Genomic DNA, 66,373 nt, shown 5'->3' on the forward strand with positions numbered 1-66,373 from the left:
GGATTGAAAATAGAGATCTGAAAGTATGCATAAGGATTGCTATAGAAATCATGACAATGAATGGAAAAAATGAATATTTATTAAAGACCTACTATTTAGGAACTATGTATATACATCAGTAAACAAAAGATGTCTTCAAAGAGTTTATGGTATAGAGAAAATGAAGAGGCAATGAGTAAACAAGTAAATATATAATCTGCCAAATTTTGATAAATGATATGGAGAAAATACATGGAGAAGAGGTACAGGGGGGTTGTTATTGTATATGTGGTAAGCCTCACTGATAAGACCATGTAATATATTTCTTCTCTGCTATCACACAATATTATTGATAAATTAGAAAGGAAAATCATTGGTGTGAAAAAAGTTGAATTTATGAAATATTTAAAAGCATATATAAAGTATAAACACCACGAAGATATGTTGTAAAGTAGAGATTGCAAATCTAGTGTTCAAAATAACTGAGTGAACATTTTATAATTGAGAAGATCCAATAAATAAGCAATTTTTCACCTTCTCTGGAAGACTAGAAAACCACGCAATATTAACTCTGCATTCTAGCATCCATTAGATAAAGCCTGAATTTCCAGGCTGTTACTCAATCCCTAGTAGTTGTCTACTCTCAGTTTACATTACCTAACTGGCCCCTGTAGTCACCAAATGCATGATTCTGCCAAAATAATTAATAATTAATTTTTCAAAAATTTCATAATTCTTTTTGATTATGAAAATCTTCACATTTCTGAAAATCAAATCCATAATCAAACACAAAATTTAAAAGATAATATCTTAGAAACCTAATACTTTACAAGGAGTTTCCAAAATACATTTTGAGGAACAGTATCATGAGTATAAAATAGGTACATAAATTCACAAGGTAGCCACTTTCATAGGAGAAAAGCCATCAACAAGCAAAATTTCCAATGCTAAAATTCTCATTATACCTTGTGAATTGCTGTGTATTGACATCATGTTGGTTGCTAGAAGTCAGCTATGGTCAGAGTATTTCTGTCACATGGAAGAGTATATCAGTAAATGATACAAATGTATTCTTTTTCAACACACTATTGAATGTTGATAATACCTTGTACTGATAATTGAGATATATAATATAATACTATGTTATATTATATACTAATATTAAACTATATAATATTGTTCAATGTATGTCTATTTCAACACAAATTATTAACTTTAGAGTACAGTTTTTTCTTATAATCACCCTCACCCTATCAGCATTACAAAAACATAATGAAATATAAGTGATATTTTAGACTTTGAAAAGAAAATGTATCTTGAAAATATGTATGTCACTATGGAGGGGATTTGATTTGTTACAAATGAATGTAACCATCTATACATAGATTATCAAATTAATGTCCATACAGTTCAGGTAGAGTTGTTTCCTTTTTCAGTTTACAATTCCAAAATAAATATAAAGAGCAAAACCAACACCTGCATTAGTTTATAAAACATATTTTATGGATTCAATTTATGCAACATCACCTTCCATCTGCCAAGACACATCTTACAAAATTCTATTTGCAATGCTGCCTAGAAACCACTATTAGTCATCATAAATACTTCTATAACCAAATAATTCCTGTAAACTAAATGTTACAAATAAAAACAAGTGATTCTGGAACGATTTCTAGACCCAGTCTCCTTATTTTTAAATGTTTGGTTTATTTGCTTGTATAGGGGAAGGAATAAGAGAATAACATAACTAAAAAAAGACCTTACAACTATAACATTTTCAATTTCATAGTATTGTTTAAATGGAAATGTTTAAATAAGGAATGTTTGACTTAGGAAACTTTCACAATTATCTGAGTCTCTTCCCCTTCATTTTGCTACTTCCTTATGTTTATTTTTCAGCTATAAAACAGATATAAGTACACAAAATTCATATGTGCAACATATCACATTAATGTTATGTTTAATGTAACACAATATAACATTAACCTATATTACATTATGTTTGAAGTAATTTAAAGTAAACTAAGCATTATCCATAATACTACCAATATAGACAAACATATGCATATGTATTAATACTACATTGAACTCATCTGGAGACTTTTTTTTTTTTTACTAAAAAAGCATTATTGCATTTTCTAATGTTGTTCTATCTAGATTATATGAGGCTTTTGAATGTTACACTTCTCAGGATAGGATCTGTCCCTTGTACGACATCCTTAACATAGTCATTGATGTACTAGAAATCATTGTTGATATCAGAGACGTGTTGTAATCATAACAGCAGGTTTGTTGTTCAAATATATGACAAAATGGAATGTGTTCAAAGATAGAGTCTCTCTGAGGTGTTCCCATTATTCCATATCTTAAATATCAAGTGATGCATAAATATACCAGCATGAATGCATCCATCTTCCTCTAGTATGATAACAGCTACATTTTTACTGAGTGGCTACCCAAGCATTTTGCTAAGCATTGGAAATAAAACCACAAACGAGACACAAATCCAGAATCGGTGTCTGCCCTCAAGAATTGTGCCAGACACAACAACAGAAGTAGCCACCCACTTACTCAACACACATACAACACAGTAAGTTAAGGTAAGGTAGAACCTGCATGAAACTCAAAGGACAACATAAAAAAAAAGAGAGAGAAGTTGTGCCTTTAAGATTTCACATTGTGAGGAGGAAATTATCAAAATAAGCACAATATAGCTGACAAACATTTGACAGTGTAAGAACTTGATTCATACAAGTGATATTAGATATAACATTCCAAAGAAAATCAAACTTGAAGGGTGAGGAGAGGGGCACATGAGGCTGAAAGGACAGTATGTACGGAGGAAGAACAGCCTGTATGTCTGAATGACTTGATAGTTCCTGTTGCTGGCATGAGACCTAAGTGGTCGGATCCAGGACGGTGACAAAATGTCACGAAGAACCTTATTTTCCATGTAGTCTATGGACACTGCTCTTCGGAAACAGGAAGCCACTGAAAACCTTCAAGTAGGGAGCAAGAGAGCTGACTTTTTCAAAAACATCTTTTAAAAAGGTCTGCGGTCAAGGAGAAATAGAAAGAGGACCCAAAATAAATGCATCAGGAATGGTAAAAGGGGATAATTACTAGCAAGCAAGTGATATCAAATAAGATTTAGTGATTACATTTTTTTATTCCTAGATTTCTGGCCTGCTCAATAAAATGTATGATTAAAGCATATAATCTAGAAGGAGATAGAGTAGGAAGAATGAGGTAGAAAATATGTTTGATTTTATATGTGTTGAGTTTGAGATATCTTTGAGAAACTCAGACAAAGATGTAGCATAGTCAGTTAGGTAGCAGGGTTGGATTTTAAGGTCATGGATATATAATATGTGAACATTGAGTATTAAATGGTGGTTCAAACATCAGAGTGCTTAGGTGCCTCTCAGGAAGTGAGTGCAACAGGAGAGCAGCAAGCCAAGAGCAGAACCATATGGAATATAACTGTTACAATAGACAGGAAAAGGAAGAAAAGCAAAGAATAAGATGGAAAGATTTTAAGTCTGTAAAACAAAAATTAAGAGAATGAAAGAAAAAGAAAAATACCGGATGGTCTCACTCATAGCAGGAATCTAGAAAACCTAAATAAGGGACCAGGAAAAAGAATAACCATAAGAAAGAAAAAATCAAAATCAACAAACAACTATAAACCAGAGACACACTATGGGGGTGGAGTGGGGAAAAGAGGGATTGGGGTCAAAATAAGGGGGGTGCAATTGTATGGGGAATATAAAAATTAAAAATATTTTTAAAAATAAGAGAATGATGTCAGTGTAAATATAAGAGAGAAAAAAGTCCAAGGGTTAAAGTGGTTAAATGTCCAATGCTTCTGAAATAGCAAGTAAACTAAGCGGTGAATGTTTCCAAAGTGTTTTTTCAAGACTGTATCCAAACCAAGTAGCTAGTACAGAATATTGGTTGAAAAAAGTATGAGTCTTGTATATATAATGCAGCTGTTACCAAAAAAAAAGGTCTCTATGTTCTGTTATGGAGAAAATATTTATCTATTGGGGGTAGAGAAAAAAGGGTAGAAGTTGAAAGAGATATAATTTACCATGCAGAACTTCTGTGGTGTGCTTTTCTACATAGCTAAATTTTAAAAAAATTATCATAGGATACAACTGAACCTACCATATATCAAGTTAGTAAACTGACCACAAACAAAAAAGATTTATGACTAGAAAATATTTGTGGTTTGAAAAGATTTATTGTTAAGTGCTTGGAGAATATAACATTTTGATGTTATACATGTTCTGGTGGGATGCACTTAAGGAACAGAAAGAACTATTAAGACGGTTTAAACTTCCCTTACAAGTTATATTTTTTAATATTCATATTACAAATACTTGTGCATTCATAAATATATTTTGTTAAAATAAGTAATTAAGTTAATGATATTAGGAGTCTGTATTTTAAGAGAAAACAAGTCACATTCTAAATTAATTGATTTAACTACTTTTTTTAACTGAGGTAATTTTGGAGTACCCCCCCCCATCAGCTATTACCACCATAGTACACCCACTCTCACCTCACCCATATTTCACCACCATAGACCCTTGTGCTTCCTTCCATCTTTCTTCTTATCCAACCCCCTGCTTGGCACTTCAATTCTGTACTCAGCTCTTACAGTTTAGTTTTAGCTTGTCTTTATCTGACTATTAATTTAGTTACTTTATATTCCGTATTATTAATTTGAAGAGTTGAACTAATAAAAACTAGTTGGATGGCCTCCCCTGGTGGCACAGGCGGTTGAGCGCAGCGCTGTGAAGCTGTCCACAGCCTGTGCAGTGCCTGTTCGATCCCAGTCAGCTGGGGAGGGTCCCACATGGCCTGGCAGACCTCTCCTGTCTCACCCACTGCTTTGTCAGTCAGCATGCTCTGTTCCCCGCTCTGTCTCTGGTGAATCCTCTCGCCCTCCCGTACATCTGGCCTGTACCCCGGTTCTTGTATAAATAAATAAATAAATAGATAGGTAAATAGATAAATAAATAAATAAATAAATCTTGAAAAAAAAAAAAAAACTAGTAGGAACAATCCATTCTAAGAGTTGTTCCAGTAATGACCACTGTGATTGTCTAGGAGTAATGAGCCCGTCAAGCACTAAGATCGTGGGTTCCAGTATACTCACCTAGTAACACCTACTAAGAGAAACCAGAATTCTAATGTCATGGATGTTTGGGGTCAATATTAGAAATTTTAGTACCTGGGTATTGGACAAAAATTCACTGAAACATAAAGGTAGAGATAGATAGCTAAAAAATAAAGCAATTTTCAGAACAGTATGAATTGTAAAATCTCATTTTTTGTTAAAAATACATATCTATGTACACATTTCTATGTGTAGAGAGAAATACAAGCAGCATAGTATTAACAACATGATCATGAAAAGCACGATAGTTTGGGGGAATTTTAATTTTTCAAATATAGCTTGTGTCTGTTACATCTTGGTGCTCCCCTCAGTGGTGTATTTTAGTAAATCTGCCTATTCTGCTCCCCACTCTGTCTCTGGTGAATCCTCTCCCCTCCCTTCTCCCCCACACCTCTGGTCTACACCCCATTTCTTCTATACATAAATAAAAAAACTTAAAGAAATAAAAATAAATAAATCACCTCCTTCAAGTCTTTGTTCAAATGTCACCTTCTAAATGAAGTCTATCTAAAATGACAACACACTTTCCCACCCCAGTCTCCCTACTACATTCAAAAATACCCTAACATGATCCTACTCTTTTTTCATAGAACTTAATAAATTTCTAATATTTAAAAAATTTCTATTCTTTTAGTATTTATTGTCTATCTCATCCACTAGAATGCAAATTCAAATTAATGCAAATTATTATTATTTTTTTTAATACTTTTTTTTATAGAGGCATGCTTTATTTATTTGTTTGCTGGTTTGTTTGTTTGTTTTGTTTATACATGCACTGGGTACAGTCAGAAGCGCGGGAGGGTGAGAGAATTCACCAGAGCCAGAGCGGGGAGCAGAGCAGGCAGAAGGACTGAAGTACACTGCTGAGGGGAGCAGCTGGCGGCAGGAGAGGTCTGCACGCCATGTGGGACCCTCCTCCGGTGGCCTTATTTTTGTCTGTTTTGAACAGTGATATAGCCTAAGCATCTAGAATGAGGTATGGCACATAATTTAAATGATTACAATATATCAAATTAAAGGAACATTATATAGGATTAGAAGAAATTTGAGCACAATCATGTGGTGACTTTGACTATTCCCCAGAAGAAAGATAAACCTGATTAATGAAGTTCAGGATGATGGAAGTAATAGTTATGAGATTCCCTTTGTATCTTCCTACAGCTTGTACAGTATGCTCTATATAAAGCTAAATAGATGGATAGATAGATAGATAAAAATTTTTCAAGACATGTTATAGACCCAATAAAGAATGAAACTAATTACTAATTCCCATGCCTTTACTATTTGGCCTAATTGGGTAAACAACTACACAACAATTTTTAGTCTATTTTCAGTCAAAGAAACTCATTGCTTTGGCATCAATACTTTTCAGAAACATGCACTGTTTGAGTTGGTACTTGCTATAATGGAATGAAAAGTCCCAGTAAATTCCATATACTGATACAGTGTGTTAAATTAGCTGCATCTAAGTAATGAGAAAAGTACAGCTCCTAATCCTCCCAACTCTGCAAAAAAAAAAAAAAAGAAAAAGAAAAGAAAGAAAAAATATCTGACAAAGATATCTATGTGCAAACAGATTGATTTGTTTCCATTTACAGTTTAATATTTAATAAAGATTTCTCAAGAGGAAGAAAAGAATTGTATTATGTTGAATTCAAGTCAACAAAACAAATATTTATTAAGGGCGTCCAAAAACCCAGAGAAAATTAAACTCATAAAGATAGTAACCTCAGTTAAGTTCTTACACAAGGGACTGTGGTGATGGTGCATGGGTGAACTGGTGATGGGAATTTTGCAGGGACTGCACCTGAGAGGAGAAAGCAAGCATTGTACCAAAAGAAAGAATGATGTAAAATATATATAAAATAAATTTTTTTAAAAGATTGAGAAAAACAATAGCAATACTATGAATTTGATCTGCTCCATATTTTCTAGCACTGTTTAAAAACTAACCTCCTGAGATTTCTCTCAGCCTTTAATCTTTCTTGGTTTTGATATAGTGATCTGTGGTTCTTGAAAGTCTTCAGTTTTACTGTTTTGTTTTGATTGGCTTTGGATTTTACTTTAAAGTCACAGATTTAAATCTGGCTATTATTGGAGAATGCCTGCAAAACCTCTAGAATCTGAAGATTATTCTTAAATAAAACAAACTTTGATTTTTGGATAGCCAAGTCAACCACTTAGACTGAGTAAATAAAACAAAAAACATATAATGATGAGTTTAAAGGATATTAAAATGTTTCAATACTCAGGGATACATTTTAATTAGGAAAGCAACTATAATTTCACAAAATTTACTTTATAATTTAAAAAAACCTATAATAGGAATTAATTCATCTCTGCCTGAACAGGGATTTGAAACCTGGACTCTAAGATTAAAAGTCTGATACTTTTAATCTTTTAATACTGATACTTTTAATTTTCTACCAAATGAGCTAGCCATTAGTTTAGAATTGGAATCAGAGTCACCTTTGCATCAGCAACACCACACTGATCAAGAAAAAGGAGTCGTGGAACAGTCTACACAATGCAGGATGCTGCTAAATAACAAGATCCTGGCCTTTTCATTGATAGAATAATCAAACAGCATCAGTTGTAAAGAGAACGAGGACAGAAAGAAAAGGGAGGGGTGAAACTAGAAAATGTGCTGTCATCTATAGTATCAGGGCTTGTGAGTCTGCCCTCCAGGAACTTCTCATCAGTTTGATGACTCAGTATCATAATTAAGATCAACACTAGATCTCCAGCCTAGGTTTCAGTCTTATCAACAAGGTGTTCTACTGGTCCCTTGTCATAAATCAGTCCTCACCTGCTTCCCCCCCTTGGGTGTTCCCAGTCATACCTCATGATGTTTAAGTCAGCAGTAAGCTTATGCATCATTGGTCCTCAACCTCCTAAGTGTTCCCAGTCATACCTCACAATGCATTGCCATTCCAGGGTGATCAAGCTTTCTGCTCTTAATTGATTTGAAAGGCACCTTGTAAGGTTTAGCTATGACTGATTGACTGGCAGTTCTGACCTTGTATAGGAATGCAGAACTGCAGGTAACAAAATGGTGACCAAACAGGCTGTTTAGCAGTAGCAGACCCACAAGACACCTGACATTTCTAATTTGAATAAAAGTTTAGAGGTCTCAGAGAGTGAAAACAAAAAAGAATATATTTTCAAAGAGAGGAAAATAGGTCCTCCCTTGTGGTGCAAGGGTTTAAGACATGGTTTATGAAGCTATCCGCAGCCACTGAAGCAAGAGTTCAATCCCTGGCCAGGGAGGAGACCCACATGGTGCAGCAGACCTCTCCTGACTCGCCTGCTGCTCCCCTCAGCAGTGTGTTTCAGTCAATCTGCCTGTTTTGTTCCTCACTCTGTCTCTGTTGAATTCTCTCACCCCTCACACCTCTAGCATGGACCCCAGTTCTTTTATGCATAAATAAATCTTTTTTTAAAAAAAGAGGAAAATAACAAGATATTGAAAATACTGCATTTCACTGGTAAAAACAATATCCAATCTAGGACAGATCAGGAAATAATGGTTGATCAAAAAAATCTAACCAGGAAGACGATTAGAAATGTTATTAGTATGGGGCAATTGCTAGTATAGTAAAATAAACAAGAAAACAAAAGCGTGTACCTGCCATTTCATAAGGCATGTTATTGAAAAAACATGACACTGCACTTCATTATGTGAAATTATCTATCTCATAGATTAAATTCAACAGTGCTTGAAAATTTGAATTATTGTTGTTTTATCACTGAAGTTTATATGTCACTGATAGCTCATGTGTTAAATTTTTAGGTGAGCATGTTAATGGTAGCTGTAGGCTTTGGAGATGCCAATTAATGACACATTATTTGCACAGAGCATTGACTGATACCTTAGGAATTTAGGGAGGGTCAAGATCTTTTAAGATTGCTATTCATTGACTTGAGTAAATAATATGCTTAATCATTCCATGTCATAGATGAGTTAATGGATGTTCTGAGAGTCAGATCACAGTTAATGCTAGAACAAACGTGGTCTGCCTGAAGAAAAGACAGATTGAACAAATTTTTCTAATTTAACATTAAAAGACTTAAATAGGACACAAGTCCTCCATGTTAAAGAAATATAAATCTATAGCTGTATAGATTTATATATCTATATAGATATAGATATAGCTAAATAGCTAATATTTAAATATTTAAATATCTAATATTTAAATATCTACATATTTAGATATCTGTATATCTAAATATAAATATATATATAAATATATAAAGAAATAGAAATAGGATATTTGAACAAGCTTATCAGAACCTTAGACATAGCAATGTCAGTCAGTAGTTCCTGGTATTATAACATTTTCAGATGTTAACACAAGTTCACCAAGAATACCAATAATTTGAAAAAAAAGTATGTCAAGACCTGTGCAAATCTGATACCTTACTGTTGAAGAAGTTACATGGGTCAAATTTATAAAGTAAAAGGAATTCTTTTGGCCTTAGGGAATTGCAGGTTGAACAAGACACTATCACTGTTGTCCAAGAGTTATAAGAACAACTCAACATCCTTATATAGCGATTGGATAATATTCAGGAAAATTGGCTAGGTTTAAATCAGTAAAGGAAAATGCTTTTCCTTTTTAAGTGATTTCCATGAATAAAACTGTCACAGGTGGAACTTCTCTAAAGACAGTAGATAAAAGCACAGAGTGCAAAATTTTGTGTATAAAAGAAACTTCTGATTGCCAACAACACATCCAACCAAAAGACTGGATAACACAAACAACATAAACTACAGCTGCTCCCTCTGTCAGGCAATTTGGGAAATGTTTTTCTCTTAGATGAGCCAATGCTAATCCAGAAGTAGACACGTGACTCTGTTAAGGAACATCCCAACAAGGAACATAAGAAGAGATACCAGATTTGTAGTTGATTCAGACTGCTTAGAATTAGATTATACATATTATTATTATAGACTATAAGGATGAGATGAAAGAGAAGAGAGACACAACCAGAACATAAGAAAAATAATTAAGTTACCTTGGTTTCTTTTTTTAAAGTAGCCATTTTTTTTTTTAAGATTTATTTATTTATTTATACAAGCACTGGGTATAGTCAGAAGCACGGGAGGGTGAGAGAATTCACCAGAGCCAGAGCGGGGAGCAGAGCAGGCAGAAGGACCGAAGTACACTGCTGAGGGGAGCAGTGGCGGCAGGAGAGGTCTGCGCACCATGTGGGACCCTCCTCTGGTGGCCGGGGAGCAGCCGGGGATCGAACCGGCGCTGCAGAGACTGCGAGCAGCTTCGCAACCCAGCGCTCAACCGCTGCGCCACCGGGGAGGCCCTACCTTGGTTTCTTGATTCCATTCATTCCTCTTTCCTCAAAGGAACCAAATTTTATTGACTAATAAACAAATATGCTCTTATACCTCTCATATTTGAAAAGAGAAATTTCCATTGTGCTTTACATGTCCTTCAAACCATTATCCATCATTTTATTTTTGCCAAACACCTTTAAAAAGTGATTCCCTCTCACTACGTTTGCTCCTTCTCTTACACCCCACAAACTGGAATATTGCTTCTATCTATATTACTCTTCCCAAACTGTTGTCATGAGGACCATGAACAATCTTACCCTGCCAAAATCAGTGGATACACTTTCCTTTTTTAAGATTTAATTTTATTTATGTTTTCAGAGGTGCCGGAGTTGAGAGGATTCACCAGAGACAGAGTGGGGAGCAGAACAGACAGATCCCCTGAAATACACTGCTGAGGGGAGCAGTGGGCGAGACAGGAGAGGTCTGCTGTGCCATGTGAGTTAGCTCCCTGGCCGGGGATCAAACTCATGCCATAGAGGCTGGTAATAGCTTGATAGTGCTGAGACTTTAACCCCTGTGCCACCAGGGAGCCCTGGACATGCTTTTCAGTCCTCATCTTGTATAGTCTCTTTCTGACATCTGAAAATACTGACTGCAAATCTATTTTGAAAATCTATCCTTCTTTGATTTTGTGCCACCTGCTCTCCACGTTTCTGCCCACTATTTGTTGATTTATTGGGGACCACCCATTTCTCCACTTACTACTTAACTTTCATGTTTCAAGTTTCCTTTTGGCATTAGCTCTTTCTCTCTCCTCTCTTCTAAGCTTCGGGTTGGGTAATTTTATACATTTCCAAGCTCTAGTAATTATCAATATACTGACAGTCACCTCTCCAGCGTATTTTAACTGCAGCTGTTTTGATTCAGCCTTCAGGACAAAGCTTTTTATTTTCACTCTTGTAATGGTCAAACTAGTAGTCTTATCCTATCCCTGGTCTTCATCCCATGAAACTAAGTATGTTTTATAGTTGAATGCTAATTAGTCATCCAGAAAAAAATTGTATATATAATGCTCAAGTGGGTACAATTTCAGAAAACAACAGAATCCCCAAATCCTTCTATGAAGCTAAGAAAATCTAACAAAAATAGCCCAAGCTCAATGGAGCATAATACTAATTGTGAAAACAGACATAACATATTTGGCTAAATATTAGCAACTTGAATTTAACATTACTGCAAATTTGTGATTTATTTAGGAATGCAACATAAAAAAAAGACTATGTAAATAATTGCTAAGCAGTTATTTGATAAAACTTAATATTCATCCTCGAATACTAGTTTAAATGTAGAACAAATCTGACTTAGAATTATAGGTCACACACTTACAACTGTTTTTCCACTGATCAGATAAATTTATACTGTCTCAAACCAGTGGTTTAAATACATCTCATCATTTTTTTAAATGATATTCTTTATCCTTTAAATTACACATTTAGCATCAATGTTAAGTCCCTACCAGACTGAAACCACCTTGAAGACATGCATTGCCACCCACAATGTGCAGCTAGATATGTGTAAATGAGTGGCCACTGGGTGAATTTGCAGCACTGAGTGCAAAGTGAAAACTAGAGTCCTTGGGTCTGCCCTGGCGGTGCAGGCAGTTGAGCGCCTTGCTGTGAAGCTGTCTGCAGCCTCAGCAGTGCCAGTTCGATCCCGGTTGGCCAGTGAGGGGCCCACATGCTGTGGCAGATCTCTCCTGTCTCACCCGCAGCTCCCCTCAGCAGTGTATTTCGTTAGTTTGCCTATGCTGTTCCCCACTCTGTCTCTGGTGAATCCTCTTACCCTCCTGTGAATCTGGCCTATAGCCCGGTTTTTGTATAAATAAACAAATAAGAAGAAAACTAGAGCCCTTGTACCCAAAAATAATTAAAAATTTCAAGATAGTGACAGCAGAACATTAAATCAAGAATGGAGTTTTCTAAGCACAGGTCCTGTGTTTAGTCACAGGAATGTCAAAAGTATTGATAGAAAGATAGTCAACATTCAGATCTCAACCTATAGCCACATTAAGTTGGGAAAAATAGTTCAGATAATTAATCAAGAAAATATTTTCAGGGCCTTCCTGGTGGCACAAGGGGTTAAGATGCAACCTATGAGGCTGTTCGCAGTCACTGCAGCGTGGTGTCAATCCCCCACCAGGAAAATACCCACGTGGCACGGCAGACCTCTCCTGGCTCACCCGCTGCTCCCTTCAATAGTGTATTTCAGTTGATCTGCCTATTCTGTTCCCCGTCTGTCTCTGGTGAATTCTCTCACCTCCCACACCTCTGGCCTGTACCCCAGTTCTTGTATGCATAAATAAATAAATCTTTAAAAAAAAGAAAGAAAGAAAATATTTTCAGCTAACTAATAACTGATTAGTTTAATTGAAGATTGTAGAACATTAAAATATATTGGTTAGTGTAAGCCCAGGAAAGCTCCCTGCATGGTTCCTGGGGCCCAGCCACACCCAACAGAAGCCCCATCACTGCTGCTGATGCCACCATCCTCACGCATGACGCGGGGGCCCAACCATGCCCAGTGAAAGACCACTGATATAAATGCATTTCCCAAAAGCAAATAATGGGTGAATACAACAAATGGCAACCTGAGTCCTCAGGGGAATACTGCAACACACACACACACACACACACACACACAGAGAGAGAGAGAGAGAGAGAACAAATCTCTAGAACTCAGTCACAAATACATGGAAGATCTATTCTTCTTACCAGATACAGAGCTCAAAATTGACATCATAAATTCAAAGCAATGGAAGAAAATAGAAAAAACACAGGTATGCTGATCAAAAAATTAAAAAAAAAAAAAAACAATTCGGAAAAACAAATGTATGTCCTAAGAAATAAAATTAACAATTAGAAGTTTGAAATTGAATTTTTAAATAAGAAAATAAGATCAACACAGCTGTAAAACACTAATAGAGGAGATAAAAAAAAAAACAAGAGCAAAAAAAAAAAGTCTCTTCAATAAATGGTGCTAGGAAAATTGGACAGTCACATGCAAGACAATGAAAACAGACCACTCTCTGACACCATACTCAAAAATATCAACTCATAATGGATAAAAGACTTGTGTGTAAGACCTGAAACTATAAAAGAAGAAAACATAGGCAAAACACTCCATGACATAGGGTTCAGAAACATCTTTGTGGATTTATCTCCAACAGCAAGGAAAAGAGAATATAAACTATTGGGATTACATCAGACTTGAAGTTTCTGCACTATTAAAGCAAAATGACATCTTATTGCACGGGAGAAAATATTTGCATACCATTCACCTGACAAGCGGCTGATATTAAAGATCAACAAAGATCTCTCATACAACTCAACAAAAGAAAACAAAGAACTCAATCAAAAAATTGGCAGATGATTTAAACAGGCACTTCTCCAAAACAGACATACAAAAGGCCAACAGGCCATGAAAAAAAGTTTCATCAGCACTTATCTTCAGAGAAATGCAAATTCACATCACAATAAGATACCACCTCACACCTGTGAGAAAGGCCTCTACCACACAAATCAGAAACAATGAGTGCTGGTGAAGGTGTGAAAAAAAAGGAACTGTAATACACTGTGGGAATGTAGACTGGTCCAGCCCCTATGGAAACTAGTATGGAGGCTTTTCAAAAGATTAAAAAAGAATCTTTCATATAACCAGCAATTCCAGTCCTGGCTATCTACCCAGGAATGCATTTATATCAGTGGTCTTTCTCTGGACACAGTTGGGCCCCCGCGAGATGTGTGGGGATGGTGGCATAGACAGCAGTGATGGGGCTTCTGTTGGGTGTGGCTGGGCCACTGGACCCATGCAGGGAGCATCCCTGGGCTTGCACTAACCAATCAGTGGTGTCTTCTCAGTACTGACTACTATTCATAAACTTTATATACTGTTATATACTATTCATAAACTTTATATACTATTTTCTTTGCATCTTGATTTTTTTGGTACATCATTGAGTCTATCAGTGAAGATAATAAAAAGCACTCTATTTCTCTAGGCATAAAACATTAGTATATAAAAATTTAACAGCCATTTTCTCCTGTGCATCTGTCTCAATAACAATAGTGTTTGGCTTACCAAAACAACTACCATTTCTTCAGAAATTTTATTCTGGAATTTTTTTCCACATGGTATTCATTCTTTCGTGTACAAAATAATGATAACTTGATAGTTAGAATAGGTTCATTTTCATATAACAATACACATCCAAGTAGCTTCATGGATATTTTCTTCAAGAAGATTTTTCTCGTATGGGTTCTCATTTGGGTTCGGAGTCCAGGAAGGAATTTGCTTCTCCTCTCCTAAAGTTCTGAATAATCTCCTCTCATGCTTCTGAAAGTTTTCTTATGCACAAGTCCTTATTCTGTCAGGTTTTATGGTGATTGCATTAAAAAAGAGAGCTGGATTTCCTCTTGAACAGTTATTTATTGATGTTCTTTTATCTGTTCCTGAAAGGCTTTGTTTGTTTGTTTGTTTTTTAAGGGCAGGATATGTGAAAAGACACTCCCCAATGCTGCTATCAGGCTTTAAATAGTCACCTATCTAGCTGTGTTTGGGTATAGAATTCATCTTTAAAAATCACTCTAGTCTACTCCCCATTCCCTCTTTATGTTCCAGTCACATGGAAATAATAGGTTTTCCCCACTTTATGCTGTCCCTTGCTCTTATTTACTTCCCTCATTTTCTTCCCCTTTTCTTCTATTTCTGTTTAGCCTTCACATACTTTCTTTCTCACATATTCTCATTCATATATTCTTCTTCCATCATTCTCTCTCCAACTGTCATTCAGCAATGCTTTGAATGCCTATGTGCTAGATACTGTTCTAAGTGGAAGTAAGTTGGGCTGAACACATCTAAGAAAAAGGCCAGTGTGTGTGAGTGCAGTGAGTATATTGCCAGGGAGTCTGAGAGGGCAAGATGGTGCAGCTCACACAGCACCTTGGAAGACCTGGCACACTGAGGTGAGGTGCCAGAGTGTGGTCACAGAGGGTTCAAATGTAAATTTGCTCTAGAAGAATAGAGTTGTGGGCAAGAATGAAAGCCTGAAGATCCCTTAGACAGCAGGTTTTTAAATGATTGGCCCGCTGGCAATACATAGAGTGGACACATTCCATGCAGGATTTTATTTTTGAGATAGAGTTGACAGAACTTGCCTATGGATGGGTTGTGGGAAGTGAGCCTAAAAGAGGAATCAGAGATCCTAGTTTCAGCCTCTAGCAACAGTCTCACTCGATTTCATTGTTATGCTTTTCCTTTTTCTCTACCCCACCCTCTTTTTCCTCTTTATTTTTGTTCACACTGTAACAGAATCTGGAAATCTCTTCACCATGCATAGGGTTAGTTCCTGCTAACCCATCTCAATTTAGAAGTCACAAACTCCAGAAACATTTCCTGAGGTCCCTACATTGGGCCAAAGGTACAACCATGTGACACCATAGCTGTTTTACTCCTGGCATCAATTTCTACAGTATTGCATTATTCACAAGGACTTCCCACACAGGGTTTCCAAGCGTCGACTCTAGAGCCAGAATCCAGCAGGTTTATGTCCAAGCTCTGATACTAAATGGCTAAGTGAACTCCAGGTCTCAGTTCTCACACATAAAGGGCAGATAAGAAAACTGCCTACCTCAGAAGTTTTTGCATGAAATTACATATGTAAAATGCTTAGCACAATACTAACACAGATCAAAGGCTAGGTAAATGATAGCCATTATTATTCATTGTTATTGCTTTACATTATTCATCTTCATCTAATCAGGGTTTCTGAAAAGTTTTAGGAACGAAACTAAATCAGGAAATACCTAAATAATTCAGGCAGGCCTAGAAAAAAATTAATACCTCAGTAACAGCCAAAACGGGTGAGATTTATTAACTAATACGGATAAATATGCTCACGGAAGCCATAATTATTAACTATTACTAGTTTTCATTTCTTCCACTTACTTTGGGCTTTGGTTTTGGGGTCCCAAAACACCAGTTACCACATGAGATGGACCCACAAGTTTATTTTTCTTTGAGGTCTCACCTGAGCAGGTACATGTTTAAAAGACAGAGCAGAAAGAGACTGCTCGCAGAGGTTGGAGGGACTGAGGGCGTGACCCTCTTAATCATTTTTTACTTCCTTTTTTTTGCAAGACGACTTGGCATCCTCCACCACATCCGCGGCAAGAGCTGCGACGCCTCCTCCATGGCGTGCGTTTGCGATAGCCCAGCTTTCTTCCCACATATCTGTGGCTTCCGTGGACACATTAGCAACCGATGCTTTTAGAGCTCAGTGGCCTGGCTTTGCCAAGGCGGCTAGAGGTCATCTGGAAAGTCTTTTGCCTCCAATTGCTCCGATTCAGGAGACCAGCTCCTTTCTCCCGCGGTGCTTTGGGAATTCGCGTCCTCCTCTGGTCCAGGTCCAGCTGCGCAGGAAGCCCTAAGGGCGGGAGGAGGCAGGTGCTTGGAAGGCGGGGTGGAGGGGGGGCGGTGAAGGCGCCCCCTTGATGAACCCAGAGATCGAACCTGCTACCAAGCGCAAAGTAGAAACTGAAAGTACACTGCCGGCAGATCCTACGGAAGTTATGGGAAAGGCAAAGCGCCGAGCCGGGCTGTGGTGTGTGCCGCCCCCCTTGGGATGGATGAAACATCAGGCGCGGCGTGGGTGAGAAGAGCCAGCTGCAGAGACTGCCCTACCCAGCACAGACACCGGGCAACTCCGCGGGAAGACCAGGGTCCTGGGAGTGACTATGGGCGGTGAGAGCTCGCTCCTGCTGCAGTTGCGGTCATCATGACCACGCCCGCCTCCCGCAGACCATGTTCCATGGTAAGCGCTCCTGTCCCGGGCGCAAAAGTTCGCGCGCCGGGCACGCCGGGGGACTGCGGAAAGCGCCGCGGGGCCCCGCGTCCGGGAACTGCCCGGCCTTGCACTTTGGACCTGCGGAGAGCCCTGGCTCTCCCACGGGCAGCAGTCCGCCGCCCCGCAGTAGCCTGGCGGGCAGCCACTTGCACCTGGGGCTGCTGCGCCTGGCAGGCGGCTGCGAGCAATCCCAGCGCCGGCTTTGCGCCCCGAGACCGAGTGCTGCAGCCTCTGCGCCGCTCGGCGTTGGCAGCCCGAAATCAGGGTCTCACTCTTCCCCAGCCAGAGTTGCCCTCTGTCATCCCGGCGCCCAACCCACCTCCCGGTTCTCCTGGCCGCCCCAACTTACTCACCGGCGCGGGGTGATAATGCAGCTCCCAACTCCCCAGAGAAGCGAAAGCGAAGCTCCCACGGGAACGCGGTTTTAAACCCTAAGGGACAGGTCTTTGGAAAACCCCTTTAATCCCCCTCAGTGAGACAGAGTTTCCGACAGGGGCTGCACCTTCTCTTTTAGCTGGGAACCCAGGCCCTCCGACTGGCACCGAGAAAAGCCAGTTCAGGGTTGTTGGGGTTTTGTTGTTGTTGTTTTCCTGTATGGGTGCTCCTTGATGAAGGCGGGAACAAATAGACAAAGCTCTACCTTCTAGACCCCATCGAAGAGCTAATGTATTTTTATTTGTGCGGAATACGGACTTAAAATGGACATGGGCAGAATTGAGGCCAGTTAGACTCTGTTGGCGGCGATATTGCCAATGTAAAGACCCGAAATTTTTAGTGGAAGAAAGAAGAGGGAAAAGAGATGCGAGCGGAGAAAATCTACTGCGAGAAATGGGAATAATTTCTCGTCAATACTGCCTCAAGCCAGTGAAGGTGAGGGAGGGTGCAGGAAGAGCGCGGACTGGTTTTGCCTTTGATAGCTGCTCTGAGAGCTTTTCTAGAGACACCTTTAGATGAGTGGAGCTCTTTCCCTTCTCATAGGTATTGAAGAATCAAGAATTGACATAGCTAATGAGTAAGCAAATCAATGACAAAATAAAAGGGGGTTTTAGAGCGTGGGAGCAATTATGGAAGATTTACAATGGGCTTCTGCAGGAGTTTAATATAGAATTATGTATTGCGTAAACTCCTGCTCTCCTAACAATGCCCATCTCTGCATTGCTGCCTGGATAGTTCCCGATTCTAATCCTTGCATCACCTCTGATCTAAAGTGGAGTGGTAAAATAAGAAAAGGAAGCTAAGATGAATATTATTAACAAGGGAACTTACTGCTTGAAGTACATCCATGGTAATTGTGTGCCATAAATTGTTATCAGCTATCTATCTATCTATCTATCTATCTATCTCTATATATGAAAGAATTCTAATCTATATATATGAGAAAGAATATATGTGCGTGTGTGGAATATATATATGTGATATATATATATGAAAGAATTCTAAACTTCTAGTAATGATGATTATAATGAATGGGTTTCTGCATTTGGTTCCAAAATATTTCACTAGTTGCTCTCTACTTTAATTCTTTTCCACTTCTTTGGAGAGTTGAACTAGTTGAGGATCTACTATATGACCGTCGTTTGTGCTTTCTGGTTTAGGGAATTTAATCATATTTCAGGACTGAAAAAACAGGATAATAATAAAAAGAGAAGAACTGAGAAAGATTACAAAGTCTGAATAGGTCTAAAGGAGATTTACACATAGTATGACATCAATGTTTAAACGTTGTTTAAACAGCTTAAACTGGAAAATGTATTTCATTGTATGTCATATATATGTCACTTATATGTCATGTTCACATGAGATTATTTTTTCCTGGTCTTACTTCTGACACAGAACCTAGTGTAATAAGAGCAAATGTTTAGTGTCTTTTTTTTTTAATGAAATAATGGCATGATTCAGTGTTTCAGAGCTTGGCCAGGAAATATCGGAGTGAAGTTCCGATACTTTAGAGGGAGTTGGGTCTTTGTTCATTCCCCTTGACTACACATATGTATTTATTTTTTAGAAAGCAATGTAGTTCAGCGACTGAAACCTGAGTTTCTAGACTCTTCAACCCAACAAATATGGAATTGATTCTTGGCTTTAATAGACACATATTATGTGTGAAAAAAATTTCTTTGAGTCCCAGACTCACTCTCCATCTGCAAAATTGTGACTAATTGGTAGTAGTTACCTCATGAAGAGGCTGTGAGATTAAATGAAAGAATGTATAAAATATTATAAAATGACTGCCAAAATACTTTTGTTTATCATAGTATTTGTGGATAGAATTTACAGTTCAACTTTAATAATGGTTGTGAACAATGTTAGATTTCTTTATGTGAGCATACTCAGACTTCTGTTTGTAATCTTTAAAAGCAGGTTTCTATACAGCAATGGTTATTTTTCTACTACTTAATAATTTGGCTTTTTCTTCATTCATCCATTTGCTGTGCCAATTGTTCATGTTAAAGACAAGTTTTATACATTCAGATAATGTCTTCCAATCTATCCTAACATTATTTTGATGATATTTATATTTTTAAATTCCCAGCAAAAATAGGCATATGTAATGTTTATAATGAGCATTGAATAAACACTTATTGATCTTAACAACTGGTGAACAATTGGATTTGATGGACTATGAAAACTAATTTATTTATGTTCACTTTGACCCCATAACTTATACAGCTGAGAACTGAATGTATTATTTGGCTTAAAGTAAAAAACCAACAAGAATTTTTTGAACAGTCATCATTCTGGTTTAACCAAAATCCCTACTGAAAACAAATTCTCCAATTTCAATCCCTTCAGGAGATATAAAGACAAGTCCATCTTCATGGTTTGTCTTCTCTGTAACTTAATGAAAAGTTCAGGGTGGGGGAAGGGTAGATGTCTATGTATAATCTGAAACCAAACAAAAAGCAGAGTTCTTTTCCCATTGTGATAACGGTATCAAAAGCACACTCAAACTCGGCGATACTAACATGCTACTCTTAATGTGCTATGGAGAAAAGACTGCAATTGCTGACCAAACTACAAGTTGTTAATGAGCAATCTAGAAATCTATAAGATGTGAATCTAGGAATCTGTAAGATGTGAATCCCTCGGTCTTGGGGCTTCTCCTTGAGGTTATTTCAAATCCAAAGAGTTACTGTATACTGTATTTGGGTATATACTCTATTTGTATAAGTATTACATATATAATATAATGTATCTGGATTGGTAGAATCTTAGAATTGAGGAACTTAAGAGCTAGAAGGGAAAATAAGTTCTCATTTCATAAATCTGCTGTGTGAAGCTTAAAAACCTCTGTCAGTCACTCAATCACATATTTCATACCAATGCAGAAAACCTGAGTATCTTACTCCAAACCGTTGGTGCTTTTGCATTGTCTTTGTCTAGCATAGGTTTGCTCATTTAGTAGCATTGATGGCAACAAAAGACATACCTTAAGGGCAAGACAGACTGTGTTTTAGGATTGAAAAACTAGTTGTGATACACACAGAGAAGACTGAATTTTCCACTATCATTTGAAAATATTGATAAAATGCCATCCAATGAATTGGTTGATGTGAATTTTGAGACTAATTATTGAAAATTGAGGGGAAGAGGATACAACAGATAGAGCTCATAGGAAATAAACTAACTTCCTTTATTAAAAGATAAATGATGACTCTTTGGAATAACATCTATGTATAGTGGTAAGAATGTCTCCCTTTCATTCCAGTATTTTATTACATCATCCATAAAGCTCACTTCAAATTATATCTTGTGTAACTTTTCCTTTATAATCTACTCCTCCCAAAGTATATGCTTGAACATCTATAAAATGACAAAGAATATATATGTTTGCTTTTATACAATATGCACAAACCCGATTACAAAGTTACAACCCAGTAAATATAGCAGTTGATCACTGAGGATCTTCAGGATGAAGGAATAGTCGCAGAAGACAGAGGCAGAGCTGTCTATTACATGGAAGAGGTTTTTCCTAAGAAGAATGTGAGTACATATTATTAAAGGTTTATGGCTATTTCTGATCAAATCCTGGTGAGGCAGCAAACTCAGGTTAGAATACAGACATGGCACTTATTATCTGTTTTGCAAAGTTATTAATTTGCAGTGCTTTCCTGGTGGCGCAGGGGTTGAAGTCTCAGTGTTATCAAGCTATCACCAGCCACTGACACTGAGGCATGAATTCGATTCCTGGCCAGAGAACTATCCCACATGTGCTGCAGACCTCTCCTATCTTGCCTGCTGCTCCCCATCAGCAGTGTGATTCAGTAGATCTGCCTGTTCTGCTCCCCACTCTGTCTCTGCTGAATCCTTTCACCTCCTACCCCTCTGGCCTACACCCCAGTTCTTGTATGCATAACTAAATATTTTTTTAAAAGTTGTTTACTTGCAGGACTCTTGATTTTAGAAATGATAGGTATTAGGCACATAACAGTGTCTGGCACGTGGTAGATAATTAAATTAAAGGCAACTAGTATCATAATGATTATTCATCTCCTAAGTGAAGTCTTATTCACCATGAATGTAGACACTTAGTGGCAGACCTATGCATAGATTCCATGTCATAGGCCTGGATTTTCATTTCTCTTACCTTATAAAGTGTCAGTGACATATGAAAATAAGATGTAGGATTTATGTTTATTCCCATATATGTTACCCAGCTTATTTCTATATTTATAAAAATATAGGTTACTAATAGCATATTCTTTTTGGGGGGAATGCTACTGGTTTTTATATGGCAGATAATAAAATAATAGATGAGTGTTATTGGTGATTTTTGATATACTTAACTTAACAGTCTTTGGGTCATTGTCACAATATTAGTTCCTTGGGTTTCAAGGAGTGATATTTAGACTTTTAATCAGAGAAGGCACACCTGTGACATACTTGCACTCAACAAGTGCAGTTGAGGTTCATTTGGGAAATTCACAGGAAATATATATATATCATACTCAGAAGTGTGTAGAAAAATGCAAAGATGACACTATGGCAGGCTCATGAAAAAATAGTTCCCAAAGTAAACCAAACTTTAGCTTCTCTGAGCATCACTGACTTTCCACCTAATGTATTATTGCTGCCACAAATGATACCATTTAGAACTTTATTCCTTTTCACTAGACAGTTGCTTCTAAATAAGAAAGCTTATCAATAACAAATATAAATCATTTTAACAGGTTTTGAATTCACTCACTGGTTTGTTTTTTTTATTTTTTTACATGTCAAGGAGCTGGACAAAACAGTATTTGAAAAGAATATGAGTCTCTGGGCATCTGGAAACAGAAAATATTGAAAAGATAGGAAAAGGAATCTCAAATTATAGATGCCAACTTTGACATAATTGTCAAAATTCTGAAAGGAGTCAATGCTTAAAGCTCTATTATTAAAAAGAAATAGCAGAATGCTGTACTATGGAGATAAACTTAAAATGCTACCTCTAGAAGGGACTGGACACTTGGATAATGATCAACCTTTACATAAATATATAATCACATGCCACAGGACATAACATTTTAGAACTCTGTAACTTTTTAACCTGTAGCTTACTTGCTTACCTATTTACCTGTAGATATAGAAATTGAATAAACTGTATTTATACCAGAGATTATTTTTTCAGAAGGAAGGATAATCTACTCTCATTGTATTTGGTCTGCACTTTCCCAAAGAATATTCTTCGGGTAAAAAAAGGAAAGAAACTTTATAATGTTGTCTCACTTTGCTCATTGCATATTATCTATATTTAGGGTCCTTCCCACACTATCCAAAAACTGGGATACACTATTTAATTATTAGAAACAAGTGATCAGGTCAATTGATCACCACAATCAAATATAACATTATTTATGACATTTAGCTTACTCTTACTACTGTTGAATTTAGTTTCTTTTAGGTATATTTTTGGAATTCCACCCCTGATCCTTGTTCTGTTGCCAGTAGCATCATCTGATTGTGAAATTGACGGTAAAGAAGGCAAAGAATATGAGAATGTTTTAATGATCAGCATCAATTACTTGGTATGTTCTTGTTTTGTTGTTCTTACATTTTAACTTTTTGGGAAAAATTGATATGTACTGTTGGTATGCAGTTTTATATTCAATTAGCCATCTATATTCCTTGAAAATAAGGTATAACAACTAAAGAATACAATTTAATAAACTAATAGCTATACATTTTTATAGTTACTATTATTATATAGTTACTATTATTATATTCTTTAAAAATAAGTCTTTCCTAGAGCTTAAAACTCCTGCAAGTATTCATTTCAGTACCAATGTCCTTCACTAATAAATTTTCATAATTTATAATTTAACATAACTGTATTTCCTTACCTCCTGCTGACAATTCCTATAAAAGCATTAGAGTAGAATAAATTAACTTTTTAAAATTATCATGAAAAGAGCTGTGTAATTATTTTATTTTATCAAATTGTATGTATATACATATATGTGTCTGTATATTTATGTATGCGTATTTATATGTAATTTGCTATAAGCTAATTTTTTTATATTTGCTATGAATATTCTTTTAATTCATAGATTTCCTTTTTAAGAGCACTTTAGTTTTACAGAAAACTTGAGAGAAAGTAAAGAATTCCCATATCTGAGCTCCATCTCCCATTTTCCCTATTGTTAGAATCTTGCATTTTTGGTATATTTGTTACAATTGATGAACCAATATTAATATATAATTATTAATTAAAGGCCATAAATGACATTAGGGTTCACTCTTTGCACAGTCCTGTAAGGTTTGACAAAAGCATCATGTCATGTATCCACTATTTCTCTTTATATATCTCTTTCTTCCTCCCCCTGAATCCATAGCAACCATTGATCTATTTATGATGTCTTTATTTTTTATTTTTCTGGAATGTCATATAGTTGGAATTCTGTATTATATAATTTTTTAGACTGGATTCTTTCACTTGACAAATTGTATGTAAGATTCCTCCCTGAATTTTTATGACTTGATGGCTCATTTCTTTTTATTGCCAAATAATAGTCCACGGAATAGAGGTAACAAATTCACCGATTGAAGGTGGATTCTGATTTTTGGCAATTATAAAGAAAGCGCCTATGAATATTCATGTGAAGGGTTTTGTTTAGACATACTTTTTCAATTCATTTGGGTAAATATGTAGAAATGTAATTCAGGATCCCATAGTAAGACTATGTTTAAATTTGTATTAAACTTCCCATTGTTTTCCAAAGTGATTATACCATTTTGCATTTTCATCAGTAGTGACTGAGAGTTCCTGATGCCTCACAATCTCGCCAGCATTTGATATTGTTAGTGTTTTGAGTTTTGGTCATTCTAATAAGTGTGCCATTTATCTTATTGTTAAAATTTGCAACTCCTAAATGACATGCGATGTTAAGCATCTATTCAGTTATCTGTTGCATTCCACATATCTTCTTGGGTGAGGTACCTGAACTAACATCTTAATTGACATGTTGAAAATACTGAATCTTATTATCCATGATTATGGAATATCTTTCCATTTATTTAGATCTTTCCCTGATTTCCTTTCATCAAAGTTTTGTACTTTTCCTGGCTTAGATCCATTTCATATTTTCTAGATCTATGCTTAAGTATTTCTTTTTGATACCAATGTAAATGTTGCTGTGTTTTGCATTTCAAATTTCATTTGTTCACTGCCAGTATACCTGAAAACAAATTACTTTCGTATATTCACTTTGTATCCTCTAACCTTGTTATAATTGATTACTCATTTGAGTAAGTGATGATAATGATTCTTTGGGATTTTCTACAAAGACAATTACATCATCTACAAAAGTTAATTTTTTTTTAGTTTAAGAATTTTCTTATTTTAATGGGATTTTTTATTAATAGGCATTAAGTCCTTAAAATCCCAAATGGTAAAGGAAAACTTAAATGTTCATAAGATGGGGGTAATTGTCTAATATTGTCCTTCCATTCCACTGACTTTCTGTATACTAACACTTAAGTCACAACTCCATGTTACACCCCTTGGTGGTATATTGGCAATTCAAGGTGATATTAATTACAATACCATGGAAATCTCTTGATTTTGACCACTGACTAGAAAAATAAGTGAACAGCAAAGGGCAGATACCTCCATTTTACATTTCATACATATTTCAGATTTTTTTGCATTAAAAATGCTATCAAATTAATCTTTTGAAGTTAAAATCAAGATTTTTTAAAATTTAATTTTGTTATCTGGGTAGTGAATGAAAAATTGTTAGTTCTACAATAAGTGTAAGTAACCATATGTGTGCAAAATTCTGCGAAAAATGTAATTGGCAATAGAAAAGTAAGAGAGTTTTTTTTTTTAAAGATTTATTTATTTATCTATCTATTTATTTATTTATTTATTTATTTATGCAAGCACTGGGTACAGTTAGAAGCACGGGAGGGTGAGAGAATTCACCAGAGCCAGAGCAGGGAGCAGAGCAGGCAGAGGGACCGAAGTACACTGGTGAGGGGAGCAGCGGGCAGCAGGAGAGGTCTGCGCCCATGTGGGACCCTCCTCTGGTGGCCGGGGAGCAGCCGGGAATTAAACCGGCGCTGCAGAGGTTGCGGGCAGCTTCGCAACCCAGTGCTCAACCGCTGCACCACCGGGGAGGCCCAAGAAAAGTAAGAAAGTTTTATTTACCAGATTCATAACACAATTTTTCTGTAAATATAGAGGAGTTTATTTCATGAAAATGCACAGGAGCAGTAAGAACAGAAGCAGCAAGTGATACTACTCAAACAAAGCAAAACTACTCTTCTTACTGAGATTAATTCACAAAACAGCAAAGAATACAGGATCTCATCAATCCAAGAGAATAATGCTATGATAGCCTCAAGAAAGTTGTGTGTCAGTATGAAGTGATACATTTGAGGAAAGGAGAAAGAAAGTCACAAAGAATTGTTCCTATCAAGATGACTGACTGGCAGAGATTTAGTTCCTTATTCACTTAGTGAGTTAGTAGATGCTCTGCAGACATGACTGTGTTTAAATCTTAGGGACACCATAATGCTAACATTATGAGATTCTTGTTATGCACTAAGTGATTTTCAGGAAACTTGTTCAACCTTCACCTATAGGAGAGAGCACTTTTTATAACTTCATTGCACAAAGGCAGGCTTGGGGTTGCTCAACTTGTAAGTGATGGAGCCAGGATTTAAGCCTCTGTTGCTAGCTAGTCAGGACCTCCCACTAGCAATCTCTGTGTTAACTTATCACTCAACAAACATTTATTTGAAGCTGGCTATATGCCAGTTATTGTGGCAAACCCTTTTGGGAGGTGTGGTTGTATGTATATGAGGGTATACACGATCTTTTAAGTAGCTTACACTTGGTGATGCTTAAGCCTTGGTTTGAAAATGCAAGTGGCAACTTGACAAGGAGGAAGAGAGGCTGCGAAACTGTCATTAAAAAAGAACAGCCTGTCCTTCGGAATTAATGTTTCTGTGTCATTTGGGTAAATGCCTAGGAGTGGAATTGCTGGATCATATGGAAGCTCTATCTTTACTAGGTTGAGGAATCTCCACACAGTTCTCCATAGTGGTTGGACCAGTTTGCACTCTCACCAGCAGTACAGGAGTGTTCCTTTTTCTCCACAACCTCACCAATATTTGTTGTTGCTAGTTTTTTTAATACGTGCCATTCTCACTGGTGTAAGATGTTATCTCATTGTAGTTTTGATTTGCATTTCCCTGATTACAAGTGATCTTGAACATTTTTTCATATGCCTGTTGGCCATTTGCATTTCCAAAGGGCACCTGCACCCCTATGTTTATAGCAGCACTATTTACAATAGCTAAGCTATGGAAACAACCCAAATGCCCAGAAATAGATGACTGGATCAAGATGTGGTACATATACACAATGGAATATTACTCAGCAATCCAAAAAGATAAACACATGCAGTTTGCAGCAACATGGATGGAGCTAGAAGGGATCATGCTCAGCAAAATAAGTCAGAAAAAAAAGAAAAATACCGGATGGCCTCACTCATAACAGGAATTTAGAAAACCTAAATAAGGGACCAGGAAAAAGACTAATTAATACAAAGTGAAAATCAAAATCAACAAATAACTATAAACCAGAGACACACTACAGGGGAGAGGGAAGAGGAAGGATTAAGGTCAAAATAAGGGGGGGGTGTGCGACTGTATGGGGAATATAACCAAATGAAAATGCATACACTGTGCAAAAATGAAAAATGATGTAAGAATTATATAAAATAAAATATTAAAAAAAAACATAAGTTGAAAGGAAAAAAAAAAAAGAACAGCCTGATTGTAAGCCAGGCTTGGAAATAAAGAAATTGAAATGGTGTTCAAGGAGTTGAGTAGATTAGATTGGCATTAGCTCATAGACCATGTTGCAGATACAGAACTGATCTCCAGAATTTTTAGACAGTACGCCCCTTTAGAAAACAATTTTTGAGCCTACACTTCCAGTATACATTTAGCATTTATTTACATATCTAGATTTTTCATAGTAATTTTTGTATGAATAATGATACATACAAAAACTGAAAATTTACACAGGATAAGATAAAAATTAAATGTAGATAGAATTTGTAAATTTTCCTCCTATACTGCAGTGGATTTTCCATTGTGGACTCTACTTGGACACCACTAGAAGGAAAAGTTTCCAGTAGATCTATATGTTATAGCGAGACCATGAATTATATTGATTTCATGGTATTTAGATTTTATTCAAAAGATCACCAAAAGTCAACAGTGATTTAATCATAAAGTAACATTTAATTAAAATACAAATGTATAAGCATTTTTTTTAATTTTTTTTTTTAGAGATTTATTTTTATTTATTTATACAAGCTTTGGGTATAGTCAGAAGCGTGGGAGGGCGAGAGAACTCACCAGAGCCAGAGCGGGGAGCAGAGCAGGCAGACTGAAGTATACTGCTGAGGGGAGCAGCGGGCGGCAGGAGAGGTCTGCGCACCATGCGGGACCCTCCTCCAGTGGCCGGGGAACAGCCGGGGATCGAACAGGTGCTGCAGAGGCTGTGGGCAGCTTCGCAACCCAGCGCTCAACCGCTGCGCCACCGGGGAGGCCCAGCATTTTCTATTTGCAATTTGCAACATATAAAAATAAATAATAGTCTTGCTCTTCTATAATCTATAAGGATGAGGGATACACATACCAGTCTAATACAAAATTAGAGGACAGCAGTACAATACAATACAGTTTCATATATCTGTGAAATTATTATAGTATCTCTATGAGGATATAATAAAAACAAAAACAACAATAATAACACAAATTAATGGGTCACTATAAACCAATACTGTCCTAGGCACTAATTTATATAATTCTTACAATAGCTATGTAATTAAAAAACTGAGACTCAGGTCACTGGCAAGTGTCAATGCTAGAATTTAAACCCAAGCAATATGGTTGCAGAAAATGCCCTCATTATTGCAAGGCAAAGCAGGTAATAGCCTGTTTCTTTGAGGGAGAACATTAACTAGAGAGTTGCAATGATACCATAAGCACAGAGAGGTACCAGGAACATGTAGATGGTGACTGGGCTGGTTGAATTTCAGGAAAAGAAGACTGTGAACTGAACAGATGTTTTGCAAACTATCCAAATCATTCATATCAGATCAATAAACTGGATCCAAGCTGTAGACGTATGAAAATAGAAATGATAAGAAGTATTTACATGGATTTAACTTGGCCCACGGTAGGTGTAAGACTCAGGTTTTCTACCAAAATCAGATTTATGAGGTTTATAGCAAATAATTTCTCTTTCTATATGGTCTGCAAAATATGGACTACAGGTTCCCATAATTGAGATAACTAAGTTAAATGGAATCAGCATTTTAACTTCCCTTACATGTATCTCTAAATTATGGTCTGGAAGAGAGGGATCCATTATGGTTCTTACAGCAAAAGATTAGGTCATCATTCTTGTCAGCGTTGCATATTTTTATTTACAAAAGTGCCAATATAGAAGATAAACTCTTGCTTTAATTTATATTTACATTTACATTTTAATTTACATTTCTTTAATTTCTAGTGATAGTGCATTTTGTGTTTTTATCATCATTTTTGTTTTTCTTTGTTAATTATCTTTGCATTGAGATAAAATTCAGTCTACCTTTTCAAGTATTGCAACTTAGTGACTTTTAGTAAATTCACAAGTTTTGGTTATCATTACTATTATTTACTCCCAGAACACTTCCATCACCTAAAAAAGAGTGATGAAAACCGTTAGCAGTAAGTTTTCATTCCAAATCACCAGAAACCCTGGTAGTCACTAATCTACTTTCTGTCTTTATGGATCTGCTTTTTCTGAGCTTTTCGTATAAATAGAATCACACAATATGTAATCTTTGTGTTGTGTTTCTTTTACTTTTTGCATGTTTTAAGATTCATCCATATTATGCATGAATCTACTTCATTTCTTCTTATAGCTCAATAATTTTCTGTTATATGGTAATTATTGCATTTTGTTTATCAATTTATCAGTTGAGAGACACTTAAGCTGTTCCTACTATTTGGCTATTAAGAGTAACGCTCTTAGAAGAGTAACGCTGCTTAGAAGGTTAGTATGTAAGTTTTTGTGCAATCCTCTTAGATATTTACCTACAAGTAGAATTGCTGGATCATATGGTAACTATATATTTTACTGTTAAAGAAATGTCAAAATGGTATCCAAAGTGACTACACTCATATTCCCGCCTGCAGAGTATGAAAGTTTGATTTTCTCCATATCCTCACCAAAATTTGTTTCCTGAATTTTTTACTCCAGTTATCCTAGGGGTAGGAAATGGTATCTGAGATTCTTTGGATTTGCATTTTCCTGAGGGCTGATATCAGTGCATCTGATGCCAAGCATATTTAATTGTTGGTCACTACTACTGGCCATTTGTGTAATGTCTTCAAGTAAATGTTTCTTCAAATCCTTTGCTTACTTTTAAATTGTGTTGTTTGTCTTTTTGTTGTAGGTTTTTAATAAATGTTGGACCAAACCCTTATAAAAAATATAATTTGCAAACATTTCCTCTGATCCTGTGGGTTGTCTTTTCACTTTCTTTATAATGTCTTATGAAGCACAAACTTATTTTCATGAAATTCAATTTATTTTCTATCCTTTTCTTCCTTGGTATCATGTTTTTGTGTCGTATGTAAGAATAAATTACCTGATTCAAAGAACAAAGTTTTATAAGTATATTTTGTTCAAAAAAATTTATACCTTTGGCTCTTATATTTAGGGTTTTGAAATATTTTGAGTTAGTTTTGCATATGCTACGAGGTAGGGATCCAACCTTATTATTTTCTAGTTGTTCTTCCTTAAGCTTTTGTTGAAAATACTGCTTTCCCCACATTGAATTTTCTTTTTTTTAAAGATTTATTTATTTATGCATACAAGAAATGGGGGACAGGCCAGAGGTGTGGGGGGGTGAGAGGATTCACCAGGCAGATTGGGGAACAAATCTGACTGACTGAAATACACTGCTGACTGACTGAAATATACTGCTGAACGGAGCAGCAAGTGAGTCAGGAGAGGTCTGCTGCACCACGTGGGTAGGAAATGGTAACCCTGGCCAGGGATCGAACTCATGCTGCAGTGGCTGCGGATTTTCTTGATACACAAACATGTGGGTTTATTTCTAAACTATCAATTATTTTTGATTGTCTATAATACCCTTATGCCCTTATTTAGATCTTCTTTAATTTCAGCTGTTTGGTACTTTCAGACTGCAAACTTTGAACTTATTTTTGTTAAATTTATTCCTAAGTATACCATGTGCCTTTTTTGTTATTATAAATGAGGCTGTTTTCTTAATTTTATTTTAAAATTGTCTGAGTTTTAACTTTGTTCTCCTTATATACCTACCTTCTGTTGGTCTATAACAATCATACAGTTTATGTTTAATTCATCTTTGTATCCCTCAGATACTCAGCATGGTACCTTCATGTATGACAAATAATATATGAATTTTAAATCTAATGAGAACCCAGAACTTGTTTATAATAGACTAAGAAGTCTATTATCCTTGAACATTTACTTCCTTGGAAATTTGTTAAGAATCAAATATCAGTCCTTTTCTGACATTCAGTGTGAACTAGCTTTGGAGGTTATACAATATTATTTTATCCATAAAAATCATTTTGCTTAAATATGACTCATGACTGAAGTATGTAACCCTTAGTCACCAGAACAGAGACTAGTGAAAGATATAAAGCTGCTAGAGATGGCCAAATACTTTCTAGGAATGACTCAGTCTAATTACAGGCACATGAAGCAATGTTCCTTATTATATAATGATGTTATAAGATCTAATGACTAATGGGTTTTGGCTTTTACAGTTTCCAATATCTTTAACTCTGTCTATCTATTTTCTAGGGCCCTCAAAGATTCAACTTCCTTCTTTCCATAGATAGGTCTCAGATACCTTCCTGTTTACACCTCTTCCATGAACGTTGGACCCATTTAATTCAAACATAAACTAGAAATCTCTACTCAGATGTACTGTGGCACATCATGAACACATACAGAACTAATCACATTTAGATACAACACCCAGTAGTACAATGTATGAAAGAAATGGAGATGTACTTCATGAAAATTAAGATGTGCTCTGAGAAAGACATTGCTAAGAAGATTGGAAGAAAATACTTGCACACATATCTAATAAAAGATTTGTGTAGTCAAAATATGCAAAGAAGAGTAAAAATTGAACAATTGCTAGAGAAACAATCCAATTAAAAAAAAATGGACAATGGCCTAAACAGACACCTCACCAAATATATATGTGTGTGTGTCTCTGTGTGTGCATGTACATATGTATATATGTATATGTATGTATATGTATGTATATATGTATATGTACATGTGTATATGTGTGTGTGTATGTATACATAGTATATAATCCCATGAAACGGTGCTCAAGATTATGTCATTAGGGAATTGGAAATTAAAGTTAAATAATGCTGCACCCCTAGTGAATGACTAATATCTAAAACACAACAAAATGCTGGCAAAGATATGAAGCAAACAGGTACTCTCATTTGTAGTCAGTGGGACTGCAAAATAGAACAACCAGTTTGGCAGTTCCTTACAAAGCTAACATAGTCATATCATGCAATCATGCTTATAGATATCTAACCAAATGAATTAAAAACTGATCTCCTCACTAATGCTCATTGAAGTTTTATTTATTTGTAATTGTCAGAGATGGAAGCAAACAGGAGTTCCTTCAACCAGTGAACAGATAAACTGTGTTACAGTTTATCTTTCAGTGAAATATGATCAATGCTAAAAAATCAGCAGTGCTCTCAAGCCACAAAAGGACATGGAGTATGTTAAATGCAGATTGTGTGGGGGAAAAAAAACAGTCTTAAAGGGCTACCTAATGCATGATTTCAACCATTTGACATTCTAGAAGTGACAAAAGTTGGTGAGAGTGAAAAGATCAGTGGTGATCAGGGGTTACGGAGTGGGACAATCAGGATGAATAGGCAGTGCCCACGGTTACTTAAAAGCAATGGAACTATTTTATGTGAAAGAGTAATGGTGGATATATTACATTATACATTGCATTTGCAAAACTCACAGAAACTTATAGTACTTTTTTTAAAAGATTTATTTATTTTTTATACAAGAACTGGGGTATGCATGAAATACTATTCAGCAATCAAAAAAGATAAACTCATGCCATTTGCAGCAACATGGATGGCGCTGGAAGGGATTATGTTCAGTGAAATAAGGCAAAAGGGAAAATAAAAATATTGGATGGTTTCACTTATAGGAGGAACATTTGGAAACCATACATGGGATTAGAAAAAAAAAGAAGACAAAAAAGACAAAAACTAGCAGGCAAACTGTAAATAAGAGACATTCAGGGCGAGGGAGCAGGGGGCTGGAAGAAGGAGAGTAGGGAGAGGGAGCAAAACAGGAGAGGGAAGAACATAAGAGACTATGGTGATGGTTTACAGGTGTCTTGGTGGTGGTCATTTTTTTTAAGACTGTGACTTTTTTTTTTTTAAAGATTTATTTATTTTTATACAAGAGCTGGGGTACAGACCAGAGGCGTGGGAGGGTCAGAGGATTCACCAGAGACAGAGCAGGGAGCAGAACAGGCAGACTGATGAAATACACTGCTGAGGGGAGCAGCGGGCGAGACAGGAGAGGTCTCCTGTGCCATGTGGGGATCTCCCTGGCCAGCTGGGAATCGAACCCGTGCTGCGGACAGCTTCACAGCGCTGTGCTCAACCTGCTGCACCAGGGGGGAGGCCCTGTGGTGGTAATTTTATGGGGATTACACCTGAGAGGAGAAATCAAACTTGTACAAAAGTGAACAACAATGTAAAAAATATATACATACAAATTTAAGAAATAATATATTCAAAAATGTAAAAATATTAATAATGAAATTAAACGTAAAATAATTTAAAAATGAAAGGGTACAAATAATATTTACTTCATGGTTACATAGTTCTCCAAATTCAACTTCCCTCGGTGTGCACTAGTACTAAGAGGAAATAGATTTCTGTATACAGCTACCTGGAACATTAGATTAAGAACATTACACCTTATTTTTGAGATTAGATTCCATGATATCAGAATCTCTAGATAAAGTTATCTCGGAATAGGTGGGTCCTAACTTCAATGACAAATATTCTGAGAAATGCAGAGCAGAGAAGACACACAGAAGGAGAGACCATGTGAAGACAGAGGCAGAGATAGCAATTATGCAGTTATAAACCAAGGAAGACAAAGGATTCCTGCACTTCTAAGAGCTAGGAGAGCATGGAGACCTGCCAACGCCTTGGGTTCAGTCTTCTGATTCACAGAACTGTGAGACAAGTTTCTGTTTGTTAAGGCATTCAGATTGTGGAAATTTGTTGTGGCAACCATAGAAAACTCATATACAGGGTGACAAAAGCTGACAAAATTCTAAAATTCACAAGCACTCCACCTTGGAGTGAAATAGTGTTGCAAGAGAAATGTTGCAGAGGAAAGGGTAGTGAAATGGGTTAATGAGTATTTGAATATCATAGTCTCATCATAATTGAAAAGAAATTTTGAAGACCACATCACTACACTCTCTTCATGGCAGGAATCTCATTAAACTTCAAAGTGAACTTAAAAAAATAAATTGCTAAAAATTGTGCAGTCTTTACCAGCAGAGCTGACGACAAATCCACTCTCCCCCAGTGCCACCTCCACACACTTTTTTCTATCAACCTGTGTTTCTAGGTTTAATAAGCTCAGACAGAATAAACATTACCAAGACCCCACTTAGAAGTGCTGAGAAGAGGCCATAAAATGGTTGGTGAGAAGTACATCATGAGATATGGAGTCAAATAAATATCATAGAATAGCTCATTGCAGGAAGCTTTCCTGCCCACCTGCAACTGAGCAGGTTCCTCTCTTTTTCTCCTTTTCCTAATAAACCTGTGCTTTTCAAATGTGAAAAAAATAAGTCTCATTTTCAAATTAACACAAACTATTTAACAACCATACAAAAATACCCTAGACCACAATACATAGACCTTAATAAACCAATTCATGGGTAATTGTTCCTACAAAAGAGAATATATCAAGTGGGAGAGTAAAAAAAAATCTATGGTAAAGGAAAATTTTTCCTGAAAAATTTAGGAATAACAATAAAAGGGCAGATGATATATAACAAACTTGATACAAAATGGTTATAAACTGCTTCTTGGTAAAATATCTGAACTGCAAGATAAAAGAATAATTCAGCATTCAAACAGAAATGGCAAGTCATTTTTTTTAGGGGGTGGAGGGAATCAGAGAGGCTTCAGACTTTCCACACCTACATGCAAAAGGATAATGAAATAATAGTGATAAAATTCTGTGGGAAATAAAATGTGACTGAAGAATTTTATCAGTAGCCAAGTTCTTATTTGAACATCCAGTGCACAAACAGAAAAATTATACATCAATGTCAAAATGTAGGGGACACAATTCTCACAAGCCTTTTCTTGAACAAGGAAATAAAGAAAAAGTACTAACCACAAAAATCCAATCGCTTGGAGAAAAATGTAGATTTTGCAATGAAAAGTCAATTGATGAGTATCAAATTCACTTCCTTCAAGAAAAAAAGTGGCCTCTTCTGTGTGCAATATATATTTTATTTTCTTAAAGGCTCTTCTGTCTGAGTTTTCCTATGTGTGAGGGGAGAGACTATCTTGTTAATCACTGTATCCCCAGCATCTAGAACATTACCTGGCACTGAATAGATCCTCAAGCATTTTATTGACTGACTGAATTAACATGCTTTACTACATTTATATTAGAAAGTTAAAATATTTTTAAATTACAAAGATGTTAATGTACACACACAAGTAATATTGGGAAAATTTATATGACATAGTTTTTACCATATTGGCTATATCCATGACTTTTCACCACTAATTTGGTCTATGTGCTACCTATGTGAGTACGTGTTACCTACTTAATGTCTTGCTTATTGTTGGTCCAGGCAGTGTTTATAGTTATGTTTTCGGGGAAAGCACTCCCTCTGATTCTGCTTGATAGTTTGGTCTACCATTCTTGATTATACTGCTTTGATTGACATTTTCTTTGTGAATTTTTATCTTTGTTCTGTGCCTACCCAACATAAACTCAACAGAATCTTTGAATATGTTCTTTCTGATACTTGGCAATTCTCTCATTAATAAAAGCCTATGGATCCTGTAGTTGAAAGTAGCATACAAAGTTCAGGCAAGTAGTAAGGAGGTTAGAAAGTAGAGTATTAAAACACCGGTGATTATAAATTCATATTTCACAGTTATTTATTGCTCACTAGATTGCCATACTTGTAAGGTAGTATATAACCATTACAGCATTGAACCTTAAGACTGCTAAGTGATTAAAACCTCCTCAAATTGTCAATGTGCATAAATTGTTAGGTTCGCAGTCATTTCTTCCAGATCGCCATAAAAATATCAATTTCTATTTCTTAATGGTTCAGTTAAATATGTATTATGCATGTGCTAATTGTGATTTGACAATTCAGAGATGAACGATATGATTTCTCTCTAAGAACTCTAGTGACTGAAGGATGAATTACAGTTTTAATGGGTAAGTCTTGAGGAAACAAAAATGAAAGGGAATGCCATTTCATCAGATAGGACTGGTTGTGCTTGAAATCCAGGATTTTCAGTGCAATTTTACACACAATTTGTAAAATGCCGGCTCATGGTTACAAAACAACTGTTTATACTTGTTGCCTCCAGGTGTAAAAAAGATCAGTTTACTACGCTGGGTCCTAGTCCTGTGAATTTCAGTTTGAAGGAAAACTGATTCTTGAATACAGTGGAATAATGTTGATAATTACAATAAAAAATGTTTAGAGATAGCAACTAATTCAATGTGGGAATTTAGGAGTTTCACTTTAAAGTCAATAGTCCCATGGCTTGAGATTAGGTGGAAATTTGAGTGTAGAAAGTTTAAAAGCTAGGCTATGATCAGATTTTGGAATGCCTTAATTGTCACACTGAGGAATATAAACTTGATTTTCTAAGACAAAATATTGGAGGGCCATTGAAGTCTTTCTAAACTTCAGAATTGTAGGATTATATCTGAGTTTTACAACAATAACACCTATAAAATAAGTTGGAGATGGAAAGCGTAAGTTATCTCAGAATAAGTTATCTCAGCATTCACACTTTAGTAGAGTCATTAATGGAAAGGGCATGCTACTTTTTTAAAAAACTGTAGTAAACCTTACAGATGGCAGTTAATATCCTATGCAAATTTGGGTGCTTAACTGGTGATATTGTCATCCAATGAGTATTTTTTATATCACATGAGAATGCAATGGAAAATCTGCTAAGTAAAAAGCAATAAATACTAAATTAATGGTAAATGAGCAACTCCTCCCAGCTGGGGAGTATAAAAGGTTTTTCCTAATTAGGGGCAATGAGATGAATGCTAGAGCGGTACTATACTTACATGGTAATGGAGTAGTTCCTGCTTCAGAATTATCTTTTGATAGATGCCTATTATTTTATAGGAGTGACTTACTCATTCCTAGCCATGATTAAGTCAGTGTATTTATCTTTGAGAACAATAGTGATTCTAATACTCACAATTTTTTGTTTGGTTTTTGGGTTTTTTGCGTAGAACTGTGGTGTAAACTAGAGGCATGGGGGCGGGGGAGGTGAGAGGGTTCACCAGAGACAGAGTGGAGAGCAGAACAGGCAGATTTACTGAAATACACTAGTAAGGGGAGCTACGGGCAAGACAGGAGAGGCCTGCTGTGCTTTAGGGGATTAGCTCCTTGGCTGGAGATCAAACTCAGGCCTTGGCGGTAGTAGCACTAGACTTAACCCCCAGGCCACCAGGGAGGACCTAATACTCACATGCTTTAATAACTGTTTTATGAGAATTACTATATTGGTAACTTTTTTGATCCCAGATTTATGTCATAATGAAGTTTAGCAATATTTTAAGTTCTGTCTAAACTGGTTTCTGTACATATGCATTTAAAAGTGAATCTCAGTCAGATAATCAGTCAAGATGCTGTAGCTCTATTAATGGTGATTATTTATGCAGTTCATAATTCAGTGATCTACACAGGTGTTGCAGGCTTTGATGTTAGAAATTAAATTATAGAATAAAGGACTTCTGTGCACCAAAAAGACTACAGATATATTTAACCTGAGCGTGAGCAGTATATAATGAAGCTATTTATGTCATGATCCTGTGGATCCTGTGTGAATATCCAACTTTTAATCAGCTACTTGCTAGCTCTGTGATGTTTGATAAATTAATCTTTTCCTACTTTATTTTTCATAATTCTAAAATGCAATTAAAATAAATACCCACACCTCATAGAGTTATGATAAGGATTAAATGGATTAATATATGTAAATCTCCTGAAAAGTGCTTAGAACTAAGTTACCATTCAACAAGTGATGGCTCTTATGCTATTATTCATGTTAGAATTACTGTGTCTGCAACAATGCCTTTTAAATTTCCTATTTCGCATCCTTAAGAACAGAAGCAAATAAAAAGCTACAATATTTTTACATAACTACAAATTGCTTGATTTATGAGATTGGAATTCTATTAAAATATGAATATTAGGGCCTCCCCGGTGGCGCAGCGGTTGAGCGCTGGGTTGCGAAGCTGCCCGCGGCCTCTGCAGCGCCGGTTTGATTCCCGGCTGCTCCCCGGCCACCAGAGGAGGGTCCCACATGGTGCGCAGACCTCTCCTGCCGCCCGCTGCTCCCCTCAGCAGTGTACTTCGGTCCTTCTGCCTGCTCTACTCCCTGCTCTGGCTCTGGTGAATTCTCTCACCCTCCCGCGCTTCTGACTGTACCCAGTGCTTCTATAAATAATAAATAAATAAATCTTAAAAAAAAAATAAAGTGGGCTTTCTAAAAAAAATATATATATATATGAATATAAGATGATTTTGCATTTATATAAATTAGAAATATGTTGACAACCATAGCTTGCAAATGCTTATTTATCCATGAGTATTTACTTTTCTCAAATAAACTCTATGCAGAACTCCAATAAGGCTGTAAGGCCTAACTATTCTGAGTCACCTTGTGGCTACCTTGTGGACTTTCAAGATTACACAGGACACGGTGTGTCAAAACTACTGTTCAAGTTTAACATCAGATTCTACAGTCGAGGAACCTCAAGGAGACGCTACTACATCATGTCACAGTACTATAGCAAGATTACTGGTCTGGAAATGAAAATGAACCAGCTTTGGGCCTCCCCGGTGGCGCAGCGGTTGAGCGCTGGGTTGCGAAGCTGCCCTCAGCCTCTGCAGCGCCTGTTCGATCCCCGGCTGCTCCCCGGCCACCGGAGGAGGGTCCCGCATGGCGTGCAGACCTCTCCTGCCACCCGCTGCTCCCCTTAGCAGTGCACTTCGGTCCTTCTGCCTGCTCTGCTCCCCGCTCTGGCTCTGGTGAATTCTCTCACCCTCCCGCGCTTCTGACTGTGCCCAGTGCTTGTATAAATAAATAAATAAATCTTAAAAAAAAAAAAAAGAAGAAAAGAACCAGCTTTGCCACTTTGGCTTTGAGACTTTAGATAAGTTAATTATTGTAGAGTCTCACTTTTCTAATTCATAGTTAGAATTTTGGCTTGTATAATCTCTGAGGTCCATGACTTTTGAAAAATTACTGAATACCAACAGTGGAAATATCAGGACACAGTTATCCACATATCTGCTTGTGGCTTTTGTCAGTGTTCTTTCCACTGCACTGATGTAGGATTATAATCTATTTAGAAGAAACACAGAGTGGAAACCCTTGATACAATTTTTATATTTATCTCATAATAACATTTCTACATACCCAGAGTAGGAAATGCATAATTTTGTGATCTATGACACTGTACCAAGAATAGGAGATACAGGTTTCAATAATTGTGCAGTGTTTGACATAAACAATGATATTTAGGAAAACCTGCCAATTTTGAATCATACAAGTCCTGGTACACCATTTCTCATTCCCAAACTTACACAACCACACATTAACACAATGAACAAAACAGCACGTTATTTATCTAACACCACGTATACATCGGTAGTGTTAAAAAGACAACCCATGAATAGAAAAAAACAAACATATAGGCCTGCAGAAATATACAGACAACTAATGCATATACAAATTTACTAAAGTTAAAGAATGGGTTTAGCAACTAAGATATATTTGTTACAGTTTTGTGATAGTCCTCTTTGTTTTATAGTCATAATACCATGTTTCTAATAAAGTTTATGTTTGATTTTTCTTAAATTGAGCCTCATTAAAAAATAGAGGTATTTTCATATGTTGAAACTCATAATCACATTTTTTTTCTCACTCTTAATAAACAAAAACCTTTTGGGTGTTATTTTAAAACACAAGTTTGAGAATATAGTCATTTTCAATGTTATATTGACTGATAGTCTTTGTTTTTATTCCTAGCATGTTCTCAACAGTGGATTACCATTAATTTCTAAAAGACTTTGTATTTCTGGTATTTTATGAGCGGTGGAAACAAGCAATAGAAAATATGCTCTTTTATGAGTGTAAGTTAAATAAGAAAGTGACAATAAATTTCATTGGGATTGCTTTAGTTGAGCTACTTTTAGTCATAGGAAGGACTGGGGAATTAACGTATGCACACTTTGGCAGCCAGAGAACTTTGATTAATTTAACAATAGTTCTTTACTTCACCTTAGAATTTCAGCATAAAATTTAGAAGGAAACACCTTTTAGCTACTAACAGTATATTAACTCTTGCCTGTGTCTGTAATGCCTGAGCATAATTAATACATATATTCATTGTCATAACAAAGTATGCTGAAACCAAAAAAATTCAGCTATTCTTTTTCCCCCTTTGTTAACCTAACCAAGCTGGGCAGCAGAGGAAGGCATGGCAGGGAATATAATTTTATGTTCTTAGCCTTTGCAAAGAATTAGTATCTGTTATTTTCTCAAAATCTGTACATTGAGCATGAATATTTTGAAGAGATCTTCAAAATATTAGGCAGGAAAACAGTGCTACAAATATCTCACTTTGGGATAGAAAATGTAGAATATGATTATCTGTTTGGAATTGATTAATTTATGTCTTGTTTCAATGACTATTCCAAGCTAAAGAATGTCTGTTTACCTAATCTGATATTTCCAATTTGGAGTCAGTTCCTTGATTCAGCTGAATTTATTCCAGTGAGACAGAATTCTTATAATCCCAGATACTTCTGCTTTTATTTCTCCTCACCCTGTATTTCTCCTATAATTTATTCCATAGGCCATCTAATTTGCTTCCCCAGGCAAAGTAGATAAGTGTTACATGAGTAGTACACTATGAATACTTCCCAACATGTGTTTATTTTCATAAAGCAGAGTTGAAATCATACCATACCCCTGCTCAATGGCTTTCCATAGCTTACTCATTGTCTATGAAACCAGGACTAATACCTTATTTGGGCATTTGGGTAGCATAATCTTCTCCCAGTTTGCATTTCTTATCTAGTTACTACTCTTTATTACCCATTATACTACCAAAATTTTACATATCAAAATTTTTACATACTAAAATGACTGAACAAATGAAAATAGGCACAAGGAAGTGATAATATGAATGTAGACCTGACAAATAGCATCAATTATTTTAAACTTTGAAATTAAGACTAGTTATATGATATGGATTATATGAGAGATTCATCTGAAATGCATTTTATAAGAGATACATCTGATACATTACAGCATTTTTTTTTCAAAAATCCTAATATAAAATGTATAAACTGATCAATAAAAAGAAAACAGCCTAAGAGAGTGGTTAAGAAAAGGGGGGCCTCCCTACTACAGCCTGAGTTCAATCCCCGGCCAGGGAGCTAACCCACATAGCACAGCAGACCTCTCCTGTCTCACCTGGTGCTCCCCTCAGCAGAGTATTTCAGTGAATCTGCCTGTTCTACTCCCCACTCTGTTTTGGGAGATTCCTCTCACCCCTTGCACCTCTGGCCTACACTCCAGTTCTTCTACGCAAAAATAAATAAAATCTTTTAAAAAAGAGTGGATAAGAAAAGGCTATTTATAGAAAAGAAAATGCAAATTGTTAACACAAAATTATACTAATCTTCTAGTAGTGATGGAAATGCAAATTTAACCTATAATGAGACACAAGTTTTCATATATTAAGATTGGAAAAATGTTAAAGGTTGACATCTGGTGCTAGCAAGAATGTGACAAAATGGGTTCCTTTATTTGCTGGTGGAAATGTGAATCATGTAAAGAATGAAAATGTCATTTTCTGCAGCAAATCTCAATTTTGGGAACCATTTACAGAAATGCAGACATTAATTTAAAAGGACATCACACACATGCACACATTTATTGAACACTTTTAACCCTGATAACTTCCCTTGCTCTGAAGTTTGCATATTCTAATTTCAACATAGCTACTCTTTGCTTTCTTTTATTAGTGTTAGCATGGTATTACTTTACTTTAATCTACATGTCTTTATATTTAAAGTAGGTACCTTTGAGACAGTATATAGTTGGGTCTGGTTTTTAATCCATTCTGATAATCTTTGTTTTTTTATTAGTGTATTTAGACCACTGACATTTTAAATGATTTTTATATAATTGATTAATATACCGTATTGTTTTCTATATTTTGTGATTATTCTTTGTATTTCTGTCTTCCATGATTATTTCTTTTTTCACCTTTTGTAGCTTTGATATTTTATATGACTCCATTTTCTTACCTAAGCATAGAATTATACTTCTTAGTTTTAGAAATTGTTGCATTAGAGTTTGCTGGAATTACTTATAGTAATTCAAATAAATTTCAAGTAATTTCAAATAAAACTACACAATTTCACTAATAGTACAAGTACCTTAAAATAATATCTTTAGGCCACCTTTCTGTCCTTTATATCACTGCTTTCTTTCATTTCATATATATGTTATATATATTTAAATACTTTGTTGCTATTATTTTGAACAAACTGTTAGATCAATTAAGAATAAGAAAATAATTTTTTATTTTATCTATATTTATTCATTCTCTGATACACTTCCTTTATGCAGATCTGTTTCTGGCCTATATCATTTTCTTCTCTCTGAATAACTTTTTGAAAACATTCCTTTTGAGGCACATCTGCAGGCAACAAATTATTCAGTTTTTGTCTGAGGACATTTTTATTTCTTCTTCCTTTTTGAAGGAAAATTTATCAGGATACAGAATTTGAAGTTGGTGGATTTTTTTCTCTCAAAATTTTATATATTTCACTCTCTTCCTCTTTGCATCATTTCAGAGAAGTTGGGTGTGATTTTCTTATCTTTGTTCCATTATAAATAAGATTGTTCCTCTCCCCACTTGGCTTTTTTCAAAATTTTTTCTTTATTTTTGACAATGGAAAATTTGAATATGAATTTGGGTATGGTATTGAGGCATTTATCCTTGGAGATCTGTGAGCTTCCTCGACCTGTGATTTGGTGTCTGGCGTTAATTTAAGAGACATTCTCAGTCATTATTGTTCATGTGTTTCTTCTTTCTTTTCTCTTTTCTCCTTCTGATATTTCCATTATACATATTTTACATATCTGTTAGTTGTTAACAGTTCTTGGATATTCCATTCTGCCTTCTTGTATTTTAATTTTTTTAAAGATTTATTTATTTATGCATACAAGAACTGGGGTACAGGCCAGAGGTGCAGGGGTAAGAGGATTCACCAGAGACAGAGTGGGGAACAGAACGGACAGACTGACTGAAATACACTGAGGGGATCAGCAGGCAACACAGGAGAGGTCTGCTGTGACATGTAAACAGCTCTCTGGCTAGGCGGGGATTGAACTCAAGCTGCAGAGTCTGTGAACAGCTTCCTAGTGCTGTGCTTAACCCCTTGTGCCAGGAGGGAGGCCCAATTTTAATTTTTTTCTATATGGTTTAGAAGTTTCTTTTGTCATATTCTCAAGTTCAGAGACTATTTCCTTACTATGTCTAGTCTAATTTGGTTTTATCTATCGCATTTTATGTTCTTTATTAGAATTTCCATCTTTCTGCTTATATTATCCATTGTTCTGACATGCCATCAACTTTGTCCATTAAAATCCTTAGCAAATCTGTCTCTGCCATATCTGACTCTTTCTGATGTTTTCTTTGTCTCCTCAAATTGTGTTTCTTATCTTTTAATATGCCTTGAAGTTTTAGGTTTTTGTTAAAAGGTAGACATGATATACTGGATAAAAGGAACTGTGGTAAATGGACTTGTAGTAGTGTAGTAGTGAGATTGGAGGGAAGAGAATATTTTATAATCCTATGATTAGGTCTCAGTAGTTTGATGAGTCTGTGTTCCTAGAATGTACATTTTACCAGTGCTTTTCATTGTGCATCTACCCTAAATGACACAAGATGGCTACAAGGGCCTGGAAGAGGGCATTTCTGTTACCCCAGAGAAGTTATTATCTAGTAAAACCCCAGCAGGTTAAGTTCTGGTTGACTAGTTTCTATTGAGGACAAACCTTGTTCAGAAGGAAATAATGCTCTGGCTATTTAAAATGATACCTATTACTCTCTCTCTCTGCCAGAATCATGAGGTAATTTTCTTACATATTCACTGTGAGAATCTCAGACCTCCTGGAGAAAAGTTTCAGAAACTGGAACTCCCTGATGACAGGGTCCTCTGGGAGTTCGTTGTTATTTTTAAGATTTATTTTATTTATTTATGCATAGAAGAAATGCGGTGTAGGCCAGAGGTGGGGGAGGTGAAAGTATTCACAATAGACAGAGTAGGAAGCAGAACAGGCAGATTTACTGAAATACACTGCTGAGGGGAGCAGCAGGCCAGACAGGAGAGGTCTGCTGCGCCATATGTGGGTTAGCTCCCTGGCCAGAGATCAAACTCAAGCTGCAGTGGTGTTAGTGCTGAGACTTAACCCTTATGCCCCCAGAGAGGCTCCCTCACCCCTTGGAGTTTTAATTCCCATCCAATACTTGTAAATTACCATTCAGGTTTTCGTAACCCAGCACTGATTCCCATGAAGGGAAAACATAATGTCCAGTACCCACAGCAAACCAAACACTGTCAACTAGTAGCCTAATACACTTATATATTTGCTCTCACTATCTGAATTGCATATCTGCTCCTATAAAAAGAAGTGATTATTTGTATCTGTTTGTCTTTCCAATTTCTGGGATAGTAGTTTGCCCTATGACCTCACTTCTCTGATGGATATAAGAGTTGCTGGTTTTGTCAGTTCGTTCAGCTTTTTCCTTGTTGTTAAGATGGAATTGGTGACTATTAAGCTCCTTAAATTCCAGACTGGAAACTGAAAGTCCTCCAAGCAATTCTGCTTTCATAGTAATATTTTTTTGGCTTACATAGTATTTAAGTGATATAAGAATATCTATGTATAACTTAGTGTTAAGGAATTAACTTAGTAAATATGCAATTCAGATAATGAGAGCAAATATGTAAGTGTATTAGGCTACTGGTTGACAGTGTTTGTTTTGCTTTGGGTACTGGTAATTATGTTTTTACAAAAGGAATAGAAAGTGTTAATCAACTATCAAAATATTTAAATAGAAGATTCAGAGTCAGAGGCACCCAGTTAAGCTCTTCCCGAATTCTTAACTGAAAGAACCTGCAGAATGATAAATGTCTGTCATTTTAAACTACTAAACTTTGTGGTGAAGTTACTATGCATAAATGATAATGAACACAGGCTATTTTCAGAGGCTTACTCTCCTCATATTGAAAGACCAGAGGTCAAGGGACCAGACATAATTATGCAGGTATACTCAAGCCTTCCTCTTGTTTAGTCTGCTAATATCCACTCCCCAAAGCAGTCTTTTTTTTTTATTTTTATTTATTTTTTTAATTTTTTTTTAATTTTTTAAATAATAAATTTTATTTTTATATTCCCCCATACAATTGCAAACGCCCCATTCTGACCCCAATCCCTCCCCTCCAGCCCCCCAACCCCCAAAAGTGTCTCTGGTTCATAGTTTTTTGTTGATTTTGATTTTCACTTTCTTATATTCATTTTCCCGGTCCCTTATTTAAGTTTTCTAGAGTCCTGCTATGAGTGAGACCATCCGGTATTTTTCTTTTTCTTTTTGGCTTATTTCGCTGAGCATGATCCCTTCCAACGCCATCCATGTTGCTGCAAATTGCATGTGTTTATCTTTTTTGAATGGTGTATATGTACCACATCTTCTTGATCCAGTCATCTATTTTTGGGCATTTGGGCTGTTTCCAAAGCTTAGCTATTGTAAATAGTGCTGCTATAAACATAGGGGTGCAGGTGCTCTTTGGAATTGATGTTTCTGTGTCCTTTGGGTAAATACCTAGGAGTGGAATTGCTGGATCATATGGAAGCTCTATGTTTAGTAGGTCCAGAAATCTCCACACAGCTCTCCATAGTGGTTGGACCAGTTTGCACTCCCACCAACAGTGCAGAAGATTTCCTTTTTCTCCACACCCTCACCAACATTAGTTGTTGCTAGTTTTTTTAATATGTGCCATTCTCACTGGTGTGAGATGGTATCTCATGGTAGTTTTGATTTGCATTTCCCTGATTACAAGTGATGTTGAACATTTTTTCATATGTCTGTTGGCCATTTGCATTTCCTCTTCAGAGAAGTTTCTTTTTAGCTCTTCTGCCCATTTTTTGACTGGATTATTTTCTTTGTTGTTGCTGAGTCTCATCAGCTCTTTGCAGATTTTTGTGATAAGTCCTTTATAATTAGTGTTGGGTACAAAAATGTTCTCCCAGTTGGTGGGGTTTCTCTTTGTTTTTGTTATTGTCTCTTTTGCTGTGCAGAAGCTCTTTAATTTGATGTAGTCCCAGCTGTTTATCTTTGCCTTCACTATCACTGCTTTGGGTGATGTGTCTGTAAAGATGTCTTTGATGTGCAAATCACGTAGTGTTTCGCCTATATTTCCTTCTATGTATTTTATGGTTTCAAGTCTTATGTCTAGTTCTTTAATCCATTTTGAGTTGATTTTTGTGTATGGTGTGAGGTAGTGGTCAAGCTTCATTCTTTTGCATGTAGCGACCCAGTTTTCCCAGCACCATTTATTGAACAAACTTTCTTTGCTCCAATGCATAGTCTTTGCTCCTTTGTCAAAGATTAGTTGACCATAAATCTGTGGGTTTATTTCTGGATTTTCTATTCGATTCCATTGGTCTATATGTCTGTTCTTGTTCCAATACCATGCAGTTTTGATGATTATGGCTTTGTAGTATAGTTTGAAGTCTGGGAGTGTGATGCCTCCATTTCCTTCTTTTTTTTTCAGTAGAGCTTTGGCAATTCGGGGTTTTTTGTGATTCCATATGAATTTCATCAATAATTGTTCTATTTCTTTGAAGAATGACATTGAAATTTTGATTGGAATGGAATTGAATCTGTATATTGCTTTTGGTAGGATGGCCATTTTAATAATGTTTATTCTTCCAATCCATGAGCAGGGGATGTCTTTCCATTTCTTTGTGTCTTCTTCTATTTCTTTTAACAGTGTTTATAGTTTTCTTGGTATAGGTCCTTTACTTCTTTTGTTAGATTTATTCCCAAATATTTGATTTTTTTTGTTTCGATAATAAAAGGGATGGTTTTTTTGATTTCTTCTTCTTCAGATTTATTGTTTGTGTATAGGAAGGCTACTGACTTTTGTGTGTTGATTTTGTATCCTGCCACTTTACTGAATTGATTGATGAGTTGAATTAGTTTTTCTGTGGAGATTTTGGGGTTCTCTATGTATATTATCATATCATCTGCAAATAGTGATAGTTTGACTTCTTCTTTTCCTATTTGGATTCCTTGGATGTCTTTCTCTTCTCTTATTGCTCTGGCTAGGACTTCCAGTATTATATTGAAAAGCAGTGGTGAGAGTGGACATCCTTGTCTTGTTCCAGATCTTAATGGAATTGCTTTCAGCTTTTCACCATTGAAAATGATACTGGCTGTTGGCTTGTCATAGATGACCTTTATGATGTTGAGGTATGTTCCTTGTATCCCAAGAATTTCAAGGGCTTTTATTAGCAGAAAGCTCCCCCAGAAGCCAGAGATGCCTCCTGGAGGAGCCAGAGGGGAGCGGAGAATTTCACCCAAGATGCCAGCCAGTCCGAGCAACACAGTGTCCCAATGCATACGACAAATTAGAAAACAGACAGTAGGGAGTAGAAGAACCACACGCAACCTAACAACTCTTCAGGAAAGAAGCACACCACAAAAAGAAAACCACTCCCCAGATTGCAACGACAGCAACTTGGAAGAACTTCTGAGCCTTCCAGAAAGAGAATTTAAAATTGCCATGATTAAAAAAGTGATAGAAGTCATAAAGGAAAACAATGATCAGAAGAAGGAAATTGAGTCCCTAAAGAGGGAAAACAATGGTCAGAAGAATGAAATTGAGTCCTTAAAGAGGGAAGTAAAAGAAATGCAGGAAATCAAAGAATTAATGGAGGAACTAAAGAATTCTGGGAAAAGCAATGAAAGCAGAATAGATGAAATGGAAGAATGAATAAGTACTCTTGAAGACACAGAAATAAAAAGAACCAAAACAGAAAAGGAAAGAGAAGTACGAAGGAAAAAGAATGAAGAAAGACTTCGGGAACTATCTGGCTCCATGAGGAAAGGAAATATAAGAGTTATAGGAATTCCAGAAGGAGAGGAGAGAGATGTAGGAACAGAGAAAATATTCCAGGATATAATAATTGAAGAGAACTTCCCAAATGCGAAGAAGGAGCTGCAAATTGATATACAAGAAGCAAGAAGAACACCAAACTTCCACGACGAAAGGAAAAACACAGCAAGACACATAATAGTAAAGCTCCCAAGAATCCAGGACAAGGAAAAAATAATGAAGCTGACAAGAGGGAAGAAACAGATAACATTCAAAGGAAAACCAATCAGGCTGACATCAGACTTCTCTGAAGAAACACTACGGGCAAGGCGAGAGTGGAGGGACATAGTCAACAGACTCCAAGAAAACAGATGCCAACCAAGAATACTCTATCCCGCAAAGCTCTCTTTCCTCCATGAAGAAAGAATATGGACCTTCCCAGACAAAGAGAAACTCCGGAATTTCGTTACGACTAAACCCCCACTCCAAAAAATACTACAAGGAATCCTAAAGCCAGAACCTCAGAGGGACGAATAACAACGAAAGAAGACCAAAAAAAAAAAAAAAGTTATTAAAAGAATAAATAAATAAAATCAAAGGAAAGACAAACACAATGGCAAATACAGATGCTAACATATCAATATTAACTCTAAATGTAAACAGTCTTTTTTTTTTAAGGTTTATTTATTTATGCATACAAGACCTGGGATACAGACCAGAGGTGTGTGTGTGGGGGAGAGGATTCACCAGAGGCAGAGTGGGGAACAGATCAGGCAGACTGACTGAAATACACTGCTGAGGGGAGCAGTGGGCAAGTCAGGAGAGGTCTGCTGAGCCATGTGGGTCACCTCCCCAGCCGGGGATCGAACTTGAGTTGCAGTGGCTGCAGATAGCTTCACAGTGCCACATCTTAACCCCTTGCACCACCAGGGAGGCCCCAAAGCAGAGTTTTGATGAATCTCAACATCAATGGACAGAAAAATACTGCTCTGAGTAAGCTAAATAATTGCCACCCAAAGACATCAGGTTCTAATCTCTGGGAATTTATAATGAAAAGTGGGTCTTTGGCACATGTGATTAAATTAAGGATTTTGATGTGGGAAGATTATTCTGTATTATCAATATGGACTCCACATGCCATAACAAGTGTCCTTAAAAGAGAAAAGCAGAAAATGACTTGACACACACATAGAGAAGGTGATGAAGATGAGAACAGACTGGACTGGTGTGGCCACAAGCCAAGAAACACCAAAGAATACAGGCAGCCACCAAAAGATGGAAGAGACAAAAAGTAATTCTCTAGAGTCTCCTGCTGACATCCTTTGTATGGATTTCTTGCCTCTAGAACTTTGAGAATATAAACCTATGTTGTTTTGAACAATTAAGTTTTTGGTAATCTGTCACAGCAATCCTAGGAAATGAATGCATTCTGTCTTGAGATAGGAGAAGAAATTGAAACTGACTGAGCAACAATCTAATCTACCTTATCATTCCTTCCAAAAAATAACCAGAAAATCAAAGGAAAACATGCATTGATTCTACCATAAAACAAATATATGATTAAAAACATTCACTAGCAAATTGGTACATGTAACAAAAGTGAAAAATACAGATTAATGCAGTAGAAAATATCAAAAATTTTCTTTTTAAAACTAAGAACCCAAAGTAGAAAGCTAAATATAATGTCAGAGAAGTGATAACAGAAAAAAAAAAAAAAGATGATCCCTTTAAATATAGGGTAATAAAAGAATAAAATAAAAGCCAAAAATGAGTACATTAGAACAGACATGTTGAAGAAATAATGGCGAAAACCACACAAAATGAATATTTTTAAATCAAAGAAAATATGTAAAACAAAAAGTGATATAAAAATCCACTGTATTACCAAATGGCCAACAGGCATATGAAAAAATGTTCAACATCACTTGTCATCAGGGAAATGCAAATCAAAACTACCATGAGATACCATCTTACACCAGTGAGAATGGCACATATTAAAAAAGCTAGCAACAACAAATGTTGGCGAGGGTGTGGAGAAAAAGGAACTCTTCTGCACTGTTGGTGGGAGTGCAGTCTGGTCCAACCACTGTGGAAAGCTGTATGGAGATTTCTGGACCTACTAAACATAGAGCTTCCATATGATCCAGCAATTCCACTCCTAGGTATTTACCCAAAGGACACAGAAACATCAATTCCAAAGAACACCTGCACCCCTATGTTTATAGCAGCACTGTTTACAATAGCTAAGCTTTGGAAACAACCCAAATGCCCAAAAATAGATGACTGGATCAAGAAGATGTGGTACATATATACCATGGAATATTACTCAGCATTCAAAAAAGATAAACACATGCAATTTGCAGCAACATGGATGGCGCTGGAAGGGATCATGCTCAGCGAAATAAGCCAAAAAGAAAAAGAAAAATACCGGATGGTCTCACTCATAGCAGGAATCTAGAAAACTTAAATAAGGGACCAGGAAAATGAATAACTATAAGAAAGTGAAAATCAAAATCAACAAAAATCTATGAACCAGAGACACTTTTAGGGGGGCGGGGGTGGGAGGGGAGGGATTGGGGTCAGAATGGGGGGGCTGCAATTGTATGGGGAATATAACAATAAAATTTATAAAAAAAAAATCCACTGTATTACAATTAGTATTTCTGAAGAGGAGTGTTAAAAATGCAATAGAAAAAAATCTATTGGTAATCTATTGGTAATCTATTGGTAAATTAATTCTACTGGTAAATTATGAGAAAAAAATACATGCTGAAATGAAAGAAGATGTAACTCTATAAAGTGAAAGGACTTTGTATATTTTCAAAACAAATTATTTAACATCATGTTTTGTACTGGAAAAAGCTGCATGATTCTCAATATTTATAATAAAATGGAGACATCTTCAAACATGTCAATATACCTGTAAGAAACTGTTTGATAAAAATAATTCTATTTGTCAAATTGAGAGATGAATCCCTAATATTCTTTCCAACTATGTGATTCTGTAAATCATAATCTGATCCATCCCTAGGGCTGGAATGAAAACAGTTTCAAAAAATGTGATTGGCATTCATGTACTTCTATGTTAAATATATCTATAAAATGCACTGAAGTCAAGTCAGTATTAATGGTGACTTCTACAGGAGTTAAACTTTTAAGTGTATAGTAATATCTTTGTGTACTGTGTCAAGCATTTGAACAAACAAATCAACTGACATAACATCTTCTTTGTACCAAAGAATACACCATTCAAATATTCACATGTCACACAATGGTTAGAATGCTCCAAGAAATGGGTACTAATTCTGTGACATACTTTCATGAAATATTTTTGGTAAATTGGAAATTATCATGAGATAAACTGCATATTTGTCCATCTTTTTTTTGGGGGGGCAGGACAAAAATGAAATGCTTTTTGTTTTATCAAAGAAAAAAATATATATACTTCATTGTCCTTCTTGGGATTAAATGGAAGTTAGCAAGACAATTATGGAATAGGCAAATATTATTTCTCCATCTGCTTTTCAGCAATGAATATAATGGCAACATTAGGTAGTTATGAAAATAATTTGTGATATTTGTTATATGATGGAGGTACTTGGCTACACAAATCTTCGATTTACAAAGATCAGAAGTGATATAAATTTGTCCAAGGGATATAATATCTACCCCCTTGATATTAAATGACATGAGAAACTGGGACTCTGTTTTCTTATCTTTCTTTTCCCATAGGGCTTGGCAGAGGACCTTGCACATTGGCCCATAGTAAGTGCTGAATGGTTAAATGAATGTTTTCAGACACTAATTCCTTCAGGTAAACAGTATATGCATTTAGGTCAGGATAAACCCTGAGATTTTATGTTTTTCACAGGTGACAAACACTTTCCTCAAGGGCAGATGAAGATTAGAAACACATGACTAAATCCTATCATTACTCTGTCCCTTATCCCCATTCTTTGTTGACATCATATAGTCTAAAATTCTTGAAGTCCTTCTAGAACCTCTGATAGCATGGAATTGCTTATTCGTTAGACAGAAATAGAATGACCTTGTGCATTAGAGAATCTGAATCCTTGAGAACTTCTTCCTAACAGGTCAACTAAATGAAGTAATCCCCACCTGAATCGTTGAAAATGAACAGAATTCCATAGAAATGAAAAATAAGCATTTTCCTGCCTGACCTTCCATTCTTACATTTTGATACACACACTTTCAATCCCATTGTTTCTCAGCAAAATAGTGCCTCAAACATCCAGACAAATAAATTGTTAAAGAAGCTGTAGAATGAAAAATTTGAACTTTAGTCTGTCAAAAGGCTTTCCCTCATTCTAGTATATTCCCTTTGTCGCTATGTGTTTGTGGCAGAAAATTGGACGAAATAACCTCTTAAAAATGCATCTCATCTTCATGATTTCAAAATGTATAATGCCTTGTCTATAGAACTTCTAAAATAGGTACTTTTTATTTTCTCAAATAAGCCAGATTCTGTCAAGGATTTCTAGGTTTAAATCATGGAGTCTCAGAGAGAAAGGGACTCTAAATATGTAAGGATTTGTGTATATACTTGTTTATACTTCAAGCACAGCAAACTTTTTTTCATGCCTAGCCAGCTGAGCCAGGTTAAAGTTATTTTTCTTAAAATGCACATACAAATACCAAGTATTATAATAATATTGTTATTTTTGTAATTACTACATATTAGAAAAGTCCCCAGTTTAACCATATTATTTTATATTGTTTATTACAGGACAGCATGCTAGAAATTGATAGCAATTGCCTGAATAATGATTCTAACTTTTTTAAAAAACATTCATGTGATGATAATAAGGTAATGATAATTGTTTGGAGTTTATATGTCATTTGAGCTTGATTTCATAGAAGTGTATATTTGTATCTGTTAGATAATTATATTGATTATATTGCTAACCTACTGTTTTAGTTCTAGCTAGACAATTCCCAATGATCTATTAATTTACACTATGGTCTTCTTTTATACTTTCATTTTACAAATAGCCCTAGGTTTGATAGTCTATTTTAGCATTTTATTTTTTACCTTGAAACTATTAATATAACTGCTGAATTCAAAGATCACATATCTATTATTTTTGAAATTCTTATGTAGGAAAAATGCTTGTTAGAGTGATTGCTTGCTCGCACATAAACGTAAGTTATGGACATAACTGAGTTGTAGGTACTTTGAAAGTTTTTTTTTCACTGTTTGCTTATCTTCAAATCACTACCACTTCTAATTGGTGCACTTTACAAAACAGTAGATTACAGAGTTAACCTCATGGCATCTTATAGTATATCCACATAAATTTTTTACATTTTTTAATTTAAATTGTTGAAAAACATGTGAATATAGCCTTTCACTTGCACATTGTCAGTTATTCATCCATGGCTTAAAAAATACAAAAATAATAATAAATCAAATTACACATACCTTTCATTACTGTTGATTCCAGAAGTCCTTTCCTTTGGTTATCTTGTTTAAAATTGAATAAGCTTGTCATGTGTTCACCCATAAGTGATAAGATCGTGCATATGTACCAGAGAAAAGCTATTTTAAAAGTCAGATAATCATTAAACCATGTTCTAGGCACTTGGTGCTTTCACCTAGGAACTAAATGGGTGCAATCTAGTTACTTGTTAGTCATGTGATTAACTGGAACAGAAAGCTGGGGTGGAGGTGGGGCATTATTTAGCAATGCAGCTCTGACTTTAGACTTCTTAATAAGAAAGCTTATCATTTCTTACTATTTTATTTGAACCATAGCTCTTCTGACTTTTTCCTGTAATAGGAAGCTACGTTTCTAAATCGTGCTGCTCGGAAGTTGAAGCAATTGCCTAAAATAAATGACGACGAGGATTTCCAAGTCCATTTATCAAGAGTTTCACAAGGCACATTAAAACTGTTGAACTGCACCAAGGTATGCTGAGGACCGTTTACTGTTTTTCTTTTGTTTTGTTTCACTTACATTTCCCTCCTTCCTCCTATACTTCCTCCCTCCTTCCTTTTCACTGTATTTTTAATCGAACAGTTTACAAAAGTGAAATGATTCAGAGGTAAGCTGAGGAATGCTTCCTTTGTTTTCATTTTTGTTTCATTTACATGTCTTCCCTCCCGCCCTTCCATTGTATATTGTTATTGAGATAAAGTTGTTTTACGATACTGTGTATGCTTCAGAGTTACAGGTTCACACCTCTTCAATTATATGTCACCACACCACTGCCACCCCAAAGCACCCATAATCTTCCACCACAGTCCATTGGGCCCCCTTCCCTTTTTGATCCCCATGCTCACCCCAAACCCTAGAAATCTGACTGCAGAATTGAGGCTATGGGAGAGGGAAGATGGTGGTGGGGAGAGAACTAGTTTGAACAAAAATACAAACTGCTGTCTTATCGTATACTACTGTTCTCTGAGATCATCTCCATTATCATAGACTTCTAAGTTCTTACTGTAATTTAAAGTTGAAATACCTTCACTCACCTCTAGAAGAGTAATGTCTTCTCTTGAAGTGTACCCATTCATGTTTTTGCTAAGGGAAATAAACAGTTTATGAAAAAGAAGTAAAAACAAATGAGTACATATTTCTTTGTGGATAACAGCTTTCAAGGAGTCTATTGTGATAAGGGGGGGAATAAATTTTTATCTCTTTATAATTTATATATGTATTTATAAGAACTCAAGACAATAAAACAGGTAATCAAGTATATTTAACAACTATGTATGTTAAAAGTCGGTGTGCTTGTGTTTATCCTACAGTTAATTTATTTTTTTTAATATTCTTTATACATAAATATAATCTTTATACAGATTTTTTGTCTACTTCTTTGCTAGCTGTTTTTAACTGAAAATAAAGTCTCAACAATAGTTAGACAAAGAGTTTATTAGATAATAAAAGTGTGGATTATGGCCCAGGAAGCAGTTCAACAGATTTACTCTGTGAGAACTGTCACAATAAATGTAAGTCTGAATTTAGTTGATGTAGGTAGGAATCAGTGAATCATTGACATTAAGTATATAATTATTCTTGATAGAAGCGGCTTATAATCTAAATTGTACTGACCTAAAGATATACTGATGTTATAGGAAAGCAATGCAAGATTTAATTTTTTTTTCCCTTGCTAATGCATTCACTGTAGAGATGCAAAGTAGGGTACCCATTGTTAAACCTTTTTTTTTTTTTAAGCTGAAACTGATTTTTATTATTGGACAGCAAATTTCTGCATATGGAATGGAGGCTGTGAAGATAACTTTGCTCTTTTACTTGGTATACCAGGGGTGGGATCCCAGAAAATTTTTCAATGTGTTTACATAATTATGAAATGTAAATAACAAAACAAAATTTGAAAGACATCATTTGAAGACTAGACAACAGTTTCTCCATTGACAAAATGGAGTAAAATCATAATCATAGTATTATAAACATTGTAGGATATTGAAATATCATAAATGTTATAATTTATGTAAAATGGTTAGTTCTAAAATGATTTTTATAAATGCTATTATTAATACTGTTACTGTCCACCTTCAAAGATTTACTGGGTGCCACCTAAAACAAAAATTTTTTTATGCATTTTAAAAGAAACCTTTAACATTTTTATGTTGGAAAAGTGATTTTGTTTTTTAATGCCAATAATTGTCCACAGAGGTAAAATGAAAAGATTATCTTTGAGCCCTGTTGGCCACGATGAAAACAAAGATAATAGAAATTGGACCACATTATTAACCTTACATTATCTATTTGATACAAGTCAGTCTCTTGGGGTCCTGGATTATTTCCATATTTAGATAACTAGTCCTTTATATGACCTTTCTATTTATCACTTTTCTATAATTCTGATCTATCCTGTTCTATGCATTTTTCATAGTCAAGTTCAAGACTCATGAAGATTTCATATTCTAGCCTATCACCTAAAGTATACAAAAGTGATCTTAAAATAATCCTTATTTATAGCTAATGTAGAAAGGCGGATAGTTTTCATGTTACTTATACACATCCAGTTGCTTAGAATTGTTGGAAACACTATGTTGAGTATAAGCCTCAAGTCAGGGCTCAATTGAAAAGATTGCAGAATGACCTCTTGGCTTATGAAGGGGTAAGAGTTATAGGTTTGGTATATACTTTCCATTACTTCTCTCAAGTGTTGTGATTTGTATGGATTTGTATGATTTGTATGGATCATCATGTTCCAAAATAAACTAATTGTAGAGAAAGAAAAAAAAACACTAATCATCGGATCTTGAAATTAAATAAAAATTGTTACAAAATTAGCTAATGTGATAGTCTACCTTTTTCTTGAAATGATAAATCAAGATATTAAAGATAGTCAGCTATACTGAATTTTCTTCAAAAACCAGGCATGCTACTAGCCTTTTACTGTTGTTTGCTTCTGATGAATAAAACTTAACAGAATTTATTTTTAGGATTTTTAAGAGCGTAATGTTAACTCAATTTTCAATGTTGATTTAAAGTCTAGTTTTGTCCTGATTAGAATAGAGTTTCATACTTCATAGTAATTAATACATTGCTGGGCATACCTGCAAAATTTACATATCAGGAATATTCAGAAAACTAACTTCTCTTGTTTCTTTCTTTTCCCTTATATTTGTGCTCTGCCATATTGACAATGGAGAATTTAAAACAGATTCTCAAATATGTTACATGAACTGATAATAATGTGAAAATTAGTGACTACATTAAAGTGACATGCAAAAAAAGAGTAATATTCAATGTTTCAAATATGACTTTTTTTTTTTTAAGGTGAAAGGAAAAAAACTACCTTCGCAGGGTGAAGCCCAATCCACTAAGAATTTGGTGAGAGTAATTGTATAGCTATCTTCTTTATCAGCTTTGTATACAACGAATTACTTAATGTTTTTCTCTTTGTTTTGTTTTTATGTTGGATTTTGAAAATATTCATTACAATGTTAACAAAAGGAGAAAGAAGGTATTACTTAGAAATTGGATCCTTTAAACTGCATTTTTCAATATAAAAAGAAAGCTAAGGAAAATAACAGAACACACATTTTTAAAATAAAAGCAATAAAAATAAAACATCGTTATGTAATAGGGAAAAATATGGACAAATATCATTTATATAGAAAACAAGTATATGAAGAAAGAAGTCCATCTGGCTAGATAGTAAACAAATCCAAAGTGAATCTATTTTCTATCTGTTTACTAGTATAGATACATCCTTTATATAAATATATATATGTATGTATCTTATATCTTGTATCTATTTATATAGCAATTAGATAATATAAATGAATAAGTCAGAATACTTCATTAGGGGCCTCCCTGGTGGCGCAGGGTGTTAAGATGCAGTCTGTGAAGCTATCAGCAGCCACTGCAGCATGAGTTCAATCCCTGGCCAGAGAGCTACCCACATGGCACAGCAGACCCCCACTGCTCCCCTCAGCAATGTATTTCAGTTTATCTGCTGGTTCTGTACCCCACTCTATTTCTGGTGAATCCTCTCACCCCTCACACCTCTGTCCTGCACCCCAGTTCTTATATGCATAAATAAATAAATCTTCAAAAAAAAGAATACTTGATTAGTCTGATTAAGTATTTAAAATGACATATTAACTAGGATGAGACATGGAAAATAATGCATCATGTTATGAGAGTGATTGGTTCCTTCACACTTTTAAGTATTATAAAGATTTATTAATTTATGCATACAAGAACTGGGGTACAGGTCAGAGTTGTGGGGTGGGGGTGAGCAGATACACCAGACAGAGAGGGGAGCAGAACAGGCAGACTGACTGAAATACACTGCTGAGGGGAGCAGCGGGCAAGTCAGGAGAGTTCTGCTGCACCATGTGTGTTGCTCCCTGGCGGTGGACCGAACCTGTGCTGCAGTGGCTGCTGATAACTTCACAGTGTCATGCTTAACCCCGTGTGCCACCAGGAGGACCCATAAGTATTATAATGCTGTTTGGCCAATCAGTGTATGGGAGCATGGATATTCCTTACTGCTCTTAGAGAAGCAGGATGAGTCTCAACATGTGAGGCTCAGTGAACCATTCAGATTCCACCTGAAGTAGAAGAGGTGAAAGTAGAAAGAGGTGAAATACACGAGAAATATAAATACATTGAGCGCTCTGCTGAGAAAATGTAGAAAAGAAATTTAGAAAAGCAAGATAACTTTTATGTTCCCAAGGATTATGAGGTAAATCATGGCTCTTTATTTTTGTCTTTTCGGTACATGCTCAGTCTTGGACTGCCAGGAAATGTCATGAAGTTTTCACTTCTATGTATTTCAAATCTGCTTAGTCAAGTACACTTTGATTTTGACTTTTGAAATATGTCTGAGGCTTTTATTAAAAAAAAGAAATGAGAAATTCTCCTTCAAATTTATCTTTGAAATTTATTGTTTAATCTTTTAAATGTATTATTTAAAGGATATGTGTTATTACTAATACCTGGATAAATGGCAGCTTATCCTCTTTCCAGCTCAGCTTCCTCATATGAAAAAATGAGATGAAATGATCAATTTCATTGAATTTTTAGATAAAAATGGAGTCTGTGCATATTACCAGACCTAGAAAACACCCAATAATTGCTGGTTATCGAAATGAAGAATTGCTCAACTCAGTGATTATTTCACTTTCCAGATTGGAGGGTTTATATACTCCCTTAAATGTCTATTCCATGTGAAGTATCTCTTTCTCCACTTTCTGCGGTAGGCTTTTTAAAGATTCTCATAAGGGCCAGCAAGCTAGTTTATGAGGTGGTATCTTCCATGCTACCAAAATTTGCCAAAATAATCTGAATATTTTCATTGTTCATTATTCCTTTCACAGAAAATACCTTTTTCTATATTATAAACTTCAATTGAGTAATCTAGAAATCTCTTTCCCCCAAAAGTTTAAACAGCATTATAGCCACTGCCACAGTAGTGGAAATGGTAGCCATCTGACAACACTTCAATTAATCCTATATCTTAAACTACAACAACCTTGAATTTTTTATGTCAATTATCACCATTATAGTTAAAAATCATAGTTTAAAAAATATCATGGAAAATTCTTTTTCATTGCACAAATTTTCAATATAACTTATGATGATGGAAATTAAAGATTGAATATTTCAATATGCATCTTTATAAAAATGTGAACTTAATTTTTTTATATATATTTCTTTAGGATGAGAACAGACATTTAAAGGAACAGAATAAACAGAAGTGTTTCCTAAAGATCCTACTACAAAAGATAAAAACTTGTTGGAATAAAATTTTGAGGGAACACTAAAATGCACTGAAAATTATGGAGCAGCAATATTAAACCATGTGAACTTATATCCTCTAGGAATTTATCTGTTCATGCAATTTTGAGGGTAAGAATGGTTCCTACAAGTTACTGAATGCATCCTGATAAAAATGGCTAATAGCAATTGAAAAATCTACAATGTAATCTTGAAAGATGAACATAAAGAATGGAAATGGAATGCTGCAACCAACAAACTGTTTTATTGGTATGTGGACATACATTCATCGGTATTAATTCTGTGCTGATTTTTATAAGAAAATTCCCTTAACATCATTTGCAATAATACTTAAACCTGTTTAAAGTTTTCAGGAAAATACATCAAATCTGTGAAGCATATAAAGGTACAAAGACTAAAAACTAAATTGCTAAGACTAGAAAGCAAATAATTGCTTTATTATCAAAATAATTTTGTGGCCCCACTATTCATCAATGAACTGAGATAAGAATGGAAATTGTCATCTTCTGTGCTGGAATGCTTTTAGAGTTAACAGGGAGATATGGATAATGACTATGAGAACAAGAGTCACATTCTTTCAAGAAGCAACAGCATAAAGGAGTCCAAGATACTTAAGACATATCAAGGGATATAATTAAACCTGATTGTATAACACAGTGCCTCTTAAATGGTATAGCAAATACTTTAAAATGAAGATAAGGAATCATTTCACTAAATAGAAAATCACTTCTTCTAAGGATGCTGAACCATAGTACTGAGTTACTTTTGTCATTTATGTATAATACAACTTGTCTAAATGAGTTTGCAATTTGGGAAGTATATTTTTCAGAGAATAATATATGATGGCTTTTTAATTAATGGAATGTATGTATTTAATATTGACACTATATCTGTATATAAAAATATTTTCATACAGTATTACAAATTGCTTACTTTGGATACTATTTCTCCTTTGATAATAAATGACCTATGTATAAACACTGTCAGATTCACTTAATCAATCCCAACTGGATTTTTCAGACAAACTTTTTAATACTGCATCATTATTTGATTTCTCACTTTCATTGAATGTGTGATTTTTTTTTAATACCTTATTACCAAGAATCTACATAGGACCAGGGCCCCAAGGCTCTCAAAGAGCTGTAACACTACTTTATTTTCTATGTTTAATTTGAGACTTTAAACAAAGAAATTGATTATCTATACCAAACCCAGGTTTAAAAGGTCAGTAAATAGGTTTCACATTATTTATAAAGGGAAATGAAAACATTATTCCAGCCATGTTAGAGTCTTAAAACAGCTACCTGTTTGCAGATCGCTGAATCTACATCCTTTATGTTCTTTCACCACTTCATTGCCACACAGTTAAGTGCTGACTGACTTTATTTAATCACAGAAAACCTCAGGTGATTTGCAGCAACGTGATGGAGCTAGAAGGAATTATGCTCAGTGAAACAAGCCCAAAGGAAAAAGAAAAATATCACATGGTTTCACATATAGCAGGAATACAGGAGAACCAAATAAGACATCAGTGTAAAAAAACAAAAACAGTACAAAACACAACAAAGCAACAACGGACAATTATAAATCAGAGACATCCTGCAGGGGAGGAGGAGGGCGAGGGATCAGAGGGAGGGAGGGAGGAGCACAGGGCACTGAGGTGATGGTGCATGGGTGCATTGGTGAAGGAAACTCTATGGGGACTACACCTGAGGGGGTGGGGGGAAGCAAATATTGTTTAAAAATGAACGATGATGTAAAAAATAAAAATAATAATAAAAAATCCCTCAGGTGACATTCAATGTATGGTGATAAGATCATTCTCTCATTTTATGTGGCCCTCTGCCTCTTTCTGCTCCCCAGCCCACCTGGAGTTTATCCTCAGCAATACAGACCGCTGTATAGAATGTACAGACAGTGGTATAGTGGCGCAGGTGATTGAGCGCAGTGCTGTGAAGCTGTCCACAGCTTCTACAGCGCTGGTTCAATCCCCGCAGGCCGGCGAGGGTCCCACATGGTGCGCAGACCTCTCCGTCTCGTCCGCTGCTCCCCTCAGCAGTGTATTTCAGTCAGTCTGCCTGTTCTGTTCCCGGCTCTGTCTCTGGTGAATCCTCTCACCCTCCTGCGCCTCTGGCCTGTACCCCGTTCTTTTATAAATAAATAAAGCTTAAAAAAAAAAGAGGCTTTGAGTCAATGCATGGTTTCTGTTTGGTTTTCATTACCTACTTCAAAAAAAAGGAGTTGACTAATAATTTTTAGGTGTAAATGATTCCTCACCGAGTTTTTTCTTTCTTCAAGTGGATTTTTCTTAGTAGACTGTGCTTCCTTCCACCCCAAAATATGGTCATCCGTGTGGTATACCTCCACTCTGATAAACTAGTGCTACTGTAAGTGCTCAAGGTACTTCCCCTGTGTGGGTTGTAACTGCACACCTCTAAAGTCTGGATGTTATTGTGGGTGGGACTGTCAGTCCAGCTTAGCTGTGTTGGGGATCACTTCCAGTAAGCTGCAGGAAGTATTACAAGATAGTGGCTGCTAGCAATGGTATCAGCAAGGCTATGTAAGGTTGCCAATTCTGCCTGCCTTCCTCCTCCTTCCCTCCCTCCCCTTCTCTTTCTCTTACATATTTAAATCATGTTTAATTTTTATTTTATGCTTCATTAAGTAAAAAATTCACTTGTATTCCCTGGTTTCTTCAAATCATTTGTGAAAAACAGTTTAAAAGAGGGGCGGGGAAACCTATATTAAAATGTTCCTTGAGTGAAATTCAGGAAAATAAATCTTGTAAAATAATACTTAGAGATGACAGATACCATTTTAAACAAAGATTTTATAGAAATCAACTAGTTTAACCAGATCACAATGGCTATCATCTACATTTGTGAATGTTAGAACATAACTGAAGATGAGGTACAGATTTTAAATAAACTATTATGACATATAAGGGACTTTGAGAAATAGATAATTAAAAAATTATAAAGTAATATATATTTACTGAAGTTGACAATATAAAAATGACAAAGAAATAACATCAAAACTCCTTCCATTAGAAATAAGTATAATACATTGAGGAGTATACTGTAAGCCTTTTTATCTATGGACATTTTTACATAATTAGAATCATATTTTATAGGCATGTACTATTTTAGGCTTGCTTTTTGTCTTAGTAATATAAACTAACCTTGTAAATCCATTTAAACTTATTTGAAAGTCCTTTAACTATTAACTTACTAAATTACTGAATTGTTATCACTATAAATAGCACCACTATATGCATTCTTCATAATTTGTCTGTACTTCATACTATGCCCTCAAGAAGAAGTGCATCTTAAAAATAAAATTAAGAGGTTATGATACATGGATATTTTAAAGACTTTTTTTAAGACTTATTTATTTATACATACAAGAACTGGGGTACAGGCCAGAGGTGTGGGGAGGAGGGTGAGAGGATTCACCAGAGACAGAGTGGGGAACAAAACAGGCAGCCTCACTAAAATACACTGCTGAGGGGAGCAGTGGGAGAGACAGGAGAGGTCTGCTGCACCATGTGGGCAGCTCCCTGGCCGGCCTGGGATTGAACTCGTGCTGCAAAGGCTATGGATAGCTTCATAGTGCTCTTCTTAACTTCTTGGGTCACCAGGGAGGCCCTTAAAGACTTTTAAAGTAAATCATCAAATTTTTCAGTGTATTGTCTATTTATATTTCCTTTCTGTGAATTAGGGTATTCATTCCAATACCTCACACAGTATTATTACAATTCAAGGGAATAGATTTGATGAATTAAAATTAGCATTTCATTGTTGAGTACACTCACCACTACTCAGCATTGTTTCCAACCTCCTAACCCAGTCTTTTACAAATTCATAATAGGTATAGAACCTAAGAGCTTGGGCAAACAGAGAAAAAGGGAAAGTGAAAGTGAAGAGAGTTATTTTTTATGTAAGATAAGATTGAACAGATGTGATAAAGTAAATTTTTCAACATCTGATTTCCTCAGTCCTTAGAACAAAGTAGTCTACATTTTACTGCTCCCAGGGACCCCAACACACACACACACATCCTTTCTAAGGTCACTTGCCTTTTCCACACTAATGGTAATGCAGTTCTTGCTCTCATTATGTCAGGTTTCCTAAACCTTGAGAAAGATTTAAAAAAATGAAAATAAGAAATGGTCATTGTGTAAGTTGTGGGGATAAACTCTGCATCTAGTACTTCACAGCATTTTGTTGGAATCTGTGTAATAAAGGTCCATTAAAATAAGTCTTGCCTGGAGTCTGAAAGATGATGTCAGAGTAAAGATGCCAGGCTCACCTCCATATATTTACAACTAAATTGTAATTGAACCAAGTAACAATCCCTGAAATATGAATAGATGAGTACAGGATACACCAGGAGCAATGGTCTGGTAGAAAGGGGTACGAAAAACTTTAATTGAACCGTGTAGTAATGAGGGCAATCTAACTAACAAAAGGGAAGGGCGGCTGCTCTAAGGAGCTTATCCTATTGTTGATTTGGGCACATGCCCACCTGGGGGAATTTGGAGATCTGTCACTGTGCTGGATTAGAGGATCCATGAGTTGACATCTAGAACAGAGGTGTGTACTACTGGGGAAGCTATGGAAGCAGGGATGTAGAATGAGGATTACTGACTTGAATCTGAGTTTCCAAATATATAAAATTGATCCTGAAATGGCCTCTTCTATGAAGAGACTCAGGCAGCTATGTGAAAGTCTATCCCTATTACAGTTCATAAAAACTAAGAATGGAGAGAAGAACGTATCATAAATGCTAGGGCAAAACAACAACAATAAAACAAACAAAATACCCAGAGAAGTCTAAATTAAAAAATGCAAGGAGGCATCAGCAGCAAACAAATGGAAACAATGGAGAGAATTAGTGACCTTGACAGCACAATGTCAGAAAACATAGACAACAAAGAGGAAAAAAATTACATAGATGAAAATATAAATAAAAAATAAAAAGGAAGATAATGTAAGAGCCCACTGGGGTGATCTAAAGAGAAAGAAAATCCCTATTACAGGGGTCTCAGTAGGTGAGACAAAGAGAAAGACATAAAAATGTTTTTATAAAAATAGTCACTGATAACCAACTCAAACTAAAAGACAAACTAGATTTATTGAACTAGAGGTCTAAAGAGTTCCAAGCACTGTAATACCTGAGAGACACACTCTAAGGCACATTTCAAAGTGTTGAAAGTCAAAGTAAAGGATAGAATATTAAAAACATCATGAGGAATAAATAGATAATCTATAAGGGAACATCAGTCAGCCTATCCAAGGTAAATTGGGAAAGTCAGGTGATAAAATTAATCAAAGAAAAAGGTTTCCAGCTTAGAATACTTTATCCTTTAAGAATATCATTCAAGACAGAAGGAAGACTAAGGAGCTTCACTGAAAATTAAAGGAATTTATCAAAACCAAGCCAGACATGAAAGATATAAAGAGCTATTATAAAGCAGAAAACAAACAAACAAACAAACAAAGCCTCCTAGGGCCTCCCTGGTGGTGCAAGGAAATGTTTAAGCACAGCACTATGAAGTGATCCACAGCCTCTACAGCAGGAGTTCAATCTTCTGGCAGGCCAGGGAGCAACCCACATGGCGAGGCAGACTTCTCCTGTCTTGCCTGCTACTTCCCTCATAGTGTATTTCAGTCAATCTGCCTGTTCTGTTCCCCACTCTGTCTCTGGTGAATCCTCTCATGCCCGCCCCCCGCCACACACACCTCTGGCCCATACCCCAGTTCTTGAATGCATAAATAAATAAATCTTAAAAAAACCCCACAAATATAGAGGTAACAGACACCTAAATTACATAACATGGAGAGAAGAGTAACAGAGTAGTCAGTCAGAACAAGTTTAAGATCAGACCTTCCAATGAGCTATAAAAATAATCCATCATATAATTAACCTTAGTAGTAAAACATTCAAACAAAAATCAATGGAAGTAACATATAAGACAATGTAAATGAAAGCTAAACAAAACAAAAGGAATATGTCAAAAAAAAAAAACCAAAGATAAACTAAAAAGACAAGAAATAATAAAATGGTAATTAGCACTTATATCAATAATCACTTAAATGTAAAATGGCCTGATTTCAAGTTAAAAGACATACAGTTACTGAATAGATTTCAAAACAAGTCCAATCTTCTATTTATAGGAAACCTACCTTACCACTAAGGACAGGTACAGACTTAAAATTAAAAGCTAAATGACAATGCTACAAGCAAATGATAATCAAAAAGTAAAGATCAGTTATAATTACAGTAGATAAAACGGACTTTCAATTTAAAAGGGTAATAAGAGATAGAGACAAACTTTATACTGTGATTAAGGGTACAATACAACAAAAAGAAACAACACTCATATATGCAATGAATAATGTAGCACTAAGATATATAAGACAATTACTAAGAGTGAAAGATAATGACAAACAGTAGAACTAGAAGAATTTCATACTCCATTTACAACTATAGACAGGTAAACAAGTCAGAGAATTAAAAAAGCAAACAATAGCCTTAAAAAAGGAATTAAACCAAATAGGCTTAAAAGATATCTACAGAACATTCTACCCCAAAAGTGTTGTATATCCATTATTTTCAACTGCATCTGGAACCATTATTAGAGCATATATTGATATACAATAGTCAACTATCAACAAAATTTTGAAGATCAAAATC

The 66,373-nt window shown here is 35.7% G+C and overlaps 1 protein-coding gene across 1 annotated transcript; it reads left to right on the plus strand.

Moving 5' to 3' along the window:
* Positions 1-17,295: 17,295 nt before the first annotated feature.
* IL7 (interleukin 7) lies at positions 17,296-59,700 on the plus strand (the record flags this gene model as incomplete). The annotated part of the gene is given in 7 exon segments (XM_084230549.1): positions 17,296-17,313; positions 17,315-17,331; positions 23,249-23,372; positions 53,179-53,259; positions 54,233-54,361; positions 57,203-57,256; positions 59,596-59,700. Coding segments are annotated over 7 exon segments (528 nt in total).
* Positions 59,701-66,373: the final 6,673 nt, after the last annotated feature.

Source organism: Talpa europaea (assembly GCF_964194135.1).
Source record: "Talpa europaea genome assembly, chromosome: 3".
Classification (NCBI taxonomy): domain Eukaryota; kingdom Metazoa; phylum Chordata; class Mammalia; order Eulipotyphla; family Talpidae; genus Talpa; species Talpa europaea.